The sequence below is a fragment of the Lepeophtheirus salmonis genome, unplaced genomic scaffold (genome assembly GCF_016086655.4).
Source record: "Lepeophtheirus salmonis unplaced genomic scaffold, UVic_Lsal_1.4 unplaced_contig_906_pilon, whole genome shotgun sequence".
Classification (NCBI taxonomy): Eukaryota; Metazoa; Arthropoda; class Copepoda; order Siphonostomatoida; family Caligidae; genus Lepeophtheirus; species Lepeophtheirus salmonis.
The window spans coordinates 13,055-85,143 of NW_027296657.1; the positions used below are offsets into that span (position 1 = coordinate 13,055).

General features: G+C 31.4%; 1 protein-coding gene across 3 annotated transcripts; it reads left to right on the plus strand.

The window, feature by feature from the left end:
* The first annotated feature begins 8,221 nt into the window (after window positions 1-8,221).
* Window positions 8,222-31,035, plus strand: LOC121122870 (mitogen-activated protein kinase 1). Of its 3 annotated transcripts, XM_071894001.1 has the most exons (6): window positions 8,222-8,408; window positions 19,059-19,267; window positions 29,019-29,236; window positions 29,296-29,535; window positions 29,869-30,180; window positions 30,238-31,035. In XM_071894001.1, the coding sequence occupies exons 2-6, from the start codon at window positions 19,162-19,164 to the stop codon at window positions 30,745-30,747; spliced, it is 1,386 nt and encodes a 461-aa protein (XP_071750102.1). In that variant the 5' UTR covers window positions 8,222-8,408; window positions 19,059-19,161; the 3' UTR covers window positions 30,748-31,035. The 3 variants fall into 3 exon arrangements, with proteins under 3 accessions (XP_071750102.1, XP_040573874.1, XP_071750103.1); XM_040717940.2 differs by lacking the exon at window positions 19,059-19,267; XM_071894002.1 differs by lacking the exons at window positions 8,222-8,408; window positions 19,059-19,267 and adding an exon at window positions 28,832-28,912.
* The last annotated feature ends 41,054 nt before the right edge of the window (window positions 31,036-72,089 follow it).

Below are 72,089 nucleotides of genomic sequence, written 5' to 3' on the forward strand. Positions count from 1 at the left end.
AGGAATTACTCCGATGTGAAGACTTAATTTTACTCCGAGTCCAATTTTGTCTTTCATATATTGGGGATTACTTTATATTTTGATGTTCTCTCTTAAAAAATAGAAGGATATTGATGATAGCTTCAGTGTTAATTACAAAAATAGCACAATCTTCTATTTTCATTTTTTTTTTACATACAGAAATAAACCCAAAGCCCATTCCTTATGTAGCAAAAACATATAGTTTAGAATTACTCTGATGCCGATCTTCCAAGTCCAACAAGGAGTTACATTTATAAGTTATAACTCCTGAAAACAACCCATATTTTTTTCCAAAAAATAATGTGGGGGTCGCAAATTTATTGTCATTGCTACACTTCTCATGAATAAAATAAAAAGACTAAACGCTTTAGAAAATATATAAAGCCTGTTTATGTTAGGTTGCTACTGGAAAAGACTCGCACTCATTGAGAGTCATATTTTCTACAGTTCTAGATTTGAGAAAGGACTGAGCCGCTTAAGGGAAACAGAGCATAATAAAATAATGACTAGGGGGAAAAGAGAAGACCATCCAATAATCTCTATAAATGAAGAAAAGGATTAACATTTATTTTGTATCTTGTGGTATTTAGAATTATAAACCTAAAATAACCAAAATTGGCATTAATGTAGATATTTATCCTGGAAAGATTATGATGTACTTTATTCTTGATTTTGAGGTCCCTAAGTTCCTGAAGAAAATCGATTATCATTTTTATGAATCACATAAGAGTTTGTAGAAATTTCTTACATTTTTTTGGAAGAAGCAATTGACAAGTTTCTTTTTACCGTTTTAAATAAACATTTGCGTATTTTTTTCAGAGGCGTACAAAATATGCCCTAGAAAGCGGGAGCGGATCCCAACTTGGTAATCTGCAAATAAATCTTTTACTTCAGGACTTGAATGCCTCACACAGCTTCTTGAAAGGGTGTACTCTTTTCTTTAGTTACATTCATTTCATAGAAGTGAAGTGAAAAAATATTATTCACTTTATTCGGTCAACAATGAATTATAACTCACTAATCAGAATCGAAGACTCGGACACGGGTTGTCACTCCTATATAATTAGAACTTCAAAATCCACGAGGACTCAATTTGGAGTAGAAAAAAATATTCAAATTTGACTAAGACTCAATGTGAAAGACTCGTAACTCAAACAGATAGACAATGCTAAAATTTTAATAAGACTGAAGGCTTGAAACTCACTCATTCGCGTACCCAAAAACTCGCAACTTAACTTGTAATAGTACTTGGAGATATTGGATTTTACTTGTGAGACCTCAATAGAGCTTATCTCTCAAAATTGAGATTCTACTAGTGACCGTAAAAAGTAATTGTGCACAGCTCCGCTTGCGAATATACGTGTATTATATATACACAGGGCTAGGACTCAACAATTAGAAATTGTGGCATTTTTATGGCAAACTTTGGACGGGCCAACCTTTATTATTTATTCATCTCTTTTAAACAAATGTTGAGAGGTTGAGAGTAATTTTTCACAGTCTTCAAACGAGCAATGTTGTATAACACATAACTTCTGTCGATTGATAAGAAAAACATTGTCCTAGTGACGCAGAGATCTTCCACATGGGATTGTCCCAAAAGGCCATCGGGGAGCAGACTGGGGCCTCAAGGAAGACGATTTACAATATATCCATCCGGTTGAAGGTCGGGTAGTCCCTCAGACACTCTTTAGGACAAGGCAGAAAAACCTCTGTGCCCTTCAAATGCCGTGAAGTTGGCCTTCAAGAAAAGACGAATTCCTCCATTGCTGACAAGACCAAGAAGGATAAAAAGTCCCCATCAGCAGTGCCCATGCCTCTAAAAAAGGAAGGAGGAAACAAGAAACCTGTGGACTTATTGTGATCTTTTCTGATGAGAAGACCTTTACTATTGATCCTGTTTTCAAACAGCAGAATGCTCGATTAGTGACATTTGGGGATGTAGAAGAGGAATACCGATATGTTTCCACCACCAGACACCCTGCCTCAGTGATGATGTTAGGCCTGGTTGTATCCAACGGGAAATCCATTAATCTCATATGGTTCCATTAAGGATACAGGGTGAAGGCTGATTAATACGTCAAAATTCTGGACACCAAAGTTCTCCCATGGATCAAATCCATGGTTGGCAATTTTTCCTAGATGTTTCAACAAGATGGATCCCCTACCCTCAAAAACCCAAGAGTGACTCCATCCCAACATGCACTTCTGGGCAAAGGACTTCTGCCCACCATAAAGCCCAGACCTCAACCCTTTAGACTATTCCATCTAGGCGCACGTGGAGTTCAAGGCCTGTACAAGATGCCATAAGAGCAACCACGTCCTAAATACCTCTGTAAACAAGGCCTATGCTCCCATGAGTGCTGATTACATCCAGAGTTTCTGCAGCAGCTTCTGACACCGCCTGGAGCTCAACATCAATTTCTGAGGGCGGATACATTGACTAAAACATGTTCTTTGGGTTTGAATTAATAATTAATAAACTTTTTTCCTAATTCACCCAGGATCCTGCCATGAACTTCAATACTTTGTGTGTTAAAATGGTTAAATAATAACGGTTGGCTCGGTATATAAATGTTTGAAGATAAAACTTTTGACTGAAAGAAAAAAATTATAAACTTGTTTTATCCTCGTCCATAATTTCCATACAAAGTTTTACAGTGAATACAAGATAAATAAATTATATCAGAAAGTAATGAGTTTCAATGTAACTGATACTACAAGTATAATATTTGGTTCCATATTTCTTGGAATTGCTCCTTTCCATTTATTAATCCTTATTGGTCTACGAAAACTTATCCATAAAAACCATCATCAGAAAGTTTCTAAACATAATATTTGATTGATTTTATAATATATATAATTGCCTTTGGCGTCTACAGCCTCGCCTCGACCTTATGACGATATGATATCTAGGATCATATCGTATTTTGTGTTAAAGTAGAATTTGTTGGTGTGTCACTCGACTACGTTCTACACAAATAAGCTCATAGGGTTGAGGTCTGGTGAGCTTGGTAAAAAGTAAGTAAAAAAAAAAAAAAACTGACAACCAAGTCAACGTTTTCTTTGCAGTGTGGCATGGATGCCATACAAATGGCCTCCCAGTTCTTCCTGACTCTAGAGACGAAGTACCTTTCCAGGTTAAAGAAGTTTTCAATCTCAACATTGTCTCATCCGGCGCGGATCGCAACAAGGACATTCTGTCTTTTCTACGATTGTTCAATAAATACTTCCTTTATCGATGCCATTTTTAAAATGGACACTACACTGTTTAAAACAAGAAACTACGTCCTACCTACGGATAATGTTGTATGTTGTATATATTTTGTTATTTATGATTGTTTATAATTAACTAATATTAACTTTGATGTCTTATGAAGGGTCAATAGTATAGGACACCCTTATCCACTAGTCTATTTATAAGTAAATCCATAACTAATTCTAAGTTTTATACCTGAATTTGTGGTAGATAATCTTAATCACTAATTTTCAATACTTTATTAGTTATGAAAAGAGTCATATACATTTAGAAAAGGGTATTTAACTAAATACATGGCTACACCTTGAGAGGTGAAAGGATAATATTAAGTAATGCACTCATAATTTATTGATTATGGGAGTATTACACTTAGCTTTTGCTTATCTCTTCTATTGTACACAAAAGTACTTTGTAAGACCTCCCTTCCAGATATTAATACCCCAATAAATACATTTATATTATTGTATTTATGAGCAAATACAATACATGTTTATACAATATATGTGTTACGCCAGCATAAAAACTATCTGGAAGAAAAACCAGGAAAAGGTGTAAATCCTAATTTATTTTTTACTTCCCATACTGTCCAATAGACAAAATTTATTTGTATTTTTTAATTGCAGGATTTGTATTCAAATTTGTGGGATAAGTAGTTAAGATAGCCAAGACTTTGAGCTTTGGTCTAAGAACCTTGATTGGTTTAATAAACTTATATTACCCCGATAAAGTTATCATACTTTTATTAAGACGCTCCATTTTGGCTGCATTAAGTTCAGTATGCGGCGCCTCGAAAGGGTTAATAAGAATAATTTTTGATAGAAATTAACTGTAATTCGAAAAATGTAATCACAACTCAATTTTGAGAAAAATCATTTTAGCTTGCATTTGTGTTGACGGGACACATATATTTCATTACGACATTCCTTCAAATTTTCTATTAAGGTTTAATGGATTCCTTAATTTAAGTTTTATTATCTAAAATAAAGATACTTATAGAATTAACTTTGTTGATTGAGAGTCTATGATATTATGGAGGAGATCAGCTACAATCAGCTGTGACAAGGGAGAAGGGGGAGATGGAAATAAACACAGACATGTGCTAGAATTACTTTGATGTCGATCCCCAATTCTACTCTGAGTCCAACAAGGAATAACAATAATAACTCTGCTACAAATCCCCAGCTCTACTCTCTTTCTTGTATAAGCACACACTAATGTTTTAGTATAATTGAATGTCGTAGAAAAGGAAGTTTACTACTTAGGAGTTTAATAATAATGACAACAGCTGTGGGGAAAAAATTCACTCTTCAGACCTATTAAAAAAAAAACACACCTGAAAAATCCACAGGATTTACATCACCAATCATTATAAAGCTGAAGCCTTAAGTAAGGATCATAAAAATGTAAATTTCTTTCGGACTTGATAGCTTAAAACTGATTACAAAAATCATAATTTGACCAAAGTTAAACGGTACATGCTAATTTTTCCTTGAACTATTTCGCCTTTGTACATTTTGCCTCAATGATATTTTGACGTAATATATAAACTGATGAAATTTATAAATCATATTTGTTACTTTAACATAATTAAAAACCAAAATCCCAAAAACAAATCTATGCAAAAGATAAAAAAAGAAACAACAATCAACAGGTATTTTCAAAGTTATTTATCACGTACCTCGCAACCATTCCAGAAGAAACAAAAAAGGCCCATTTATCAGCTGGGGGTAATTCACCTTCCACACTATATAATTAGTATTTGATTATAATTGTTCGCAACACATTAACAAGAGCTATTATAATTCAACCAATCAACATTCAGAACAACACTGATTTGGGAAAAGAAGCAGAAGTATCGACAGCTAATTAAAAATAATATCCGTATAATTCACAGTACAGCATGTTAGTCAAGTTAACAAATTTAGTTCACTTAAACTTCTATCAAAAGTTTTTATTAAATATTTATGATAAGTCATTTTTAACGTGTCTAAAAAAATATTTAAATGAAATGTAGCCTGTTTGACGGTCTGTCTGTTCATCTGCGTATCACAGCGAATTAGAGATTACTTATATCAACAGAAATTTGTAAACACGTTTTTGTACTTAGATTAACAAAAAAGAGTACCAATTTTGATATTTTTTAAACTTGATGACTTTTATTGGAGAAAAACCCCCAATATAGCCTAGTTTTATCAAATATATATTTAGTAGGAGCTAATTAAAAAAAAAAATGACATCTGAGGTCATTTGAGGCCGAGAGCAAGGACGTGCAATGTTTCAAAAAGTTAGGATATCTTATCATTTTTGAAAACGGTTCAAATTTGCAAATTATTTTTTAAAGAATTGCATTATTAACAATATCAAAGGAATGTGTTTTACTTGGAAAAATTTGCATGAAATTAATTATTGGGACTGTTTTCCAAGAGTGTTTGGGGGCACATCTTCTCCCCTATTATTTAAAAGATTCAATGAAAATTGGCAATCGATCAATAAAACGAAGCATGAATACAGAATGGCAGATAAAGAGATGGCTAGGCTTTTTGAAGACATACGACTTTGCTAACGAACATCTCGAAAATTAATTTCCATTGGACGATAATAGGAAATTCTTAGAGATAGTCATGATATTTCTTTGTACTGCACCTAAGTGAGGAGTTAACATTAAGAATCCTGTATATAAGAATATAAATTAAAGTTTGGATTAGTACATCTAAGGCCTCAAACGCTCCATAAAAAGGCAAATTTCCAAATCAACGTCATACAAACTTTCCAGACATTTATGGCACCTGTTAGAGGAACTTGTAGGACTTGCATTTTTTGATAGTCGAGTAAATTTATCGCCCAAAAGGCTGAAGATGAGCTTTTAAAAAGAAAATACATATAGAGAGCAACATCAGTTCCATGAAAAATATGTACATAAAAAAGAAACTCGCAGATAAAACAAAAATTATATGAAAATTATGAAGCTTCCTTATGGATTTTTAGAAGCTGATCCTGCATCATGGAATGATATGAAGGATTCCAAGCAGGCATCAGAAATAATTGGCTCACTTAATGTTATTAATGTTCTTGCCGAAATAGGGGTTGTGCTCATACAATAACAAAGTGGCTTGTTAACGAATGACGAATCACAGCTGCAACTTCTCTAACTCGTAGTTAAAGACCATAGAAGATTAATAATCATAATATAAATATTTTATTACTCGAAAAAAACAACTTTATGAATTTCAAATGAATATTTTTGATTTGTTATTAAATCATTAAATATAAGACAATGTGCTACATTGCAATAGTACTTATTAAGTTAAAAATATATATTTCAATTATTCACCCTGCCCTTTTTCTTTACCTCAAATGGCCTTTGAGGTCTTTTTTATTTAAAATAAGCTCCTACTAAATTGTCATTGCAATATTTTTTTATATGACACTATATAGGTATTATTTCACTCTAAAAAAGGTCATCAAGGTTAAGGAAATCAAAACTTTTACTTTTTTTTGTTAATATAAGTAACAAAAAAAACGTGTTTTGTAGATATCAGTAACTTCTCATTGGCTGTGACACGCAGATGAACAGATAGATCGTCAAAAAGGCTAAATTTCTTTTAAATATTTTTTTCGTTTTTTTAGAAACGTTAAAAATGATTAATCATAAATATTTAAAAAAAACTTTTGATAGAAGTTTAACTGAACTAAATTTGTTAATTTGACCAAAAAGCTGTAATGTGAATTATATGGATGATATTTATACAAAATCTTTTTTTCCTCCAAAAATGTGTAAAATTTCAAAACTTTAGTATCGTTTGAGCTACCTCTAAATATTCACAGAAATTATTCAAACCTTGTTAATCGTAATTTTTTATCAAAAAGAACACATCTGAACCATCATTTTTTTTTCTTTTCCACAAAAAGTGATTTAATTGAGACTCTAATCTACATGGTGTATTTTTTATCCCAAAAAATGAGCTGTGATTCAACTTAAATCCCTATTTTTTTTTTTTTTTTCTCTCCAGAATTTTTTTTTTCTTGGTAAGTAATGAATAAATTGAAATGTTTTCTTGTTCATTTTTACTCTTACACTCGGTTGCATAGTTTTTGGCTCTATAATTGCATGTCTAATACTCCAAATAGTGAACGTATGTACAGGGGGTGAGAGAAATCGTGGAATTTTTGATAATGTAGAAATAGGTTAAACTTTTTCAAGAATGTACAAAAATTGACGCTTCATCACAGAATTCTTTATTAAAATATCATTCTATTTTTGAAAATGATTTCCTTTGGCTGCTATCATGGCCTCCCACCTGGGTAAAAAGAGCCTTAGACACGATATGTCCATGTCAAAGAAGAAATCTCTGGGAATTCAGCATGATGATAATGAGTAAATTGGGTTTATTTATAAGCAAGGTAAATCTATGTCCAAGCAGCAGCAACGAAACAAAGAGTGATATAAAAAAGAAACAAATATAGAGGAAAAAACCACTCGGTTTATGATAATAAGTAGAAAATATCATGATAATAAAATAGAAAGCGCTTATTTCAAAGAAAATAATATATATTTAATGGGAAGAGAAAAGAAGGAGAGGCATATCAAGGCGTTAAACAAAAATATACAGTGTATTTTATTGTCAGCTGTCGATATAGCTCCTTTTTTCCCCCATATCCGTATTCTGAAGGTTGATTAGACAAATTTGAATGAGCTTTTGTCCAGTTGATGGGATCAATTCTTGATAAGTATTGAATAATACTTCCTTAGTTGGAAATAATTAGCTAACTACCAGTTGATTTTGAGCCTTTTCCCCTTGTTTCCGTGAAGAGGAGGAGAGGTTAAGTGATTGATGATAAGAAAAGGTTAGTAAAAAGGGAGAAAATGTGGTTCAAGGGGGGAAAGAGAAAAAAGAAAAGAGAGAAGGAAAGGACGCTGTAGTAGAATTGGGAAATATATTTAGTTTATAGTTATTAATGTTCGTGTGAGGAACGAAGAAAAAGGAATAAATATATATATAAAACCCCACACCATTTTGACGAACAAAATATACACTAAAAGCAACAAGTTGTAATAACTGCAACCCCTCTTACAAATAATATATACGCGAATCACTAACAATTATTCATCAAAAATAAATAACACAAGGTACAATATTTTGACAGAAAATAATTAATTATATCTTATTTTTTGTTTTGCATGCTTTCAGCTCCTTTTGATATTTCATTATAATATATATGTATGTATTTCTATCTCGTATGTTTATAGTAATGATTAATTATACTAATGAATTTATTTCTGTAGAAGAAACTTTGGCACACCTTTTTGTATATATACACCCAATGATTAATATAATATATGTACTTACATTAAAAAATAATTAGGTAATCCGGCATATATACTGCAAAATTTGATCCTTTTTCAGACAGAATTTGAGAATTATTCTAAAATAAACATATTTTTTTGTCGAAAAACACGAAAATACTATTTTAAATTATTATAAATGATGAGATTTTGTAGAGCCTTTCAAAACAATGAATAATATAACCAAAGGATCAATGGGATTTGTATATGTTTTAATTAGTATTTATATCTTAGTGTTTATTACCTACACAATTAGTTATGTTTCCATGGTTAAAATATAGTCTAATCCCTGTGATCCTTGTTTGTTTTTTGCTCTACAAAAGCTTAACAGATTTATGGCAAAGCGAAAACTTTTTTCAGGAACTAAAGCTTGAATAAGTTTAAAAGTAAGTAAAACGTCTTTCAAGTTCCTTATTTTTTCGTAATTAGAACAAGATGGATACTGAAATATATAGATGTCTTAAAAATAAATCATTTGTCGGCAGCAAAAGTAAAATTTCCGATTTAAAATGACCATTTCCATGTTAGTATATATAAAATGGCCATCAAAGACCGTGGTTCTTAATTATTTACGAGCTTGATTGATGAATTATAAAAATTTAGTTTGTTAATGAGCATTAGCGTTGGACATTATCTAATTTATGAGCTCTCCACTCATGTGTCTTTCCTTGCCGGTATTGATTTCTTTTATATTCAGGGGGTTCAAATGTTGAATAAATAATTAAAACTTTCTGGCAGTTTTTTAAAATTATTTTTACAACAGGATTTTGATACTACTTTTTCTTTGCTTGTTTGTGAAGGTCTTATTAGAAATTTTATTCTTTTATGTGCTCTTTACATGCTTTGTGGTTTTCTTTTCATGGCAACCTTCTTTTGTTCTGACAAAGTCATTAATCCCAAAAAAAAAAAAAAAAAAATAAGGAATTTTTCTTTTGGACTTGAAAAAATTACTGCTCAGGAAGAAAAAATTTAATGAGAAAATATGGGGGTGAACTTTTGTTCAAAAATCTAAGAAAAAAAAAATATATATAAATACACTCCTATGGACGCCCCTGAAGAAGATGGAGGCGTAGAAGTAACAATTACATGGTTATTTGTACATCGTACACTACAAATAAAGTACCCAAAATTTATTAAGTCTTTTTTTATTTTTTTGACTTATTTTGCTGAAGAGAAAAAACACGCTCTCCGCAAAAAAAAAAAAAAAAAAAAAAAAAAAAAAAAAAATGGTTCAAAATTAAATAAATTCAGAAGTTTCTTTATATTCCTATTTAAATACTGTAAGCCCAATTGTATTTGTAGACCTAAATGACTTACAATTTAACGTTTTTTGTTTTGATAAATCGAAAATGTCGAAGAAGCGTTCAAATTATGCGTTACTTCAATTTCAGATAAGATTAAATTTGATTTTTTCCTCAAATGGTGTTCTTCTTAAATCAATACAAGAGGAAAGTTGTTAGAATTTTTGAAATCCAGATCCATTTAGTTTTTGGAACCATAATACAGTTTCAAAATTGGAATGATGAAGTAAATCGGAAAACGGGTAATATTGATCATAAAATGCCAGTTTTTTTAAATAAAAGTACCAATACAATGCCCAACATGAAACTTTGGGGGCAATGTGGTCTTGACGTCTATTAGTTGAAAATAACATATTTCAGTTAAAAACAATTTTATCCTAAGAACTGGATATTCTAATGTACAGTTCATATCACCTGTTGTGATCAAATTTCTCATAATACATCCTTTCATAATGACTATGATTATATCAAATATGGTCAGAAAACTTCGATAATTAAATAATTTATCTTTTAAATTTATAAAAATAGTTATGCCTTCTAAATGTTTTAAGCAAAGCCGAAGTAATTATAGGGATTTACTTCGTGACAAACCATGATTATTTGGAAAGAGGCTGTCCATTTTGTTTGTGCTTATTTACATTTTATCTCATTATTTAAAAATATAACCGAAAATTTTGAGTAACTTACTAAAATTGCGTCAACCTAATCGCAAACATCGTCGAGCAATGGCGCCATCATCAAAGCCCGATCAATTGTCAGAGATTATTAATGGACCGTTATCAACACCAATGGGAAAAAAAGTAATTTTGTATTTTTCACATATTTTCAATGCTTCATAAGAAGTGTTACAATCATCCGATTTAACCCAAGTATTCCCTGTGCTGTTAAATAACTTGTTGCCAACGAGAATCCGACTTCATAATGCCCTTCCTGTAGAAGCTATTGTCCCTATTGTCGAAAAAAATTGAAGAACCAATGTTCATAGGTGTCCATTGAGGCCAAAATTTGTTCCCACAAGCTGGTCACTTGGTGGCAGGTCCGGACTGTTGCGTGGATACATAGGAATTTCCCATCCAAAGTCCCAAAGCTTGTCATCAAAGATTTGTGCGGCCTCCCGTTGTATTGAGTATGTCTTATTGTCCCATATTCACCAATGCTCAAACGGCTCTAAACGGAGTTGTTCACAGTGGAGGACAGAATTGGGCGGGAGGAAAAATTGCTGGAATCACTATTGTGCAGCCCAGACCGAAAGAGTATCGACCCCGTATCATCACAAATTTTCTTGGTCGATTTCGTCGCGTTTGGAATATTTTGCCATTATTGTTAACTCATTATAGGTTAATAAATTTATGTTTTTCCGTCGTCTAGAGTGTTTTTTTGTTTGTTTTTTTCAAGTCTAGCTGGAATCGATAATGTAGTTCAATTCAAAATTATAGCTTAAGTTATAGAATAAGTTGAATACCATATTTCGTGGATCTACAAATGATTTTTTTGCTTAGGATTATTTTTCAGTTATTTCCATTTCTTTCTTACATTTTTATTTTGAAATAGTAACTCTGCAACCAATCCTCAGAATTACTCTCTGTCTTTCATGAATATGATTGAATCTACCTATTTAGAAAAGAAAGTCCATGATACGTGAGTATTAAACTTCAACTTCAACTACATACAATGACCTAGTTACCGAATCAAACATTTACGTCTGCTCATAAAAGACGGTGAGTACCACGAAGAATTATTTGTGGAGTTATACAATTATGTAAGTCCATGTTGTACTCAAAGTAGAATTGAGGATCGACATACGACTAATTCCTGGCTCTGTCTATCGTTCTCCCCCTCTTCCCTCGTCACAACTGATTGTAGCTGATCTGAGGAAACGTTATGGGAGGAGCTAAGCTGCTCCCCTTCAAAACATTCTTCAAATTGTCTGGGTTCCCATGTTGATTTTTGACTTCTTTTCGTTTAACATACCCAAAAAACACCCCATTTTCATAACTAGTTATCTATTGCGTCCCTGTTTTGTAAGAGCTAAAATTCAGATCAATATATTTTAGCTTTTTGTCCTTTTATATATTTATTTAGTTATGGATGGTGCATATGACGTTGTTAATGAGTTGCAACGGTGAGAAAAGAAAACAATGAATTATTTAGCTCTATTTTTCCCTCAAAGACAAGCCCTTGTATCGACATACGTACATATCATTAGTGCTAATGAAGCATGGACATGTATATTTACTACATATACTCAGGATTTATTCATCACAAATCAATCAGTTTTTCTCCAATCAAATACATGTTTAATCACAGACCTCATTTCTATGTACAAGTTATAGTTATGTAGATTTCGTCAGCCATCATTGATGTATTAAAGGTACTACATAAAACTTTCTCGAAGTAGCTGACAGCATTTTAATATGTCCTGAAGAGTGCACAAATCTGATTTTGGTAATTTAGAAAATGGACCAAGGAGTTTAGCAAATGCTGATGGTTATCATTTTGTAGACGTCATTTTTCAATTTTTCGAGAAACTAAAATGTTTCTTCTGCTCTTTTTCTTCTTCCATCTTGCATCATGATTAATTATTAAAATATTTACCGCTTAATCCTTTATTTGTATTACAAAAGTTGTACAGTTAATTGCAATATTATTGAGAGGGAATTATTTATGTGAATAAACAATCAATAATATTTACGGCTTTCTTTAAAAACAGTTTTCTTTGTCCAGAATTATAAATTGTTATAATAGGGCGACTTTTTGGGATACATGAACAATCAAAGTATATTTTATAATAATATAATTATTAGACACTGTGTATCCAAAAACGAGATTTGAGAAGTAAAAATGAAGAATAACATAAAAATATATGCGGGCTATACGCGGTACAAAAGATAATACTTATTTATTGACAGCATGTTTGGAACAAAAATACTCATATCATGAGGCTAGTCAAAAATCCTTTAACTTCATTACATTTTACATATTCTTAAATCAATAATATTAAGAATTTTTTTTAAAGATACAAATGCTTTAGGTATATAACTTGTGGGCTCTGAGATGCAAATTGTCGTAACTCAAATATTTACTTTGCAAAATTAAGCATGGAAACTCAATTTATCATTGTGAATAATAATGTTCTCCAATTTTTGCAATAAAATGAATCCGAAAAATTCATTTCAAGAGTCAAAGACTATAGCGGTGGACTGATGGTTAGTATTTATAAAATATAAAACCATCATTGTTAGTAAAAGTATTACATGTGATGTAAGATTTTTTTTTTTTTAAATGTCGTGCAATAAAATAATGATATTTGTAATTTTGGAGTTAAATCAATTTGGCCTTCAACCCTCGAAATTACATTTTTGACTCTTGTTGAACGGAGATGATGTTTTTTACTTTATTTCTTTGTATTTTGGTCACCAGGATTACAGCAAAATGTATTGATTAATTTTGATCTAACTTGGTACAACGATTATATATAGTCACTGTAACAGGCTATTACATTTTGAGATGTAATTGTTAAAAGCTCAAGGTAGATCAAAACGTCAATAATACAAAATCAATCACATGTTGAGGTACAGAGCTCAAATTGTCGTCATTATGTAGATTTAATATATATATGTTATATATAAAGGTCAAAAACGCATAATCGATCATCATTTTGGAACAAATTTAGATACAGAGATAAAATCATCTCTTTGTAGCACCCAATACATATGAATGCAATAAATATTAAATTTCAATTGTTTTAACTCCAAAATTACAAATATCATTATTTTATTGCACGGCATTTTAAAAAAAATCTTACCTCACATGTAATAATTTTACTAACAATGATGGTTTTTATATTTTACAACTTATTGACCTAAAGCATTTGTATCTTTAAAAAAAAATCTTAATATTATTTAAATTTTTTTTTTTTTGAATGAAGTTATTTGTATTCTCTTATACCTAAAGATATAATTCTTTATTAGAAATAGAACAAATACATATAACATATAAAAAGGATAATGGAACTTAATTTTTTTTTCAAGAATTAATCATTATTCGTCCACAGAACTAAAATATTAGTTTAATATCAATTTAATTACACTCCATGATACTAAAATTTCTTTCAAAGGCAGAAATGTATGTATATATGCTTTTGTATCAATTTTCTTCATATACCAAATTCCAGCAATTATAGTTTGGAGCTTTACTGTCATTTTGTGGGAGATTCTACGTATTTCATTTGTCTTTCGCAGAAATCAAATATATTTGATTCTCTTTCTTATAATAATTAACACTATTAACGCCATTGTATAATATTTGATAAATGAGTTTTTATTCTTAGTTGATATTTGTAAGCAACTCTCATGCCATATTAAACATACATTGAGTTGGTTATTTATCAATATAAGGCCCTACGGGCATCAATCAATCGAAACAGGTTAAAGTAGATTCTATACAGTGTATCTTTGTTTATTTCAAAGATACTTGTCGTGAGAGCGAAACTAAAAAAAAAATCGGCCCACAATTTGAACACAATTCAATTTTGCTTTTAACTCACTTAGAAAAAATAAATTAAGACTAGAATTGGATTTGAGTTACAAATTATCGAGTTCGAGTAAAGCGAAGATACTCATATTTTACTTTTAGTTTCTAAAATTGGGTTCGATTTTGCTATAATGAAATTACATAAACAAGAAAAGTTAGGTTCCTTATTAATGTATCATATGTATATTTCGTTGATACCATTGGCTCACGTTTAGTCACAAAAAGTTGATGTGGATAATTATTAAACTATTGAATAAAACATAACGTTTATAACAAAAATATATAATGTGGTTCTTGGCCTGTGTAGTTCAAACTTTAAGTTATAAAATGTAAGGATTTGGTGCAATTTCAGGGATGTCCGCAGGGGGTGGTCTGGAGGGCTGTAGCTCCCATATCCAAATTTCCCAAAAAATTATTTCTTTAAAAAAATTTAATTTTTCAAATTTTTTTGATAAACAATTTAATTTTCTATGAAGAACTATTGATTTTTGATTTTTTTTGTGAATAGCCGTAGATTTATCAATAATTTCTTCAAAAGATTAATATTTGAATTTTTTTTTTTAAATATAATATCAGAATTTTTTTCCCAAAAACTAACTTTTCAAAAAACAATTGGAAAAAGTTTATTTTGTCAAAAAAAAGGGCAAAATTTAAGTTTCTCTGAACAATTTTGGATTTTCCATAACTTTTATGGTAGAAATATATTTTTTTTTAAGAATAGCCACGGATTTGTGCAAAAAAAAAAGAAAAAAATTAATTCCAAAAACCAAACTTCCCCTCAAAAAAATATAATCCTGCGGACGCCTCTGGTCTTAGAACTAATTATAAATTGTTATAATCTGTACGTTATGGTGCAATTCCTATCCGCTGTTATGAATAATTATTACAATACAAATACTGGAAAATTTGACCCCATCAGTATCCTTTATATTAAAAAGTTATTTATAAATTTGTATTTCCCGGGAATAATTAGATATTCCTTGATATTGAAAATAAATAACTCGATACTTGATTACTCCATGCTCCGAGGTTTGAGTTGAAACTATGTCAAAAGTATTTCAAAATATATTTTGGACGAGTTCGAGTAATTTGAAAAAAATAGTCCAAACTTATTTCGAGTATTTTTCGAATTAAAGTAATACTCGAAGCCAAAGTCTACTTTAGACCGAACCAAACAAAAAATTGCTCTTAACACTAGGAAATAAATAATTATACTCCTACTTATAAAAGACTATTAATGCATTTTTAAGACCTTCTAAGCTATAATTTTCAAGAAGAGGATAAATGCACTTTGCACATACAAATGTCTTTTACTATACAAGAGTGCAATTAAATCAATTAATCCCATCAGTAGCGCCAATCTTATTACGACTCCTTATACTATTAGGCTCTGTTGTTTGGTATTAAATGATGTACATACACTACATGCAAGTAAAACTTTCAACAACACAAAACCATCATGTAGTTATATTAAATCGTGAGTAAAAAAACTAAGGAATAATAGTATAATTAGTTATTTTACTATTCGTAAATATTTCTTCACCAAGTGGTTGAAGATAATAGATAATGGAATATTCTGTTCAACAAGGATTATATTACTCTTTGCAATCAAGGGTGTCCGCAGAGGGTAGGCTAGAGGGACAGTATCCCCCAACCAAAAATTAATTAAGTTTTGTTTTTAACTAGAAAATTTAATATTTGAATGTGTTTTTTTTTTTTTTAAAATTCAATATTTGAAATTTAATTTCCTAATTTTTTTTATCTAAAATTTAATTTTTTAATTTTGTTTCCAAAAAACTTAATTTACTGTGAATAACTTTGGATTTTTGAAATTATTCTCCAAAAAATTTAATTTTTATTGTTCTTTATACAATTTTATAATTGAAATATCATTTTTCAATTTTTTTTGAATAGCCAAAAATAAATATAATCCTGCGGACGCCCGGTATAACGAATTGCTATGTGAAATTCGCGTTTATAAAAATAGCAACGAATAACAGCCTACGTTTTAAATTAAAATTGTCATCTCTTCTAATACGTAAGAGTGATTTTTGATTCGATTTCATTATTAGGGCTGTATAATATATGTATATCCTGTCGAAATGTAATAAAATAAATTAAAATGAAGGTGATCACTCTGACAATTGTAAGAATGTTTGGGGAAACAGCAGCTTAACTGTCATGACGTTTCCTTAGATTAGATGCAAGAAGCTATGTGCGAAAGGTAGGGAAAACAATATTATCCACATCCGGAAATGACATAGGAAGGGATTACGTTAATGTCGATCCTCGATTCATCTGAGCCCAAGACTCACTTACTTTTACAACTACCCAACAAAACTTTAGTGTTACTCTCTATTATACATGAGCACACGCACTAGTAATTACAATATACTTAGATATTCTCACCTTAAGAATTAACCTTAATCTTTGGAACATCTTTGGAATATAATACAAATTGTTCGGATTGCGGCTACAAAAAGTCTGGTATTGGTCAAGTCTCATATTTTTTAGAAATATAGTTAGAATTCCATGAAGTAGTTCTTAACGTGAGTTTTTAATTTGTAGTTTGCAATCTGAAGAGTGTTCATAGATTTTATCATTTATCAATCTTATCATAATAATAGAAACCGAAAAATAACGAGATAATCCAGAGTATTTGAAGAATCTTTAATAATAGGAGAACAGTTTAGCTCACATGACGTGTCATTAAATTATCTTCAATTAGTTGTAAGATGAAGGAAATAAACACAAATCCCACTCCATATCTACCAAGGACATTGGCAAGAATTACTCCGATCTCGATCTTCAATTCTACACTGACTCCGACAAGGGCTTACAATTATAACTGAGCAGACAAACCCTCAGGGTTACTAACTGTATATTATGAGCCTTTGAATATAATTGAATGTATGTAGTAGGAAAGGAAGTTAACTACTCAAGAGCTGAATACATTTTAGTTTACATTTTACATAACTTACATAATTACCATTAATCAAATAAAAAAACAACTGATAAGCAATATAATTTATATATAGGTTTATATGTATGGAACGCACTCCAAGTATGTCGTGTAGTTTATTTTACATTTCAACTTATTTGATTAAACAAAAATATAGCACAACATACTTTCGCGTAAAGAAAGTAATTTAAAAGTTTTAGTTTTATTTATAGAAATGTAAGTAAGAGCTTGAAGAAGAAACATGTTTGATATTGAGGTATTTCTTACAATATAAATACACTTATATTTATGATCCTCATATAAAATACTTTTTGATGGGTACACAATTTTATCACATGTTATTCACATTCCAAGGAAATACCCTCATAAACAGAACAGGGGTTAGATTAATAATTTGAGATGCAAAAAATATGACATTATTGTGTGTTGAGAAAGTATTTTAGTTTCCAAGGCTATTATCATAACTGTTTAATTCTTAAAGAGAGAACAATTAAGCTCTAAAATAATAACTTGTGCGCGTGTCCTCATAAATGACGGATTATAACGACATGGCTTTACTCGGGAATTATAAGTGTAAGCCCCTTTTGTACTCGGAGTAGAATTGAGGATCAACATCCGAGTAATTACAGGCTCATATGTTCTTGCTATATACAGAGTGAGATTTGTGGTTTTTTTTTATTTTCTCTCGCGGCTGGATGCAGCTCATCTAATAAAACGTCATCACAGCTAGCTGATGTCCTCCATCTTATTGTCAGGATTACGATTTCTTGTTTGTTTTTTAATATTTCTTTAATTGGTCGGATGGAGAAATTGAGATCAAGAGAATAATAAATCCTTCCAAGCGCGCTCTCCATTGAGCAACATCGTTCCATTCTTTTATTTTTACATACCGGCAGGTGATGATGCTTTATAAGTCTCAGCAATGATAAATTATTTTTATATAATAAGTTAAATGGTTCTTAAATCAAAATAATAGTTTGAATTAAAGTATTTTTTCGAGTCTAAGGCGTCAAGTCTTATTCAATGAAGATTATTTTTACTTGGAGTCTGTGTAGATTCTTAAGTGGAATGACGCTAATGGGTTACTCGAATCCTAGTTCTGTATAAGAGTTTAAATAAATATCAAAAATTTATTGAGTTTATATTATGAAGGATTGACCTGACAATAAAATATGCTTTCCTGTTCATTTTGATATATGTATAGAAGAGGAAATGAGCGCATTTGGATTGTACAATTTTTGACTTAAATCAAGTCAAGTCAAGTCTTTAATTTATCATATATACATATTCAATATCCTTTTCTTTAATCCCGCCAGCATTTTAAATTTACAAGTTATACAAAAACCTTGCAAAATAACACTTTTTTACGTTCTCTGATCATTCTGTAATTTCAGAATAAACATTAGAAATAAATACAAAGAAATAATTTATTATTGTGTTTAAAAAATAAATAATATGTTTCAACTCTGATGTACTCACACAAAGTGTACCTTGAAATATGACGCATTAATTCAAAAGGACATAAAACACTTTTGTGTTGTTCTCTATAAATATTTAAAAAAACTTGTTTAAGTAATTGCCTTTATGTTGCTTTAATTTATAATTTATTTATTTTTCCGTTTTCGTACGAACCCACAGTAAGGAAGGAAAGACTCAATAATATCAGCTGTTTCGAACGGAAATTTTACTAAATGTTGCTCTCATTCTCCTTTGATGCTCCTCGTCTTGATCACATTTAGAGATGCAAAATAACTTCGATGATCTAAATACCAACAAGACCTTCTGCTTCGAACAACTGTCCATGGCAGTTGAAAAGAACCCATCTGATATCTTGTTTGATGATGGAGGTAAAACAATTTATATAAGTGTTTCTCACACCTTTACATACACAATACACATCCATAATACCATCACCTTTGAATGTAGTAAATCTTATATTAATTGTCTTTGTTTATTCCACTCCCAGTCATCACAACGTATGAATCCACCAAAAACCAACAACACTCCTTTGCATGTAATAGCACATAAGTAGGAAAGGGTATTTCCTAGAGCGCGAGGAGAAGACTGGAGCAAGACGTGTGGGATAACTGAATTAAGACCCTTGTTAACATCAACTGTTTTTATATGATTTTTTGGGTAGGGCAAGAAATTGAATTACTATAAAGAGGAGAACCTTCAACATTTAAAAAAACAATAGTGCAGATAAATTACTATAATTAAATTCTAGTATAGGGGTTGGGCAGCGAAACATGGACTCGAGAGGTTGCTTTAGAAATGTGCCAATAATTTGAAGGTCGTGTATGAAGAGAATCCAAGTCGCCTTCATTCTTTGGCGAACTGATTCATCGATTTGGTGGGGTGTTCCTTGATCTTCTTCTCCAAGCTGGACAGGATCTCTCTTTAAATTGCTCCCTCCACTTCCTGCTTTCCAGGGAATCTCTTCTCAATCATATCCACATTGAAAACCAGGCTCCCCGAGAACTTCACAGTGTCCATAATCCTCTCTACCTCAACTACAGCATCTAAGAGATCTGAGATGCAGCGTCTTCTGACTTTTTACTCTCTCATGATGACAAGATAACGAAATGTTTTTATAGTTTGTTTATACACAAAAGATGGCTGAACTAAAATGTCAAAACTTAATCACTAAACCTTCCTATATTAATGAGAAAATTAGCATAAATTAACAGTATACGTTTCGCTACGCAACTCTATACATCAATCACTCCGGATCTAGTAGAGAATCATCCTATATTTCTATAAAAACGGAAGAGTTCTATAAAAAAACAAATAATCAAAAGTAAGATACAGTAAGAATCGAACACCCAAAATATTAACAATCACCCATTTATTACTACTACCATTTGAATGTTTCGGTTAACTACGACGGGTCGACTTCTTCTTCACATCTCATTTTAAAAAACTTATTTAACTTTTGTTTTGACATACTATTCACAGGGCGTATAGGCAAAGCTGTTCTTTATTAAAGATAAAAATAGGGAAAAATGTCTTTCATATTAAAAAAGTAATTAAGGTATATTCAAGTTGAGCTTTTTTATCTACTCGCGCAACTTCAATTGTCAAAAGGGGGAATTCAAAAAATACAGAGGACCTATTGTATCTTGATTTTTGCCAACTATTAATTATTAGGAGTGGATTTATCATTTAGATATTATCATATTTCTTTCTCTAAGGATATTATATCCAATATACAGAGTGCTTTAACGTGACTTCTTTTTTACACAAGGTAATATAAAAAGTTTGATTAATCAAAAAAGCTTTAATCTTGTCTCATAATGATAGTACATATTTACAGTTTTGTTTAAGAAAGTGTTGGAAATCGTATCAAATGGGAACGTTCCTCATTGTTCATTCACCGAATCAAACAATCATCCGTATTTTTGTTTCTCTTTAAATAAATTTCATTGAGAGTTTTTAAGGGAATATTGTTTTTATACAAAAAAATAAAAAAATAAAGACAGTTTCACAATAACACCAATAAAACTTAGTTTTTAAATACCAATTAGTTTTGTACACTTTTTAGTAGAACAAATTAGTCGGAAATAAAGGATGCTAAAAAATATTGTTATTTATATTATTAAAAATGGAGAAATAATCTTTTATAAATGAAAAGATCATTAACAAGAAGTTAAAAACTTATCTAGGAAAACTTTGACTATACCTAACTTTTGACAAGCGAACACGTACTTTTTCATCTTTTGAATACGTTGAGCCAGCTCCTTTGAATTAGAAAAGAGTTAACTAATGAAAAGAGCGGAAGAGATTCTCAATTTATCTGTGTTCCTAGAAAGACTTACATTTATTATCTCATGGGCACACGCGAATATTCAATTCAACTCCGTGTGTATTAAAGATATAGGGAGGGATTGTTACACTGCATGTCCATTATTTTAATCCCTGTTTCTGCCAAGGGGTGACTTTAAATTGAAAAAAAAAATTGTTATTTCAATTTAAATATACATCAATACTCTGTTAAGTCAAGAATACGTTATGAATTTTAAGACTCTTATAAATACAAGCATAAATAATATAATTTTAGCTCATAGGACTGACAGTCCCAACTGCCTACAACATCTAGAAATAAATTACAAGAAGAACCACAACTTTTGTAGTAACAATATGACTGACTGTATGTGGCCCTCAACCTCATAGATTTTAAGTTTGGAATGACTGCCGAACTTTTCAACCAAATTTGGAGTTGCTCCTAGCTACCATTACGAATGCTTGATACGTTATAGACACGGCTTTGATTGTCAAGAGCTGTTAATCTGTTTGCGTTTGCTTGTGACGGAGAACATATTGAATACAAAATAAATATAGCCAAATATATTATTTAAACTTATCGGAAATTGGGGTTGAGTTTTATTATCTTGATTCCATAATTATAAATATTTTAAATACCTAGACTGCTGCCCATTAATATTGAATTACTAATCGAAATCCCCCATAATTTGCTTTTTTCTATGGTCACATGAACAGTATTTTTTACAACAATTTTTACTTCTTGAATTAAATCACTTTTGATTTTTTTTTTAAATTAAAGTTTCTAAAATGTAATTTATTGCCTATTTTCGTTCCTACTTATTTGCCTTATCCAGGGGCGTCCCTTAGGGGAGGGCTGGAGGAGCTGTAGCCCCTCCCCAAATTAAGGATTTATTTTTTTACTAGAAAATTTAATATTTGAATTTTTTCAAAAATTTTAATATTTGAAATTTAATTTATTTTTTCATTTTTTTTTTCTGAATAAATTTAATTCATTTGAATAGCTTTAAATTTTTTAAATTTTTTTTTCCGAAAATTCAACATTTGAAATGTAATTTTTTGAAACCTATGAATAGTAAATTTTTGAAAAAAATTTAATTTTCTATGAATAGCTATGGATAATTGAAACTTTTTTCCAAAAAAATTACATTTTTGTAAATAGCCATGGTTTTTTTAAATTTTTGATTATATTTTTAAATAATTCAAACGTATCAAGGATAATACAAATACAAGGTTATACCATCATATAATTGGGCTATTCAAAACTTTCAATTTGATGTACCGTAAGGACTGGAGGGCAAGAATGACAGGTTTTGAGGATGCTGTCTTTTTCCTTTGTTGCTCTTGCGACATGATAATAAATTCTAATATTTTGAATTTTACGTTAACAAAAAGAGGTCCATGGTAAAGAGAAAACGAATCAAATTGATCCAGTATGCATACACTGAATTAATACATTTTTAAAATTGTGTCAAAACTATTGCCCGACCCAATATGTACATAGGAGTCCTTGCGTTTTAAGAATATGATTGTGATGCTAGCACATACAACATTTCCAATATGAGAGGCTCTCAAACTCACCGTAAATAAGTTTAAACATTGTTCACGGAGTCTTTGAACTGTTGGTTAAATTTCGACAATGAAAAGGACAAGCTAAATACAACCTTCTGTTATTATGAAAAATAAATGAAATAAAAATTATGAAATAATTTTTAAAAAGAAATTTACTTATTGTAAACTAATCAGGAATTGTGTTCATTACTAGGTACATGATGACTCTTAAGTCTTACGCCATGTAGTATTTTAATAAAAAGTCCAAGGCATATAGTTATGTTTTGTAGACGGAGAAACCTACCTTCTATGTAAATGGTATAAATTGATTAAATATTATTGACCGATTTTTCTTCTTTTATCTGATCGTGCTAATTATTATTTGCATACTTAATGGGCATGAAATGATCATATTGGTCAAATACCTATTTATTAATAATTCAAAGTTAAAGGGAGTATGTAATGAATAAATAATTATTCAGATATCCCAAATTGTAATTTATGTACATTAGAATGTCCGGGTTTGGAGTCAAAATAGCCCGTTTTTAGGCCTCTTGTACCGTCTGAAATACATTACTATGCGTAAAAAATTGTACTTTTTATATTTTTATTGTGTAGTAGTATATCAGTTAAAAATTTGTTTTAGTTTTCTATTATTTGCAGTTCACTCTTTCATCAAGCACAACACTAGATGAGGGATTCTCTACATGCGGTTTGCGGGCCAAGTCCTGGCTGCAAAAATTATTTAATAAAATAGAGAAAAATATTCATTAAATACTTGAATTTATGCATTTTATATTCGTATAAGTAGACTAAATTGTGTTTTATGACTACAAATAAATCTTGGGAGGGTGAATCAATTGCCATCAATAAGGAATTAGTAAACTAAAAAATTTATATGATCCGTGATGTGGTGCGACTTTCTGTAGGCCGGGCTAATATACCTTTAGATAGCTTGAGGTCCCTTGTGTCTCCTCTATGTGATAATGATAATTAATTATCATTCAGGCAGTTGTATTATTTTGTCACAATATGGGATATTCAACAATCATGTAAACAGACATTATAAGGCGTGAGAATACTAAAAAATATATATTATCTACAAGTTGGTGTGACTATAAATAGCCTGTGCTAATATAAGTATAGATTGCTTGAGGAAGCTGGTGGACGCTGTAAATATAATTATCATTGACCAAATTGTATTGTTTTGTTGCAATACAATACCACTCTCTCTGGCGCCTATTTTACAAACTAATATAAGTAAACAATTTGTGACATATGACAATAATCTATTTTGTCCTTAACAAAAATGGCATGTATCACGTCAAAAACGAGTTGAGGGGCCTCAAACTTTGCCAAAGTCGGTCTTTGATTGTCTTTTAGCAGGAAATGTCTTTGTTCAAGAGGAGAAAAATATTAATCATATAAAATCAGAAATATACAGTTGCATTTTCGGTAAAAAAAAAAAATGTACATAAACAGGGGAACCTTGTTTCAAGAATGTTTGGGAAGAGAGCAGCTTAGCAGGGTTATATAAGTTGTTTTTCAACACTAATAACACCATGCAAAATCAAAGAGAGATCAACAGCTGACAAAAATGTAGATCATATTCTAGTATACAATGTCAAAAAAAGACACACACACAGAATTTTGGTACTAATCAGAAACTGTTAATGAAAAATTAATAAGACTCACTTAAGACTTTTTAATCTTCGTAACGCAATATCTCATGTCCAACAGCTATAGTTTTCCTGCAACCAAATGCAAAATATTTAAGGTATTTCTTTCAGATCAACATCGTAGCTCCTACAAATATTTCTCAAGTAGTGTATTTTTAAAAGTCAATCATATATTTTCATATGACCGGTGAAAAACTATATTTGTCGATCGTCAAAGTATGTGGAGTTTCATTGTTGCAAATCTGAAATAATTTAAGCTCAAAGTCAATTGGGGAAATACCATTTTAATGTTATAATCACAATAAACAGAGAATTATGCTAGGGTTAACATGGAAAAATGTACAGTCTGTCTTTTTTGATTGGGAATCAATTTATTTTTTGGTGGAATGGCTTTCCTGAATGAGAGAATAAGGAGAGCGACTTCCTTCCACCGGGATTTCCGCCTATGATCCAATTAAATCCTTATTTATAGTGTTTCTTTAGTTAAGCCCCAAAGCTTAAAATATTTGTAGACTAATGTAATTTTTGACTGCAATGTGCCCATTTCATAACACATACTTAGAAGTGACATACAACATTTTTGGATAGGAACATTTTGCCGAAAGACAATTTTCCGATCAGACATTTCGCTGAAAGACACTTTTCCGAACAGACATATCGCCTAAGGATAATTTGCTGAATGTACATTTTGCCAAACAGACATTGCACTGAAGGACGACCGATGGGACATTTGCCCGAAAAATGATATTATATTGATATATACCATTGTACATTTTAATTCAATTTTAAATGATAGTATGATAAATGGGTATTGTTCATATACTCTATATGACATATATAGGGAAATTAATTAGTGTTATTTTGCAGAAATTTTTTTTAAAAATTATTTGAGGGTTATCTTTTTGGTCACCACATTATATTAATTAATGATAATTATATAAACACAACACAGTAGCATGTGATTCGAATGTAGTTAGAATCTTTATCTAAAATTGTCGAGGGCCTGAAAATTTCCCATAGTCTTGATGCCAATCATACGTATCAAAATTAACTTTAATTAGATAATTACATGAGGTGGGGAATATTTTTTTGTTTCGAAATATTTTTTTTAGCCATTAAATATGTAAATACATTTATTCAACGATTTCAGGTAAAGATTCGAGCTAAAATCGAATCACATGCTACTACTATGTTTATAACAATGATCATTGATGAGTATAATTTAAATACAATATTTTTCTGCAAAAATAACATTAATTAATTTCCCTACATGGTGCGTGGACAAAATCTGCCCCATTTTAAAGACGACATTACTCCATCAGCTGATGTCTGATCCGTATATTTTTGGTTTTAAAAATTTTCCCGGGTCATAGGCTTCACTTATTGTTCACCACTTGTAGCGATAGCATCCTTTTAAGTGCCCAAGAAAAATCATTATGTTCAGAAAGAAATGAGAAAGATCGTAGGTGCACTGCTATTCAGATTATGCTCAGTGATCACATGAAATTAAGCAATGCTGACATCTCTGGCCTTTTGTCAATGCCAGTTAGACGGACAAAAGTCTCGGGAAGCAGCTGGAGGAGTCATCGGATCGGATGGACGTTGTTGATAGGAAGAAGAAGGAGGAGAAGAGCACCAGGATTGTCCGTGACGTAACCTTCATCAACAATGTCAGGGACATCATCGACAAGGACCCCCAGTGGTCCATGAGAGCTATGGCATGGCCGAGTGGACCGTGTGGGCTTGTGAGAAGAAAGAATTAAGGTGCAAGTCCTTCTGGCGTCAGACAGCCCAACTTCTGACTGAAAAGACTCAAGGATTGCGGCTGTTCAATAGCTTCAGACCAAACATGATCTGGTTTTGTTCAGGATCAAATCCACAACTCCCAGAACCATTGTTGGATTGCCGTGAACAACAGAGACGTCCCCAGGGCCATGAAGATCAAGTTTCCTCCCACTCTCATGGTCTTTGGGGTCGTGTCAAGTGAGGGTCATGTCATGCCGCCCCACATCTTCGAGACAGGCCTCAGGGGTGAACACGGACATCACAGCCGTGGATATGGCAGCAGGACTCGGCTCCGGCCCAAAGCTAAGCGGACGCAAGAATGGCTGAAAAGCAATGCTTTTGCGTTCGTACTCTTCTCCTCCTGGCCTCCTTCATCACCGGATTTGAACACGTTGGACTACTTTGTATGGTCCTAGGTGGAGAACATGACCAACCGCTCCTCCCATGACACCAAGCAGTCTCTCATCACCTGCATCAAGAAGAAATTCTGTGAGATAGAAGCAGCGCGGATCCAAAATGCCTGTTCTCGGTTTCGTAGCCGCATTGAGCGGGTTTTGGCCGCAGACGGCGGCTACATTGAATAGATAGCTGCTCTATATCCTAATAAAGATATTTGTTTTTATTTTATCAATAAATATTATAAAATAAGCTTGTATTATGACTTAAATATTTGCATATGAACAATAACTATTAATCATATGTACAGTCATTTCCAATTAAATTAAAATATGAATATGTTAAAAATAATTTTTCGGTCGTATGCACCAAAATTGTCAATCGGTAAAATGTCCCTCCACAAATTGTCCTTCAGCAAAAATGTTTTAGGCAAATTGTCCTTATTACTGTTTATATATTTAAATGTTTATGGACCATGTCCGTAAACGTTATACACCTATGCCCATTTTACATAGGCGTAGGAGAGAACAATTGCTCTCTCCTCTTGATTACGCAAATAAAGCAATTAAATTGTTTTGCACAGGAAATTAATTTTTATTAAAAATACAAAAGTTGTTTTAGCCTTAAAATATATATTTTTTTATAAAAGACATTTTTGTAGATATCAAAGAAATGTCTTTTATGAAAAATATCCAAGTCGCACAAATCTGTGAATTGGCCATTGATACTAAATAGTTATAAAGATTGCTGTTGGTTTATTATATTATATGAACTTTGCAAATTATTTAATTGGTATTATAATTAATTGGATTAAACATTCATATTAGTGATGTATAGGTTGGCGTTTAAACTATGGAACCCGACTCTAATTTGACTTTTATAGAGAATTTGACTATAACACAGTATAAATTCAGTATATTTATTAATTCAATGTATTTTATTGAAATTTAGAAGTTTATTTTTTTTAAATTATCTATTAACCTTTTTCGACTCATAATGAAATTACCCCCTAATTTTCTTTAGTGTAACGTAACTTTTAAACATATAACCTTCTTTACTCCGACATTTTATATTACAACTTGTTACAAAAATTGCAAAAGCTTAACCATACGTTCCCAAAAACTAAAGGTGATCATATCAAATTCTTGGTTACTTTTTCATGTTTCAAAAAATGTGTATAATAGGAAATTCAATTTGTAAGACAAAAATAAGTAAAAATGGATCTGCTTGAGTTTCAAAGCTTATTGCGTGCCACAAGTTTTCCTTAGAATAGGAAAACTTCTTGAGTAAGAAATATAGCTTTTATAAGGTCAAAAAACTTAAGAACAAAGTGATGAACTAGAGGATTTTTGTTGGAACTGTACACACCCTTACCCTACCTGACCCGCGAGCGAAACTTCAACCGAGCCATCACTAATACATTTTTATTATAAGTAGAGTTGCAGAGGGTGGTAAGTTTATGAAGACTTTGCTTCGGGATTTTTCAAATTAGTAGGTTATGTGATTTTGAAATGTTCCGGATACATTTAAAGGACAATACTACTTTAGATTTTTTTAGTTAATGTTCTCATTCGGTACTGAGCTTCTGAATACACTGAAGATTTATTCCCCTTCTTCCTTCACAAATATATTATATCTTAATAGTCGTAATTATAGAAAAATATTAATTTTCTTACTACTGTTATTTTAATAATATCTCCATCCCAATAAATCTTTGTTTTTTGTACGTTGGCTCTGATCAAGTACATTGGGAGCCAGGGATGAAAGAGGAAAAGAAAGGTCTTAACTTTCTTCCATTAAATACATAGCTAGTAGCAGGGTATCAGGGGACAGTGGAGCTAATATTCCAGGCCCACGGCTTAGGGGGAGTACTTTGTTATAGATATGGAATTATTTCTTTAAAAAAATATTTGTTATAGCTCATTTATGAATTTACATGATTGATTTTACTAGGTACATTCGATATCCATTTATTGAATTGTCAATCGCATCAACCGAATTATATTTACACATATTCAATGATTTTTATATTTTGTTAATCAATTTGTCTTTTTTATGTACTAATATGTTGAAAATAGTCTTTTCAATAAGAATATTTATATCTCCAGCCTTTAACATTGAAAATTCCCAGTTTAACAATGTTTTTAGTCTAAAATTTCCATTGAAAAGTTATATGTTTAAAAATTCCAGGAAACCCTAATTTTAACTTTTAAATAATAATGAAGATAGTCAAAATCAGGTGCAAACGTCATTTGTAGCCCTGTTTTTTTTTTCGTATGTACTATTTATAGTACATAAGTATGTAATTTAGTTATTTGTTTTTATCTTATCGGATTTCATTCCATGCTCATTTTAACAGTAGCTCACCTTTTCCCCCCTCTCTCTATTCATATCTTCTTATCAGGGGATTCAAGTTCATGCATAATGAAATTCAATGGGAAGAACATTACGATGAAGGAAGGGGAAGAGACAAGCAATGAAGTCAACATAAAGTCTACTGGAAAGAGTGAATCAATAATGGAGGAATCAAAGGATGAGGCGGCGAGTGGTATTAAGAGCAGTCCCCTTCCAGTCATAACAACTAACAGCAAAAACAGAGAGATTCGTGGACACGAATTCAAAGTATCAATGAAATTCTTTGTATGGTTGAGCAATGATCAATTATTCCAATTTATCTTTAGGTTGGACCAAGATATAAATCATTTCGCTTCCTTGGAGAAGGAGCCTATGGCGTCGTAGTCTCAGCAGTGGACACGATCACAGATAACAAAGTAGCTATAAAGAAACTCTCTCCTTTTGAGCATCAAACTTACTGTCAGAGAACGCTACGTGAAGTCAAAATTTTAACGCGATTCCAACATGAGAATATTATTGATTTAAAGGACATCATTCTGGGTTATGGAAAGAACTCAGCTCCCAAGGTGCGTTTCTGAAGAATAATGAATTAAATAGCCATAGTGTAATAAGAACTTACCCTCATCTCATTAGGCTACATAGCTCTAACAATTTATTTGAAAGGCTTTTAATGAATATAATTCATTAGTACTCTTTCAAAAGAGTAAAAAAAAATGTCAGGAATGATAAATGTATCTAATTTGTCGTTATATACAATTTAAAGGTCAATCTAAATAATGAGGCGGAATAAAAAATCATGTCTGAGTTCTGATTTGAAAATAAATTACCAGTCATCAATCAATATATAAAACCAAATAAATTTACATGCATACATTATTACAGTTATTTTCTTTTCTTAGGATCTTTATCTAGTACAAACACTCATGCAATGTGACTTGCTGAAACTCCTACGGAGTCAAAAGCTCAGTGGTGACCATGTATGCTATTTCCTATATCAAGTTCTACGTGGACTTAAATATATCCATTCGGCAAATGTCCTACATCGGGATCTGAAACCTTCCAATCTTTTACTCAATGCCAATTGCGATCTTAAAATTTGTGACTTTGGACTTTCAAGAATTGCTGATCCAGAGTATGATCATGCTGGTTGTCTTACAGAATACGTTGCTACTAGGTGGTATAGAGCACCAGAAGTTATGTTGGATGCCAAGGTTTGTAATTTTAATATTTACGCGGGTGTGATTATAATTCATATATTTTCTCTCCAGTGCTACACTAAGGCCATGGATATGTGGAGTGTTGGATGCATATTCGCGGAAATGATGTCAAATAGACCCCTTTTCCCTGGAAGAAACTATTTGGATCAAATCACAAAGATCCAAGAGGTCTTGGGATCTCCAAAGTCCGAAGACGTCGAATTTATTCGTAATGCAAAGGCCAAGTCATTTGTATCAAATCTCCCACAACGTTCGCGCGTTGATTGGGACATTATGTTCCCCAAGGCTGAGACGGATGCTCTGGATCTCTTGAATCAACTCCTTGCTTTTAATCCCAATAAAAGGATTGGAGCTGTGGATGCACTCTCCCATGCATATCTTAAGAACTACTATGATCCAACAGATGAACCTTCAGCTAATAAGCCTTTTACATTCGACATGGAATTTGATGATTTACCTGTTCAAAAACTCACAGAGTATATTGTTGCAGAAGCAGAGGACTTTAATAAGCAAATTGGCAATCCAATTATTGTAAAAGCTGAGGAAAACAGTCAGTGCTAATCCAGGCGATATTTTCTTTATATTCAACTAATAATATACTAATACATAAATTTATTAAATACTCGTTTCATGTTATAGACACTTTAATATAGGTACAAAATTTGATTACATTGGACTGAAATACATTTATTTACATTTGTGTTTATTCTGGCCAATTAAAAAAAACACACACATGAGGAATTAGTTATGGGCTATGGCCCTTTGATATCAAATCCCGTATAGGTAATACATTTATACCTACACACTCCAATTAATTTTTTGTTGCAATAAAATGATTGTTTTATAAGATATGGGGCCCTTTATTTTTATTGTAATTTGGGGTGTACACCAAATTTCAAATAGTTATATTTTTTTAACCTACCTTTTAATTTTAACAAACAATATATTTTTGTCAAGTAAAATGTATTAAAAAAGTGTTTCAAACTTACTTTTAAGTTAGTTTAAAAAAAAAAGATGTGGTTCTTATTTTTTTTTACTAACTATTACATATTAGCACTACATCAATAGTAAATTAATAACTAAATAAAATAACTATAAGAATTGCATTATAGAAATATTAGTAAACATTTTAATTAAAAATTAGACCTCCAGAGATAGACAAGCTCTTCCGTTCTTCTTTGTTATGTCTCAATTTGAGAAATTTTATATAAGTATGAAGTATTCATTTAACAACATTGGAAATAAAGATAAAAAGAGTCCATAACATTACATACAAGAAAATATCAATGACAAAAATATTTAAAAATGGACAAAATACACAGAAAACGATGCAAAAGTTATGATAAAAATTTGCCACAACTATAACCTATCTGAAGGACAATGATCCTTTCTAAAAGTACTAAATATATGTTTAATATTTTTTCAGATGACTTTCCGACGTATGAACCTCACTATGTCAAAGGCAAAGTCCCTAAATGTCCTATACTTATTTTTATTATTTTGGTGGATGATGTTCACAATGGAACTAACTCGGGTCATACACTGGAGAAGCTTTCTATAAAATCTCCCTGCTATAGCTAATGACTCTGATAGACACCTAATATTATTGTTTGATAAAGTTGTGCCAAACCAAATCCACTTAAAGCCTCCTTTTGAAGGAATATATCCTTTCCATTCAGCATCTTGACTTTTTGTCTGATCAATGGATATGTTTTATACATTATTGGCACAACTTTTTCAAACAAAAAACTAGGCCCCCTCCTAAATACTTCTTCATTCGTTTGAGAGCAGGGATGTATCTACGGTGAAAAGTTTTAATAGGCAAGACTTTTCTTCATTTAAAATCAATTTCCACAATTTTGGATTTGATACCGCTTTATATAAAACTAAAGGAACTACCTGGATATTGTAAAGGTCAAAACGTTGTTGGAACTTCAATTATGAATTTTTATCAAAATGTGGCCATTTAATTTGGAACAATTTTTGTCGGAAAATCCATTTTTATTCGAAATGAATCAGAGTATTAAAGCTCTTTCATTAGTAAAACAGCCCTTCACCTCCGACTTTTTCGATGGCCTCCATGACCAAATGGAAGTTTTCTTCTTATTTATAGTAAGACCACTTCTGACTTGACATTATCTAAAATTCCCCTTCTCTTCAACAAACTCTTTTGCTCAATACCAAGCTTTGTGTTCAAAATAGGCTCTATCTGCTTCGATAGTACACCTGCAAGAATTCCATATCTTCCATAGTCTTCTTATCCTTTACGGTAAGAAGACTATTTTTCTACTAGTAAGAGGCTTCGGTAGCTGTACCGATTTTTTCATGTATTTTTCCAAAACAAGGACATAGGGAGCTATTTCATTTATTTGTCATAACAAAGGTCTTTCCACTAATACAATCTGGTTCAATAGGTTTATATGCCTTGCAATTATTATATTTTCCTTCAAAAAAACGTAAAAATTCTGAATTACTCTTCTTTTTGGAAAGTTATCTTGCCTCTCTCCTACTATTCTCTCAAAATTATCATGAAAGAATCCTAAAATATCTTTGGTCCTCTCTTTTCCGCTCGAAACGATTATTTCCACTCGAAGTAAAGAGAAAATATTCCTGTCTTTCAGGTACTTAAGTTTCTTGTAATAATTGGTCTTAACTTTGATTTTCTGCCTGGTCTCTGTCTCTAGAATCTCGGAGACCCTATACAGATTTATTACTTCCAATGTTAATGTCCTTATAAAAGGAGATCCCCGTAAAAGCATGATATCCAAGTTTACATTAAGTTCCTTTGATTCTTTTTTCTTTCATAATGAATTTACTGATTATTTTTGGGAGACTCATCGATACATCATACGAATTAAAGTGGTCTTTCAGACAACGGTATACTAATTGATGAAAATCATGTCGTTTAGAGCCTATAAAGACACTTAAAATTTATTTCCGGTTTTCGGGCGTCGGAAATCTATCACCATTAACTAGTGCTCTGAGGAGGGTTGATACTCCATCCCCAATATCATAAAGAACATGCCCAGGACATCTGGTGATCATCTGGCCTCCTTTACTTTTAAAAACATTAATTAAATTTAGATCTAGAATACTTTTTTGAATAACCTTAAGATTAAGGCTTTGGTTCGTTGACTTTTCCAAATATACATTCAGATCTCCTATTAATAACAAAGAAGTTTATACCATCTTTTGTATATTTACATTCGGGTCGTACACATAAAATAAATTAAATGAAGCGCCCCCTTGAGAGATATTCATCATATTGATTCCCTCAAGAAATATTACTGTGGGAGTTATTTTAAGATATAATAACTGATGTATTAACGTCAAGCTACCCGTATTACAGGATAACTGGTGTAGATAAAAAATATCCCCATATATTTTGTTGGATTTATGGTTAAAAAGATAAAGATGTACATATATATTCTGTACAAGTTGTAATTTTGGACAATTTTTATATAAGCAAATTGCACAAGTAGTAAAACAAAAATGAGATGATTTTAAATAAAAGATTTACAATAGAATTGTGATGAGAATAATGAAACAACTGAATATTCCAGGGATGATCACTCTATTAATGTATGTAGCTTTTGACTATTTTAATATATATGACTAAAATATAAGTATTCCTTGGCACATTATAAACTTCAAATGCCCAGGGGTATATTACTCATAAATACATGATAACCATGTAGTTTTAAAAGATGGAAATGAAATTCATAGTATCAATGTAATGTTGGTAATTTCCAAGATTAATAGAAATACAAGTTTATACAATAACGCGTGTACGACTGATCTTTGACTTCCACCACGCTTTTAATATTGACGTCGTAGTAGATGAGGGTTTTGTCAAAATCTGTTTTTCTTTCCAGCAGTCAGTATGATACATTAAATTGAAAAATCCAGCAATAATGACGTCATAGACTAAAAGTGGTTTCGTTTTTTGTCAAAATCTGCCTAATAAAAAATTCTAGCAAGCCCGATTACATGATAGTCTAACCTTGGATTTATATTAGCCTCGGTAATTTCAAGAGACTAAAACAGGGTTGGGATTTTGAAACCGGAAAATTGAAGGATAATATATATTACAATTTATTTCCCAAAAATTAATTCTGCAATTCACAAATATTTTGCCAGGGTACATTGTGAAGTAAATGACTCAAACCAACCACCTCCAACTTCAACCGCAGTCTCGTTTCTGGCTCTGAACCTGACACAGGCCTTGATGAAGTCCATTTTGGCTAATGTTTTCAGAATGGAAGCTACAAGGAGTAAAAAAGTGTTGTGGGTACGCTTATTTGACTCTCACTTCAAGACAATCCACACGTAGTAGTCCAACGGGTTCAGATCCAGGGAGCTAAAAGTACACATTTCTTTTACCCAAAACATTAAGGACTTAAAAATTTTAGTTTTTCCAGAATAAAATTCGTTCCAATTACAGGATTTGGTGCAACATTCCAATTTATAATTAAAGCATGAGCCCGGATCTGTTAGCATCAATTTAAGCTCTCTAGCATCTTTATCTATGTAGTTATTTGCGTCCTTGGCCGTCTGCCAAGTACAAAAGAACACATTAATAGCACATTAGCACGGCGTTCGTATTAGAAGGGCATCTCAAATATTTTGTAGTTTTTCTTGTACAACTTTGTCAGCTAAATCTGATGAGCACACTTTCATAAACATAGATCACAGGGTTGCCAAGATATTGAGGTCTAAAATTGTTCTTTATTTAGAATCCCAGCCGGTGTTGTAATTAAATAATGTATTTTAAGACAAAGAAATTGCAAATTGTACAATTTACTTATACAGGTTGATGGTTCCTCGGGAACCAATATGTTTCTTGTATTTCTCCATAAATTTTTGAACGTAGATGATTAGCAATGGATAAGGTTACATGCAATCATTAATTTAATGATGGTTGTTTTACCCTTGTATTTCTACTTGTACACAACATAAATCATGTATTGTTTTAAAAAAGATGTCAATAAATAGGGCTTCCTTATAGCATTATATATTATTCCCTATGCTCCCTTCCCAAGGTTAATAAAAATACAAGGATATACCATAATACATGTACGACGGATGTTGTTTGACTTCCACCACGCTTTTAATATTGGCGCAATAGTAGATGAGTAGTTGTGTGTTTTGTCAAAATCTGTTTTTCTTCCCTAGCAGTCGGTACTATATATCAAATTGAAAATTATAGCAAGTGACGTCATAGACTAGAAGTGGTTGTGTGTTTTGTCAAAATCTGCCTATCTTGCCAAGCAATCGGTATGATGCATCAAATTGAAAATTCTAGCAAGCCCGTGTACATGATTGTTTAACCTTGTTGTATCCTACTTAGATACGTATGCATTAATTGAAGAGAATTATGTAATTTTTTCTACATTGTCGCTTTTGCTTATTTTTTTAATTTTATATTTTTCCAATCTTGATAACGAAACAGATCTTTTATTATAAATATTTTTAAATTCTAAAAAACGATAGTATGATAGCAAATATTTATAACTAATATAAATATATCTACTTTATTCAGTTCTAGACGGATCTAGAAAACGTTTTTTTTCTTTTAAATAATGAACAAAAAAGTAAAGATTGTCATTAAAAATATTAATAATTATTCACAAATCCGTTTAAACTTTGTATTAGAGCAATAACTATTTTTTGTATTTTTGTACTAATTAAAAATTGGGCCGTTATAACAGGGATGTTAAAAAGAGATTCATTATTTTTCTGATAGATAGCTCTAGTAATGTGTACTCTCGCGTTGTATAAGTGCTAGATTACGTTAGACATATAAGATTTAATACTAAAAAAATTGTTTTGTGATTTTTGTTTTTTGACTCAGCGCCCGTCAAAGATGGGCACCAACAAAGAGAAAATGATCCATATTTTACTATTACTCTTCTAAGAAGGAGCAAATGCAAAACAAGCAGCTGAAAATGGGAATTGTGTGTATGGTTCTGATACTGTAACAGTCACTCACTCGTTCCGTTAATTTTGACAAAAGTAACACAAACTTAAAGCATACCTCCCTCTACAACTTTCCCTAGAAGAAGTAATCCAACAGATTGCAATCGGGAGAGTTGGAAGGCCAGGTCTTTGGGAGGCCAGAAATCGTAAAAGTTGGTCCTGATGAACTCTTGGCTGATCTTGGACTTTTTGCAGGGGACAGAGTCCTTTTGTTACACGTTGGACTCAGGGACGTTTGCAAGCACCCACGGAAGCACAGTGGACCTCAAGCAATCCACATACACAGTAGAATTGACCTTTTCTCCCTTCTTGAAGAAGAATGGTGGTATGAGCTTCCCTGTGCTGGTGATGACGACAAAGATGGAGCTGGAGTTCCTTGACTTGTACACTTAGGGGACATTGTCCTTGCCAGCTGTCATTTTGAGAGTTCCTTTTGCGTTCAATAGTGGATATTTTCTCATTCGTCTAGAGAGCAGAGTCTTGACCTCCTTCTGTTTCTCAGTCAACAGATGATATTATACACAAGACTGCAACCTCTTAATTGAGACACTCATATGTGAACTCAGTCCAAGGATACCAGTGTTATTATCAATTGAATTTTGTCTTGATTTATCTAGGCAATCCTGTAGTGGAAATGTTATTTGTTAAGAGTAAAGGAGTTTTTGGAAGGGATCTACTAGGGATGAAAGAATGGCCCAGGAGCTATTTACGATTCATTGACAGGCCAACCCATTTCATATGTGATATATTGGTAAACAGAGAAGTCGACAATCCTTCTAGAGTTATTCATAGAGAATAATGGATATCCTTGAAAAGATTTTTAAATTCTATATGATTGTCATTGCCTGATGAAAGCTTTTCATAGTGAACGCTAGATGAACCAAAACTATATGCTTTTTATATTAAAAGTTAATATTCTGATATATTGAAAGTAAAAATAATTGACATCCTTAAATCTGAAATAACCATTCCTTCTGCTTATCTCTGCAATGAAATATATATTTGAGTACTTATCATGAGTTAAGAACAAGGAGTAATACTTTTCATGCTCATGACTCCAACGATCAACGACTATAAGGCTACATCTATCCCCTAAATTTGCTGAAAAAAGGGGAAACGTTGGCTTCGAAAGCTTCTTAGTCTTCTTAGGAACACTCTGGGTCCTCAACTACGGGCAAATATCACAATTACGCAAACTATTCCACATATTTGATATTAAAATATTTCTATTACAACTATTGCCTATTAATAATCATAGAATTGATGAACTTGTAAACAAAAAAAGCTCCCTAAATTGTATTCTAAATTCTTCATATTTTATTAAGGGAGCACCTTCATTGTTCGCCTTAACGTCATACATTTCTGGTGCAGTTAAAAGATGATGACTGGCCAACCTTGTATTTGTATAATACAGTCTAAAATGCATCCCTTTTTGAAAATTACAAAAATTGTTATATTTCAATAAATATCATCAAATTTGGAAAATTTAAATATAAATACAATCAAGGGACCTTACTTATATTCCCCATGAATATAGCAGCCTTTTGCCTTAATGAATAGTTCAAGCCCGGTGCAAAACTTTGAGCAGCAGTTCTTTACAAAGCTTGGCTCTAGATTGGCTCCCGTAATGATGATGACGACCTTCAGTTGGTTCTTTGTTGTGTATCGGACTCCTGAAAGCTTACCCTTTTGGTTACCAATAAAATACCAAAGTCAAGGGGGGAACAGACGGGGCTGTGACGAGGCCAAGAGTCTTGCATTTCAAGATTGTTGAGTAGGATTTTGCGCCGGGTCACACGCTTTACTAGATCCAAAGGCTTGGAACGCTTAAAAGGAGTTCTCTTTTAGGCATTAAGATTTAAGTCTTGCTTCACCAAGTGGCGCAAGGTGGTCTGGCTGCTGTCAAATTCAAGAGTAAGGCCTTTGACGGTTAACTTGCCTCTTCTGCTTTCAAAGGTGCCTTTAACTACCCCAACTAATTTTTGGGACAATTTGACATTGATCTCAAGCTTATGGAAGTCTTGTCGTCACCCCGTACAGAGTAGAGCACACTACAAGAGCTCTGATGGTGATTTTCCACGCACAGATAGCACCAGAATTCTAGTTCTGCGTTGCTCCATGTTTTTTATTATGACGCTCTTATTTCTGGCTTGACTTTGTTTAAATTGTTTCTTTAGACAATTGTTTACAATAAGTTATGGGGTTTAAGATCAAAATACAGAAAATAGGACAAAGGCGCCCCATTTAAAAAATTGTTGCATTTTAGACAGATGGGGCTGTATTTTCTTTCCTAGTCCCTCTTTTTGAAGTCTGCTTTTTTCTAATACATAATATATTATTCTTTTGTATGTGTAAAAATAAACAATTTATATAGAGTCAGGATTTCATTAATATCCTCAAAAATCAACAATTTCCTTCATTTGCTGTTGATTTGTACAATAATTAATGGTTTTATTACGTATTTTTCATAAAGAAGAACGGCCCAGATTCTTATTTAATAACTAGAACTGTAAAAAATATGCCTTTATTTGATTCTAGAAAAATTTGTAATTTGCAATCGGATTCCTATTTTATTCTTTTAAAACTTTTATCATTATTATTCTTTCATTATTGAAGAGAAAACATCTCCGTTTAAAGTAATCAGCTACTTATGAATGATCACATAAATGATGGATACAAGCACTGAAGATTTATTAGTGTAAGTCCTTGTTGGACTCGGAGTACGGGAACTTCCGTATATTTTGAAGGGGCTTGATCTTTGTTTTTCCAAAAAAAATTCCAAAATTATTTTTTTCTTGAAAAAAACTTCAAAATCCAAAGTTATTCATAAAAACTTAATTTTTTTTGCTCTGCAGCATAATTTGCCCAAATGACAAAAAAAGTTATTGTTTTTTTTTTGGGGGCGCTCCTGGAGTATAATTGAGGAGTAGTTACAGCCTTGATACGGAGTAGAATTTGTGTTTATTTTCTTCCTTTCATAGATGCTTGCAGCCCAATATATGAATCGTCATGAATTCTAAGCTGCACCTCTCCAAAACATTTTTCAATTGTTTAAGGTTACCATCATTTTAGGACATATTTGTCTGTAGGTAGCATTCTTAGAACTCCCCAACATATATTCCGTTTTAATTTTCTTCTTTTATGAGAACAACCAAATTTTCAGTCCGGTTTTGCATATAACTATTGTACGTAGTAAATACAGAAGTTCACTCCTCAGGAATTAAATTATAATCATAACAGCTTAGGAAACGAAAAAACACTCTTTTGTTTACTAGCTTTAAAAAAAAAAAACAGGCGAGCTAAAAAATCATCATGAGGAATTGATGCATTATTGTAATTATGTAAATAATTTATTATTTTGCAAATAAATATATTCTACAGTTACCTACATTTTTATTCATAATTGACTGTAATTGTTGAACCTAGTTTTTATTAATTCAATAATACAATATTTTTCTTTGCAACATTTTTATGCTTTTATATTATAGCTCGAGGTAGGATTATTGTAAGAGCGCACGAGCGTTCATGATGGCTTCGTTCTAGAAAACGTTGCTGACACCACCAAAAGCAAAGCTGCGAACTGTCTCGAACTTGATTCGCTAGCTTATGAGCTAATTAATATGAAATTTTAGCGTTACGTTCCAATAGGTGATATTAATTTTGGAAAGGGATAAGTATCCTAGTAACACGAATATGCAAATTCAGGGGAAATTTTTGAAATTAAGGAGGTACCTAAAGCCTCCACTCCTGCAGACGCTCCTGATATTAATATTCATGTAAATGTGAATTAACCACTCTAAAAAGTACATAACTATTATCATGGAATTCTAGAGACATGGAAGACTCACTCTCTTTTCCCGCGTTTTTTCCCCTTCCATCTTGAGTGCTAATATTTATACTTTCATTCAACTAGGTGAATCTTCTCATTCATATTAATCAAACTTTGTTATTGTTTATCATTAGGCATTACTTATTACTTTCATCATCATCTCATAAAGAGAAATATCTAATATCATCGGGGAACTAATAGTTAATTTTGAGAAGTTTTGTAAGTAAAAAAATTAATTCATTTGATTAAATGGGCTCTTCAAATACTCTATGACATCAGCTTTTCTCATTATAATAAGGATCGTATTATTAATTATTATATGATAATATTATTATTATTATGAAGATACTAAATTTGATGCCATGTTATAGGTGTTTTTTAAAATCATACCAGCTTGTTGTTGTGTACCCAGTTGTCGGAATGGGTATAAAAAAGATCCTAAGGATCCTACTGTTTCTCTTCACTCCTTCCCACAAGATGAATTCTTAAAAATTGCTTGGCTTAGAGCCATACCTAAGAAAACTGACAGGGCTTAGGCATCTTTTAAGTATTCAAGAGTTTGTTCCCTCCATTTTCAAGATAAAGATTTTGTTACGGAGAGTCAAGATGATCGTCGGAAGAAACAGTTGTCGTCTATGGATCCTAAACTCTGGAACCGTTATTTAAAACCGTATGTTCTTCCAAGAATTTTCCCTTACCTTCCAACATATTTATCCATCTCTTCAGTATTACTCCTCAATGTACCCTGCATGGAAAGTTACTGGAAACTTTGTCTCCGTTGTAAGAAAGTATTGAAATATCGTAAATTGTAAGACGCATTCTACGGGAGTTCGAAAAAGGGATACTTCAAAGGACCCACTAAGCAAAGGACACGATAATTTTGAATATCTTTCGAAGTTCAATGCTTGATTGATTCCATGGCAGAAAAACGAGATGACTTATCAAGTTGAAAGAAGTAACAAGGATCTTCTTTATGTAATTTCTGGCTATATTGCACGGTCAATAACTTCAAGACTGAAATGTAATGATTATTTTGACTTTCTTGTTTCTTCAAAAGATTTCCACTTGGTTATTTTCTGTGAATGTGGTCTCGAAGACTCTTAAACATCAACTCTTGGAGCAAATAAATAGAGGAGGTATCTAATTCTCCAACAGACTTTTGTTTTAATATGATCACCAAAGTATTTGTGGTGTATCAAATTATAATAAGAAATAAAAAATCAAGGTCTCAATTTTTTCAATGCCAAAATTTAGGAAAACTATTTTCTACTCTATGTTGTGAACTTGTTAATGACTTGGAGAACTATTTATGCTATAATTGTTTTTCTAATCATTCATTACAAAGTTTATTTTCTCATTATTCGATTCAATTACTTAATATTATGAAAAAAAAATTATAGTAGAAATCTTAATAGTGACATTAATATGAAAATATCAGATACACACACCCCAAAAAAAAAATGTAGTAAAAGTAGAAAAAGCTCCAATCAATAATAAAATTCAAGAATAATAATTAATCTTCTTATATTTAATAAATTTATCTCAGATAAACAAAAAATGCTTATAGATTATTTACGAACTATACGTGGTTAATTGATATATATTCCAACAAAAGAGTGTATAAAGAAGATCCCGTCCTTCCCTGAAGTGGCGACAGATAGTCATGGGGATGGGATCCCAATTTTTTCAGATTTTTTTTTCGACTATAAGCCTCCTTTTGGGGACTCACGTCTGTTGGATTTACGTTTTGTGATAGTTAGACTCACTCAATCTAACGAAGCGTTTACAGAAAGCCCATGGGATTCTCCTCAAATTTCCTCCGGTGGAGTGACGTCAATTCGTTCCTTGCTCTGTGAGAGTCCGACTACGTCCATTCAACGAAGTGTGAGCTGTGAGAGTTCGACTGTCAACCAAGGAAACACCTTCGCCTTTGGTATCGAATATCAATCATTTTCTATAATGTAATGTCCTCTAGGACAACATAGAAGCCAGTGGTCCTGGAGAACAAGGATCTTCATGTACAAAGACCCACATCACTGATAATAAACAATAAACAGAGGGAAACAAGTAGGCAGTAGGAGAAGAAGAATAATAGCCTGTCTACTTCAATTCTGTAAAAGATAAGAAGGAATATTTAACCCTCAACGTGGAATAACAAAAAACGCGTGATTCTCCCATGTCTTTAGAATTCCAAGCTATTATTTATATCCCTTTTGTTCGCACTAATAATTTAATTTATCTTCTACTCAATGAAACACATTCTCACGCTCTTTTTATTTTATTTTTGGTTGTAATTTTTCGTATGGATTTAAAGTACTTCACATTGAGGGGAAATTTGAGTTAAATTATACATAATATGTTTAACGTTGCTGGTTGCAATCAAGGTTAATAATAGTATTTCTATTAATTTTGGCTGCAATGTATTTTTTCAACGCACATGTCGGGATTTAGTTTAAAAAAAACTATTTATTTTTATGAAAAATAAAAGAATAATATATACAAAGGTTCAATATTTATAAAATGACAGTTAATATTTCAAAGAGATATTCGGTCAATTAAAGGCATTGAATTCAAATTTCCGGAATGAATGAAATACTCTGTTTTACCTATCTGACTTAATTTGGTGCAATATTGTGTTAGAAATATAATTTATTAATTTCCTAATTCTATAAATGTGGCAGTTAATTTTGGCTACTTAAACTAAAATTGGCAGTGCCTCTAAAGGATCAATCAGAATCCTTGGTTCATTATTGAATTTAACTATAATTTGTTCGAAAATGTTATTCTATGTTCAATTTTGACAAAAATTATTCAAGCTTCCTTTGGGTTGACGTGCTACAAATAAGCAAAATATGTTGGTCATAAGTTAAATATAATAGATTTTAAAAATTAATTATAACTTAATTCAACTATGATTAAGAGAAGATCGATATGAATCACAACAGTCTAGCTATTCTACTTCTGTGAAAATAAAATATTGTTATTTTTAGTCGGCTATTTGTGTTTTGAAGTAGAGTGTGATTAATTTTTTTTATGATTCAAATAGACATTTTAGAAAAAAAAAAAAATTAAAGCACACCAGACATACATGAAAGCGTTCTCGTTTCAATTTAATTTAGCAATCTCATTTGGAGTAAAATTGTCGAATTTTTGGCTTCTTCAATTAAATTTGCTATATTATGTTTGATAAAACAAGGAAACTGGAAAACATTGGTCCTTAAAAACTTGGTGCACAATATTCTTAATTCAAAAACCGGATACTTAAGGGGTGTCCGTAGGATTATATTTGGGGTTTATATTCTAATTTTCATTCCATATAAATCTTTTTTTTTTTAATTCCTCGATGGGTACAGTCTCTCATACCCTCTCATTGCTCACGCCCCTGTAAAAAGTATAAGAAGCATAATTTTGGACCCATAGCACTATATTTGGGACACTACAAGAACGAAAATTTGGACAAAAAGACCCACATTTTTTAAATTAAAAAATCTTTACCAAAGTCAGCTTTTTATTGTCTCCAGAAGAAAAGGTTTTTCTGCAAGGGAAAAAATTCATTATCTCAAGAATGGGGTATTCTAATACATACCTCTTTGGATTTTTTACGATGAATAAATTGGAGCCCATTTGTTGTTATTTGTATATTTAAAATTACATACATGCAAATGTATAATTAATAAAGGTCTATAAAATATGTCCTAAAAGGCAGGACTAACTCTTTTGACATATGGAATCTGAAAAAGGTCTTTTTTTTATTTTCAAAGTTGTTATCATTATTATTTAATTTTTGTAAAGGGAAATCTAGGCATGAAGTGACTCACAACTAGTGTGTGTACTCATGAAAGACGGAGAATAACACTCATGAATTGTGGGGCGAGTTATTAGTGCAGCTTCCATTTTGGACTTAGAGTATAATTGAGAATCGACATTGGAGTAATTTCAAACTACAGAGAGTAGAAAAAGTAATGATGCCTTCTAAAAATACAGTTTTGAATAGGTGGTGTTGATTAAATCTTAGAGTTCCTATACTTTTTGAATATCATAGATTTTTAGCTTTTGATTGTAAACAAAAATTCTGTATATGTCACGATGGAGATGAGAAGAACCATCATAAGCAATTTAATCCTCGCCGGGAGGGCCACCTTGGACATCATAAAAGCTTTAAATGTCAGCAAGACAACAGTCTGTCAGGTCAAAAATTGTTTAGCTGAGGGGGATAATCTTAAGGACAAAAGCAAAAGTGGAAACCCATCAAAGTGAAGCCTGAAGACATCATGGAGGCCTTTAAGCTCAACGACGAAGATGTCAGAATACCCCGAGAAGAAGAAGATGCATCGGTATACTGTGAACAAAGCCATCCGAAAGGCTGGAGGAAGGTCGCTTAGAAGAATTGAGAGGCCACTCCAGTCCCAACGTCAAAAATAACTCCGTCTTCAGCGATGTCAACCACTCATGAATGATCTGAAGCACAGCAGCAACCGGGTAATTTTTTTCTCTTACAAAAATACCTTTATCGTTGTCTCCATCAACAACCAGCAAAATGATCGGACGGTATGCTTTGTCAAGCCTGACAACACCATCAGGACAGTCACCAAGACCAAACATCCAGTCTCTGTGATGATGTTGGGGGTTGTGGCATAGATCATCAAGACCATGGAGGGTAAAGGTTTTTCATGGAAAAGAAAAAACATTCGAAAGGAAGCCAACAAGAACAAGACCACGTACGTATTTCAGTAGGACAGGGCTCCGTCCCATATTGCTAATATTGTACAAGAGTGGATGGCCCGCAACATGAACTTCTGATCCAAGAACCTTTCGCCCCCGAAGAGCCCAGATCTGAATCCACTGCTGGCAAATTGAGAAGAAGGCCTGCATAGTCCACCATCCGAATAATGATACATAGAAGATCTCTATTAACTAGAAATGGAGAATCATGAAAAAGGACTGCGTTGCCAATGTGTGCAAGGGGTCATTTGAGGCTGACGGTGGCCAGATTCATAATTAATTTGCATTGTTATAGTAAAAATATTATAAAATAAAACTTTCTATGTACAACATCATCCTCATCAATTAGGAGTATTTTAATGAGTACTTAAAGGAAGTTCTCACTACTTTTTCTACACCGGGTATATGTCATTTCTATTTATGGAGTGGGATTTGTGTTTAAGTCCTTCTTCTCACAGCTGCTTACAACTCATCTATTAAAATGGAATAATGGCTAAGCTGTTCTCCTCCAAAACATTCTTCTATTGTTAGGGTTCAGGAGCGTCCACAGGGGAGGGGCTGTATATTTGTATGAGGTCAATAGTTACTTCATGAGTTTTAACTTTCAAAACCTACTACATAATAAAGTCAAAAAAGTTACTAACAAACTCAAAAAAATTATAATTATTAAAATCTTTTCTTTTTCTTTTTTTAGTTTGACCCCATTTTGAAGTACTTCTGGTACACCGGAACTTAAACCGGATGGAGGGTAAAGGTTTTTCATGGAAAAGAAAAAAACATTCGAAGGTCATTACAAACACCTAAACACATCTCGTAATTTATGATAATTTTGAATTTGATCAACCTTACAAAATAGCGAACACTCTAATGTGCAATAATCTTAATACATTTTTCATATATCTTATTTGTCTTAATGAACCATCGATATTTTTATGAAAAATTCCAAGGACCGGGGGTCTTAAGGACCAAACCGAAGGACTGACGGTGCTATGACTGGATTGGGCCGAATAAAAAGGACCAACACAACACTAATGAGAATTAAGTTGTTCTTAGGCTGAAAAATGATACAAAACAACACTGTTCTTTAGAGCCTTATAATTTATTCATAATACATAGTGATGAGGAATATCATAGCTCATGTTATAGAAAAATATTCAAGATATATTTAAAAAATATGCATCTCCATTGTTTTTTGTTTCATTTTGTATTTTTAAGTGATCCCATTTTTTATGGGGATGTACAAGCTAATCATATCATATTGTTTACAATTTCAATGTAAATTACATTACATTGTGCCCGTAATACATAATAATAAGAAATATCATTGTACTGGGATCGCTCCTTGTACAAATTCAAATAAAATATTAAATAAATAAGAATTATTAATTAAGTATATTTGAAATATTAAAATTATCTACTCATTGTGGATCCCTATATTGCTTCGATTCTTGTATCTCATTCCCAAGGAAAGAGTTCAATCTACTCCCTTATGATGTCTGATAGTTTTCCGTGGATGAATTATCATCTTCTCGTCCCTCGTGGAATTCAGAATCTGAATTCGAACATCTCTTGATAAGGATGATCAAGTTAGAAGTATCTTTCTTCGATTCCCTTGATCTTCCTTTGGTTCTGACTCTGGGAGAACATAGAATGTCTTCTTTTTGTGCTAATTCTTGAAGAACATTGAAGGCTTTCCGTCTTTAATTAATCAACCCCAGCAAAACTTATTTTAAAACTAGTTTTCATTATTAACTCAAATGTTTTGCTTGTTATTTGTAATATATTTAAATTTGACGAATAGAGCACATGTATAATATCCATGTTCTGAAGTAGTTAATTTTTTACATTATTATATTTACGTATTCCAGATCCAGTCTCTTATTTAATCTAATTGGATTAGCAGTGTCAGAAATGTATACCATATATTATTTATTGTCTTGACCCATTTTTATAGACATACTTTTTTAGAAAACAAAACAAAATCAATAGCCCACATCAAAGAATTTATTGCAACACTTGATATTATATTTAATTATGTCTGCATATTTTACGTATATACCATAATCGAATACTAAAAAAATCCATTTTAAAGCAAAGAAACTACAATATTCTTCTTGAGTATTTTAAAACTTTCTATCCCTTTCACTTTTGGGTATTAAAACAATCAAAGGTGGTTTTTTTATTTCAAAAGTTGATGTTTTCACGGGTCAGATTATGAATTTTGTAATGAGACAAACCTCAGTTTGACCAAAAATGTATCTTGTTTATCACTTACTAATTAAGATCTTTTGTTACGGATCGGATCGGGGTACAGAAATCACGGGCTCTAAAAAAGCAATAACAAACAAAATGGTTTAAATCTTCTTGAGTGTAAATCAAAAAGAAAAATATATGTTGGCAAGTTTGATAGGCTTCAGATAGATGTCACCATAGAGGAATAAAATTCTACAATGAAAAAAGGCCCGGTTTTTTTTGTGTAGTTACACCATTAATTTTTATTTTTTTATTTTCTAAAGCTGTTCTTATTATTATTTCCTTCTTGAGAAAAGAACATATACCTATAAACTATAAAGTGTAGCAACAAATGCTCATGAATGACGTAGACTATCACTGAGAAATTATAAGTTGGACTTGAGGATTGTCATCCGAGTAATTCCTGCCTATATCTAGAGTTGAACTATTTGTATGAAAAAAAGGACAAGGAGAAAGCGTATGTATATGGTACTACTGAATCATGGCCCTTATTAATATATGCTACCTGTTTCAAGATTTTGGTTGGAGAAAATGAATTGCTGCTGTGAAGAGGAGAACCTTTTATATTCAAAATAGTATTAATGAAAGGTCATTATAGCTAAGCTGCTCTCCTCAAAAACATTTTTCAAATTGTCTGGATGACTACGTTCATTTTCAGAGTTTTTTTAGCATTGTATAATTTTCATCAATGGATATTACTATCAAAACTATACTTCTCTTTACTCGCTCATACCTTTGAATTTTCAAAAGAAGGATAAATAATTATTAATACGAATACTAATATCTTGCAGGTTATCAACATATACTCATAAGATTTTTAATAGGTTTAACATCCATAGTGATTAATATAAAATGAAAACATATGAGAAGGAACAGTGAGAAACCTGCGTTTTCCGCTAAAACAAAATACATTGATGACTTGATAGAATATTTTATAAATCAAACTAATAGAAATATAAGCTCATGAGTTTTGATGGGCCAATTTATGAGAACTAGTTCATTTTTTTCAATTTAAACTTTACTAAAAACATTTTACTATTTTGTACATATATATATATATATATACATTTTTTTTTTGATCGTGCATGTGTAATAAAGTCATAGTTGAACAGAGAAAAAAACCAAAAGCAATACACTTTTTTCAATTTATTTTCATACATTGAAATTTACAAAACTCTTTGAACCAAATAACTCCACCACTAACGATCCTAAAGAACTAAAATTAAGACCATTAGTTTTATTGTCATTCAATCATTTTAAGTTGATGCAGTTTGTACAAATCCGGAGAGTAAAACTGGATTTATTCATGACAACCAACATTTTTAAGGGTTTTGCAAAATGGTCAAAAACTAATCCCTTAATCCACTAATTATCCACAGATATAAAATAAGTTATATTGATAATAAAACTTTTTTTGTATGAAATAACTATCTCACCAAAACCATCAAATGAAAAGTTATTTAAGCAGAAACAAAAAAATGTCTGGGTATAAAAATACCAAAGTTCAGGGTATTCAGTATATGGATAATGGGGGACGTCACCGAACTTATATCCTTTTTAAAACATCAACTTTTAATGTGCACTATCATTATGAAACAAAAATCAAACTTTTCTGTTTTATAAAGCCCTATTTAATAATGTCTGTCAAACAAACAAAAAATCGCTCAATGTATGTAAAGTTTTAAGCAACTTGGGATTAAAAACATTTTTTTTTTTTTTGCAAATAATTTTGAATGTGTGTTTATTGTTTTTAGAAACATGTAAAATGTATGTATTTACATGCATTGTATGAAAAAAGTATTTAAACATTTGCTTGTAATATATGCATTCACATATAATAAATATCAGCTTACATAACATTTAAAGTAAAGCACATATGAGGAAATTCAAATAATATATTTATTTTACGTATATTTCCAATTTGGGCTTCCCCAGCAAGGGACTGCGAGCGGTTACCTTATATTTGGCTTCCCCTATTACATCCTTTGGATCAATGTAGACCTAATTTTTCTATAAGATAGATCTATACCGAATTTTATTGAGTTATATATCAGAAAATGACTCCCGCCTCAAAAGCCAATTATGCGAATAAGAACGTTTTATAAATTTATTCAAAATAAAAAAAAAGTTATTGGGGGAAATCAGTGAGAATTGCAGTTTCCTTTGTTTCAGGTCCAATACATGGATTTCCAATGGAATATTGGATTTGAAGATAAAATAAAGTTTATAGAAATACATATGTCTAGAAATTCGATATATTACATAGTATGAACATATTATATTTAGTGTGGGACAATTAATTGTAATCGGGATTCCGAGAATCGAGTGTTTTTTTTTTAATCGGCATCAGGAAAATATTGTTTGATTTGAGATTCCGATTCTCATGTATTATTAATAATTACTGGTATTTAACCATTTATTACTTTCCTATGTTATGAAAAAAAATTAATATATCAGCCATGATATAAAAAGCGACCTTGTGATCTTATAATTTTATAAATATTGTAATAAAATAATCTATGGTAAAAAATGCTCGAAAACTGAGAAGAAACAAATTGAAAATAACCTAAACGTGATTAAAAGAATTCTTAACACATGCAGTCGGTGCAAATATTCTTATTTAAGGAGAATAAGTTTTGTAAAAGGGATCTAGGAAAGCTCGCCTTCGCAAAATTTGCCTCAGGAAAGTTTGTTTGCCGTGGGATTATTCACTTGAGGAAAAAGCTCGCCGGCAGAAGAATCTCCGCGATTTGGCCTTTTTTTAAGGACCGATAAGTGGAATGAATTGGACTGCGGTCATAATTAATGACCGACCTAACACAAGTTGCAACCTACAATGGGAGAGAAGAGTGGATTTTTATTAAGGATAAGCAAACTACAAAAATATAGTATCCGCAAAGTGGTGTAACAGGGTCTGACACACCTCGTCAAGAATCAATAATTTCATGCTTATAGATAGATATTGTGAATAAGTGTACTTGTTCACTACGTATATGATAAAAGATAATCGAATAAAGTAGTAAGTCTACAGCAGGGATCGGCAACCTATGGCACGCGTGTTACTGATGGCACATGGAAGCATATTCACTGGCACGCACAAATTAGAAGATATTCCTGTAGTTTGTGTTTGTCTTTTAGCATTATTGTTGATAATGCACACTCATTGATTAGAAATGTTGAAGCTGGAACTCCATTTCTCAAATGTTGCTTACCCCTGGTGTACAGTCTCAATATACACCACGATTGAGCAAGGCTCATGAGTTTTACATTTATAGATCGTTACAGTATCATATATTATTCATTAAAGAATATTGTCATTCGGCTACTTGATTTATTTTGCCGCAAGACAGTGCCACTCTTGGCTGCTTTATTTATAAAATACTATAATTCATGCCCTATTAATTAAAGTTAAGTTTAAAAAGATTCTTGTCGTGAAATATATTGAAAAAAATGGACAAATAAAGAAAAATATTTAGAAACTCAGTTTCTTTCAAATGCAAAAACTTGTGGATGATTTGTCTTAAATGTTTTTTTTAGGATATCCGGAAGTTTCAAAAAATAGACGTAAGTTACTGTTGCAATGAGTTGTATATACAGTCCAACTCGGATAGAATAAAAATATCCTTAAAGTCACTTTCTCTCTCTCAAATACCAATTTTTACTACAAAAAAAATACTTCGCGTAGAAGAAACATGACGTAAAAAATCCCGATAAAGTCAACTTTTTCATCCCTTTTTGGGTAACAACTTTATTAGAATTCATGAGAAGGAAGAATTCCCATTATGATTCTTACTTTTTTTCGGTACAAATTGTAAGTTTGGCACCAACATTTTTGTTCTGTTTGTATATTTTTGAATTAATTTCCCATTGCTTTTCAATCAACGCGGATACTTATCATGAGTTCCCCCTAAAAAGACACTTTCTGGGTATAAGATGAGCTAAAAACCGTTGATGATTAGTCAAAAACAGGATATAATCAAACACTGGCTGCATCGAGTTGGGAGTTTCAAAATTACTAATTTACAAAAGTATCCCAAAATTGTGGTTTTTTATATAGTTCGGATATAAGAAAAATTCGGAGGTAGTCAACTATTCATCTGAAAAATAGAAGTTTCCTTTATTCGGATTTGACTCTATTTAAAATAATTAATATTGGTTGCAAAATAGGAAAAAAAAGTATAGTATTTTTACCAAGTTGAGTTATTAGTTGAAAAAGTATATTGAGTTATGCGAAATCAATAAAAGGAGTTCTTTAAAACAGAAAATACTTTGACTCTTGATATTCATTCTTCGTTTAAAACAATTATTTTTGAAAAGTACAAACGCGTAGTATAAATTTATTGTCAACGTACGTATTGAGTCAATCCAATGTTCTGACTACTAGTGTGGCGAGCTGTGAAGATTAGCAATGATGAGGCTGTCTATATACTTATGTACTTTGGAACGTCATTATACTTTTTATGAATATATTTTGCCAAAGTTCAGTTTTGGCCCATCTTTTAGTGGTTTTATGGTTCTATTCGTAGGAATAATATCAAAATAAATTATATTTCGTTTATTAACAAAACGTCATTATTTTTTTACCTATGAATTGAATTTCTAAATAAAAAGGATTACTATACATAATTAAGGAGGACGAAGTTCGTTATTAACTTTTATAATTTGTAGATTTTAAGTTCAAAAACTATGTTCTTCATCAGAGCCATTCTTGAACTGTATAATCAGTGAATAGTCAAAATCTTAATTAAATTATTTACTAATGGCTTCAATTAATGTATCGAAATGTAGTCTTCAGAGTCTATCAGCTATAAATTTTTTTAATCATACATTAAAAAGTCGGATACACCAATTATACCGCAACCCATGCGGTCAAATGGTTGGGGCTGACTCTTGTCTTTAATTGTAATTTTCTTGATTATTTTTCAACTACAAATTAAAGTTACCTGGGTAAAATAGATAAATAAGACATGTAATGTTATATGGAAACATGAATCACTTGAAAAGTTAACACAATTTCTTAAAGACAAGACTCCAAACACAAAAAAAACAACACTCATTAGATCCCACCCTACACCAACCAGTTCGGCAGGGAGTGTAAAATTTCAGTAAAGTGTGAAATAGTACAAAAAAACCCGGGACGTTGGGCTCTTGATTTTGCATGACTTGCATCACACAACCTTTCCTTCGAACAGAAAGGGAAGAAGGGCCTAAGTTAGCCAATTTTTGGCCAATTCTTCCTTACTATAGAATTATTGTTCAATAATTGTTAGGAATTGTTCATAATTTAGCAATAATTAATTCTTATTCAACCAATTAACGTTCAGAGCACTAATTATGAGAAAAAGCAGAAACATCGACACCATTCAACAAAATACACTGAACATTTTTGTTTTACCGGAGGAAGGCGGCGGTAATTTGTATCCACATCTAAAACAAGCCGCCATAAAACAATTTATATTATTTGGGAGCTTTCTATTATTCATGAATGAATACATAGATGTGTTTCCCTCTTTCTAACTCTATCTTTCTTCTGATTTCCTTACATATACATATAAGAATGTTTTAAAGTCATGCAGCAAAATTGCTCTCTCATGCATTTCAATTATTTTACCGTTCATATATTTATATCTGTGAGGAGCAAACATAAAATAAATATACAGTTAAGGGTAGAATTTTCATATTTAAGCCCTACGAGGGATATTAAAATACGAAATTATACTATAATATACCAAATTTCAAAAGTATATCCAATATTATAAGAATTTATAACACAAGGGAATAATGGCAAAGGAAAAAAAAATGATATTAACTTTAAGATCTGTATTTAATTATTCGTTAGGTACAAAACAACAGGGTATTATTAAATACACATAAGTCCATACTATAATTTATCTTTTGGTATCCCGTCGTCCATGGATTATGGGGTTTTTTTACACCTACAGGGAATCTTCCATTGAATATAAGCTTGATTTAACTATATATATTACATTAAATTAAAAGATGACAAATCATACAATATATGTAGAAGTTATTTATTTTAAATAAAAAATATGGATGCAACAAATTTTTAGAGACAAATGTAAATTATACATATACATTATTATATATGTTGTTAACTGAGATACTTTTACAAATAAATAAATATCGTAATTATGAGTAGAAATAAAATATACTATCAGACTTCAAATTACTTGTGGAATCCTCTGTCTTCTCTTAGTATATAAATTTAATATTGGAATACAGGGTGTCCACGATAAATTGGAACTATCTTAAAATTCAACCTTGTTGATAAAAATGGAATTGGAGTGTATTTGTTAATATGAAAAAGTTACACATGATATTAAACAATAAATTTATTCAATATCTCCTCCCTCAGCAGCCACCATCTTCTCCATCCTGCCCCTAAAGAATTTACATGCCTTGATGACTTACGCGGAATCGACAGCATTCCACTCCCACGTAATGGAGCCCTTCAGGGCCACGATGCTCTTGTGGCTGACCTTGCACACCTCCCTTTCCAACTTCCCCTACCAGTAGTAATCACGGGTGAGTTGGAGGGCCAGGTGTTGCGATCCCAGAAAGTGATGTCGTGGGAGTTGAAGAGGTTAGTGGTCCTCATGGCGATGTGTACGGGCGCTGAGTCTTGTTGGAATATGAACTCCCTCCCAGCGGCCGTATCCTTCATCCAGGGGATGACGAACTCCTCCATGACTTCGCAGTACCTTATCGCGTTACCCCTTTCCTTGGGATTGAAGAAGAAAGGAGGCTTCACCTCACCGGTGCTGCAGATGACACCCAGGGACATCACGGAAACCGGGAACTTTGTGGTGAAGACGGCAGGGACCTTTTCTCTCTCCTTGGCAAGCCACCTGTCATTCTGGACGTTGTAGCTTCTGTGAACAGTCCAGTTCTTCTCGTCGGAGAAGAAGATGATTCTCTTCAGGTCATTGAGGAGACGCTTACAGTTGGTGAACCTGGTGGCCTTCATGGATGCCGTGAGGATGTGTTGTTTGGCCATTCGGTATTACCTGTACCCGAGGTCCTCATTCACAGCCTTGGAGACCAGCTACTTGCTCACTCCATGGTTCTTGGCCAACTTGGACAAGGAAGTCCCCGACGAAGCCTTGATGGACTTCTGGAGGCCTTCAAGGAAGTGGAAGTGCGAATTCGGTCACTTCTCATGTTGTGGACCTTGCGGCAGACCTTCTCCTCAACCTTTCAGGCTTGAAGACCTGGTACACCGTGTTCTTGGGGTAGTTAAGAAGCTTGTAGATAGCAGAGGGCTTGTGTCCCGCACGGGCCAATTCGAGGATGGTGTATCTCCTTGCTTGTTCCATGATGACTATTGTCTGTTGTCATAACAATTGTGGTGGAAGTTATAGTGTATTGTTCACGCAACCTTTTATATTAGTATGATATAACCCCCAATATCCACATTATAGATCTGGATGAAGTTTAAAGTAGTTCCAATTTATCGTGGACACCCTACACATCAATAACTAGAATGGGCACTCGATAGAACGAAAATTTCGGTCGAAAATCAAATTACGTTATTTATCTCAATCTGATCCAAAGTTGTAGTCGAATATCAAGGATCACTTCAACAGACACCTCAACGCATTTAAATCATTTATCAGGGTCGTTAACTCATTAACATTCAAAATAGGAGTCTTAACATCATAAAAAGGCCGAAGGACTTTGTTACCTGATTTGTAAAAAAAACCCAGAAAGATGGGAGAAGTATTTTTAGTTCTTGTGGAGAAATGAAATGAGTTTGAAACAGAAAAGAGAAGTAAATACTGATAAATAATGCAACTCATTTCGAAAACATACACTATTTGTTAGTTTAGCTTGGCAAAACGTCAATAACAATAACAGTTTTGATATTAGAAAAGGAAAAACTGTTGGTAATTGTTGTATATTATTAATATATAACTTCTGTATAGATAACTATGTATATATAAACGTGTATTCTATTTTGTAAAATTATATAAGACAAAATAGATTGGCAGTTAATTAGAGAACATCATTACATGGCATCGTCGGTATTGCTTAAAAAACAAATTTAAACTTCGTTAGACCTGAGATTCAAGTATATATCCTATTTGAAAGAACATTCAATGATGGTGTCTTATAAGGAGATCAAATAGATCGAAGTCCGGATGTGTTGAGAAGCACAATTAAAATTATTTGATGCACAAATAAAATATGTTTGCGATGGTCGTTTCTAATTTCCCTTAAAAAAGAGTGACAAAATATTTTATTGTCCCTAGACCCTGGCATTTTAAAATGACTATTATTAAACCAACAGACGAAGCTCCTTCTATTTGTTATTACTATTTAAATTTATTAAGACTTCCAGAAAATTGGAGAAAAATAATTTTATCTTCCTTTATGTAAATTTCGGATGGTAGGAAACTTACCACTCAATTTCAGATCTCTACCAATTGTATCAAATTTTATAACCCATGCAAAGATTGTGCGAAAATTTTTAACAATATACTGCATCCTTTTGTCGATTGCAGGGCTGTCAAAATTCTGCAAAGATTGGTGGCTATCAACATCAAGGGTCTGTAAAATGGACCTTTGAATTTAATGAAAGCTTCTATACTCTTCGGAAGAAGCAGTCTCCACAGAAGTCTAAAGCCATTAATTTTGCTTTATCAAACTCTAAAGTATTAATTGCTGGAAAGCTCACATTCTATGACCAAAAAAATCATTTCTATACCCTTATGAACTTAGAAATTTTTTTGTGACATCCGCTGCTATATATACCACCCTTTCCTTGAAAATCCCCAATGCTGATGACACGTCCTGGATCCCAGCGGCAAAAGAAGTGAAATTCTATCCATCGGTATCACTCCAACATAATAAGCTACTAAATTCAATTCTCATGAGGTTTAGAATTTCTAACCCGGACTCTAGATTTGCTAGTATTTATTTAGATTTCAATTATCTTTATATAGTAACAATTATGGATATCTTTTATATTAATGATGTTTTTTTTATTATTATTGATGTGCTTCATTTTTCCTTTTAATTATAAATCAATGACACTTAACTTCCGCCACTAGAATACACTACTTGCATAAAATAGTCTATTTTGAGTTTTATTTTTCATCTAGTCTCTTTGATAGATATTTTTTTTAAGGTTCTTATATAAAGCAATAACTTTTGACTATAATATTTATTTAAGTAATTGCTTTGTAAATATAAAAGGAACGGCGAATAAAAAAAAAATATATGTGAAGGATATATTAATGGAGAAGACTACAAAAAAATTCACGATTTAAAGTAGAATATGATAAGGGAAGCTGTTGGAAAATTTAATCAGAAAACGGATGAGATTTTATCATTAATGGATTTATCATCCCCAGAGATTGAAGAAGAAATTGATAAAACCATTCATATAAAAAATACATTAATAGAAATTAAGTGTGAAGTAGATCATTATTCGGAATCAAACTTACCCAATCAAATCGAAGATGAGATCAATCATTCAGATTTCCTTAAGTGGTTAGAAAGACGTAATAATTATGTCAAATTAACTCATATGATGGGGAAAAACTTGCGAAGAGGAAATATCAATATTATGGACATGTTGCTTACCTGAATTCCTCACAAAAGTTCAACATATATTAGGTACTCCTAGAAACACATTACTGAATATCTGAAAGAAAAAAGACAAATTATTTATTTATTTACACTTAAAGGAAAAGGGATTGTTGTATATGATTATTATACAACTTCCGTATAAAAAACTATATTTAAATGTATATTATATTCTGTAAAATTATATAAGACAATTAATTCATGAAATACTAGATATATGGAGGGGCGGAAATTTTAAAAGTCAACGAAACCTCAGAAGCTCGCATTTTTCTATTAATAATAACGAAGAATATCTATTATGTTAACTCTATATTATTCCTTCATAAAAACATGATATTATTAAAAAGTTGTAATTGAATTTTTCAACAGCTCCATGTCTTACATTGGGGTATTTTGGATTTGAAAATTAATGTGATTATTATTACATTAAATAAATAAATATAATCAAGCTCGTCATAATGATGAGTAGGGGCACATAGAATAAATCCTCCTCCCTTAGACTAAGGTCTGACCACTGGTCTGAATATAAGTATCTATACAAGTCGTCTTAACACATTTATATAATTTTTTTATAATAACAGTATGGAAACAACTTATACGATTTAAAAAAACTACATTTTACAAAAAAATTTTAAAAACTTAACCCATCAATTTTTTGAATATTTTTCAAATGGAGAATTAGTTAATTCTCAAAAGAAACTTTTACTCACTGCAAAAACGAATATGCTCGGACAAACTGATTAAACACATTTAGTTGAACTAAGACCTATTTCTGTCATTTAATTTAATTTGTTAAAAAATTGTCAGCTTTATCTGAACTGAAAGAGAAACTGGATTTGAACAGCATTCTAAAAGCTATTTAGCTTGAACATGAAACTCAATTTTTGTTCATAACTAAACTCTATGTAGGTTTAGTACAATTAAAATAACATATTGAAAGTATTAATTAAGTCTTGTTTTAAATAATAATAAAAAATAATTATTATACAATAAATATAGAACACAACCAACAAGAAGTTTCAAATATATATTTTATCTTTTAAAAATTGAATTATCAAAGTGAAAGTATAAAAAGAATCAGAACCTATCATAATCTTATCTGAATTCCATAAATTTACCTTAACATTTTAGATAGTATCTAGATTATTATCAACTGTTATTACATGATCCCCAATCATTGGACTAGTTGAATCATATCAGTTAATTGAAAACTAAAAATTGCAGATAAAATTTGAAAGAAGTTCCTGTGCTTCAATCTTAAATGTTCTTGCTTTTTCGAAGTCAAAATATGAAAACAATATTAATGTAGATGTTATATTGAGTATTACAAGTTATATTGATATTTACATGGATTGACGTAATCAATAGAAGATGAATAGATTTTGTTCATAGTAGAACAGTTAAAGCTAGCAGGTAATTTTCCTAATCATCGTCGTCAATATTCTTCTAGTATGATATTAGTATCGTTGATTTGGAAAACAATTTCAACTCCTATGGGACATCAGTAAACTTATGCTGATTGTTATAGCTCTTCCTCGAAAACCTCAGCGTGTTTGATATTTAGGATATCTAGATATCTATTGTAGTGACTAGCATATTCTTTGGTCAATCCCGCTTATTATGTAAATAAAAAAAATAAAAAAAACCTCTTGTCCTATTAATACAAGAGTCAGAAAGGTCAATCCCAACTAATGAGGTATCAGTAGATCATCAGTCCACTCAGGGTGCTCCCACCTAGTGATTAATTTTGTGAGCGCGCTCTAGCTTGTTTTTTAAGCAATAAGCACACTCTCACACCTACTCAATTAAATATAAGCGACGCTCATTTTTTCCATCTTATGGATGTATTTGAATTTGACAACTCTAAATGATTACAATTAAATTGAATGTATATCAATTTTAAGTTTGACACACGATTTGTGACAACCATACATTATTTGGAAAAGTAAATTTTTATTTGTCTTTTGATGTGCCTTTGGCACAAAAAGTTTGGGAACCACTGTCTTAGGGGACATGCATTATCGAGGTTTCGGTCACTATCACCCAGTTAAGCCTAATAATTAGCTTGAGATTGAACATAAGCTTCTCAACTTATGCTTGGGCGAGATTTTGAGATCTTATATCAATTTACTAAAAGGGAGTCTTAACTTCAAATGGTGTACAGGATCGTTAACAGTGTTATAACTTATAAATAATGTCGGAATCGGCATAGTGACATAGTTTGGAATTGTCCCATCACTAGTTATGAAGATTAATGCATTTGTTTATTTTTGCTATTCCATTCCTTTTTTGTTAGGGATCACCAACATTTTTAAAGCTGAGGGCTACTTTCAGATTCCCAAAAGGCTTGAGAACAAACATCTCAAAAAAGATGAATAAACGAATCAAGAAATCAAAAGCATACAATATTTTTAAAATAAGTCCAGCGGGTCGAATAAAAAGAAGCCAACAGGGGACCGAGTTCCAGAAGGAATAGGGTTGGTGACCCCTGGTTTGTTTTTTATTTTATTATTCAATATCTGCAATTTGTTTCACAGGATTTTTTTTTTAATATTAAAATGTTATTTTACTTTTATTTATAATTAAGTTTTAAAAACACAAAAAAGGAGATTGACTTAATTTCCAGATTTAGTATACGAATATACTGATACTCAATCTGACCAAAAATAAAAAACGACAGAAAAACATTTTAACAAGAGAAAGGAAGCGTCTTCCATTTCACGTAAAGATAACTTCACGAGGGAATCCAATTTGTTTTAAAGTGAAGCTCATTGGATTCTTTTTCTTAATTCCCAGGACTTCCATGATATTTTTGACTTTATTCTTGATGTTCCTCTTTCTCATAGAATAATCTATGATGACAGCTGCAAAGGGGACACACAAATTGAGTGTGCACCAAAGAACTTCTAGGAAGTAAAGGACGCCATTAAAGACAAATACAACAGACATAACAATTACACTATTTGTGGGTATCTCTTTGAAGGCAAGGGTACCGATAACACCAATGAGAACAACGGTGAAAATGTTGTCATGTGGATTTCAGAGACAGAATGAGATAAATACAAGGGTCAGGAGACAAAAGTATTTGGTTTGATAATAGGTTTTATTAAGCTTCGACAAACAGAAAAACGTAGCGTAAATGTTATGGAAAAAAAACTTCCCCACAAATTCTATGATTTACTCTCAGTCTTTCATGGGCACAATGGTACGTAGTTACTCATTCAATACTTAGATGTTCTCTCCTTAAAAATAAAAAACTATACAAGCTAAAGAAAAATAAACGTATTACAGATGAGCTAGGGAGTACTTTAGCTCATTTTTAAACATTACATAAAGTCACATTCTTTCCTTAAAATTTTATAATCAGTACTTGGTTTTTTTTTCCTTTTTAATATGAGTTGAATTAAACGGTTCTAGAAAACTTTGCCAAAAATCTTATTGCCTATGGTCACTTTGCTGGATGCCATGTTACCAAATGACCACATCACCGAAAAAAACTAAGAATATAATGATATATACCAGGGAGCACTATATACAGTGTATTTTGGTTCTGTTTTCATAAATACATTCATAAAAATAAACTTAGCTTATGTACAAGTTGCAATGTCTGTACAAGCTACAATATGTATGAACTAACTATACAAGTTGCAATTTCTTCGTCATCAAATCTATTATTTAATTACAACTTAGATAATTCTAGTGACTAGCTATTAATTGAAAATATTATTTCATTTCGATCTATTAAAATTAAATGTTTTTTTAAATATTCATGAATATAATAACTGTGGGGATTTCAAATTTATAATTTGCCACATAATACTTATATCCTTGTAATTTGTATTACAATAGGCAAAAGTTATACAATTAATAAACTGTTCCTCCATGGAATATTCAGCTACCTCATGTTCCTCATCCCAAATATTGTAAATTATAAGCATATATCAAGGGAACAGGGAATATAAATCTCAAGAATATAAATACTTATTCCCCATAAGTCATTCAATTTTTTCCAAATACACCCCTTTTAAATCAATTTCTTGATTTCACATAGAATCTTAATTAAATGAAAATATAATACATATTTGTTAGCCTTTTTAGAAAGCCTATGGAAAACTGGATGTATGTATATACTCTCTCAAAAAAATTAAGATTAATGAATGTTTATTTTTGTGATAAATTATTTAAACTTATTTATGTATCTACGTCATGGAAAATAATGCTAATAAATTCTATTATGAAAATGGATGAGATCTGCAATCGCTTTTTTATCTATATTTATATTACACCTACGCCCTACATAAAATACTACACAGGGGTAATTCCTTCTCAAATCACCCAAAAAACATAATTTATAACCCTCCCCGATTTGAATGAAACTTGGCATAATTAATGACTGTGGGTAGAAACGAGCTCCTTTGAAATTTTATTTAATTTGGATGAATAGTCTAGGAGATATGATCTTTTGAATTTTTCGACAAAATCGACCTGGACCCCAAATTTTAAAATCCCATATCTCCACAACCACTTGACCAATATATATCTATAAGCTATCATTGAAAAGGTAATAAGCCCAGAAATACAATTCCGATTTCATTTTTAGCCATGGAATATAAAAGGGAGTGATTACCTTCTAAACTATAATTTGACCTTCGATTTTACCTTCAAGACCTCGTGACCTTGGTCTGAGCTTGCATGAAAATGAATGTTCATACTGTTTAATATAACATATCAGAAAACTGGAGTGATATTACTCCTTGTTCTTCTTTTATTTTGAGTTGAAGTTCAAAGGTCGCAAAATCTGAACAATTTTACGGGCATATCCAACATGACGTCGTGATTTGGTTGTGTTTTTTTACCCTTGAACTTTGGCTGAAAATAACGCGAGAACAAAAATAATAACTCTCCAGTAGACAGCATAAACTTTTATTACCATGCAATGTTACGAATTCTTAGAGGTCCAATTTAAGGTCAAAATATAGCTTAGAAGAGCATTACCCCCTATTATATTCCAAGTAAATCAGTGAGTTCGTGTCAACTGACCTCTAACGAATTATCTAGCAGCAGTCTGAGAAAGAGTAAAATAAATAAGCCATAAAGTAAAACTTAATTATACTAACCATCCTTTCTCTGAATGTAAACTCTTTAATCTCAGATCCAGGGAAGAATGACGTTTTTAAATATATCTATGCTATCTGCAGTATTAATTCTTTGTGAGACAAGACCCATCATGACAAACTTCCACAGTATTCCCAAAGTGTATAAACATAACGAATCTAACTCCAACGAGGTAAGAAGAGGTGTTGCAATTCTAACACAAATCGGATTTAAAGTCTGTGACACCTTCATCCACATAAGTGGAAATCAATGTTAAATCAAAATAGAATACAATTATCGTATATTTCATGTTTTTGGTATTTATGGTCCGAATCAGGATAGACAAGAGCTTTATTCGAGACTCCTTTCCCACTAGTGGAGGGCTCTGAGTCGATCTTTGATGGTGATTTTAACTTATGTTGCAAGAATGAAGACCCACAGCAGAAGAGAACGGTAATCATAAGGTATCCATTAGGGCCACAATAAAATCAACCTTTTTGGAAAAGTAAATGGCTTAAGTTGAAAAATGGGTCTTAACTGTATAAAAAAAAACATTTAAGGAAAGTTTTGAAACATATTTAAAGATAGATTAACGGCCCTAATGTATTGAAAATTTTCAATTTCAACGAAAAAACTGAGTATTTTCTTAAATAATGTACATATACTTCAAACTAAAGCTTCCTTGTAAAAACAATAAATTGAGGTTAATAAATTTAAAATAAAACATATTTTATAATTATTACAACAAAAGTAATATTCATATTTTCAAAATAATGTCAATTTAAGTTGAATTAAATTTAGCTCGTTACCCTTTTTTTTTTAGCATATTGTAACCCAACTATTGGACTGATAAATATGAAAATTTGTAATTACGTTTAACTCATTAAATTCAACGAAAAAATTTAAATTTTTAATTAGCATGGCCTTAGTGACCTTTTTATGACCTTTTCACTTAAATTGACTATTTAATTCAATTTTATCACATAAAAGAAGAAATAAAAATCTAAGTCATCCTATTTGAAAAAGGTACCTACAAAAAATATATATAAATTGAATAAAGTTATGTTCTTTTTTCTTTATGATGAATCAAATAAATTAAACAAGGAGTACATAAATATTTATTAAAGCAAAGCAATTTGTTTTGAAACTATGATTTCAAATACCGGCAACAATAACAGAACTTGTGTTCTGCTTGAAAAATTACCAGGCAAAAACTTCTACCATTTGCTTGAAGACACCTTATAATGGAATTAGTTATTGAATTTGCTTTCCAAGAGTGTATGGGTGACGTGACACATCGTCACACGATGTTCCTTTGTTCAAAAGATTCAAACAAAATTGATCATCGATCAACAACATAAGCTATAAACATGGAACTGCAGATGAAGAGGGGACAGTCTTTCGGAAGGCATTCGGAATTGAACTATTAAATTTGCAAGAGATAATCTTAAAAAAATATTAAAGAGAAGAAAATAAATAATTATTAAAACTATTAATTATATTTATAGTTTTTCCCCTGAGGAGTGTGGAGTTAATTTCATGTCGCCAGGTGCAATGCACCGTGTATTTTGATCTCAAGATTTGGAGATTTGGATTATAATTCAAATTAACTCCAAGGGAAGAACGAGGATTGTGTGATGTTTGTATTTTCATAGTAAGAGTATGTATCAAAACTTGAGTCAATGCATTTCAGGCCTCCGTTTCTCTTTAAAACTATATAATGAAGTTGTTAATTGAATATTCTTCAATTAATAGACACATTTACAAATCCATCCCTGGCAAAAACTAATTTGACTCACTTTCTTCGTTGATAGAGTAAGTTTAACTAAAAAACGAAAAATGATAAGCTATCTCGAAGTTAAGCACAGGAGGACAAAAAAACTTGAGCAATGGTTTAATACATAAAAATATTTAATACTTTGTCACGAAGAAGTAAAAAAAAAACAAAAAAAAAACCAGGAAATTTTGGAGCTGCTTGATAGTTTTTAGAAGTTGACCCAGCACTTTGGAATAGTAGGAAAGACTAAATAAAGGTATCGGAAAAAGTTGATTTGCTCCACGTTGGGGAAACAGGAGTGGCACTCATCATCTGAATATAGTGGGTTAATAACAAATGAAAATTCACAACAACAATAAGAAAATATTTACCAAAAGTTATTAGCATTTGTCTAAAACTTACAATAAAAATTATTTATAACTACTATGATATTATAAAAAAGTATAAATATACTGGTTTGAAAATAAATTTATATAAACTGAATAAATCTTGTGTCTAAATATGTAAATATAAATAAAGTAACAAGTAAGTACTTTATTTGATATATCATCCAAAAAAAAAATTCTTAAATTAAATTTTCCATTGTTATTTTTGTTGTGATGGCAACAATACGAATTTTTTAGTCTCTATTTATGTTATTTATCATGTAAAATGTAAAAAAATTATTATTGAACAAAATTTTAATGTAAACTAGGTTTTAGAATCTGCAATAGTAGCACAAATACCCCGTTGTGTGATCGTGTTTGTTGCCTTATATTTGTACAATTTTATTTTATGTATGTATGGCAGCAGTAATAAATATTTAACTAACATCATGTAAAATATTGTATCTTTTTTTATTAATAATAATAATAATATTAATAATTTATTTGTACTGTTTATCTTTGTTTTGTTTTTAAATTTAGGTGGTTTTTTTTTTAAGTCTAAGAATATCGAGAGATGTGAGTAAGTAATGCTTATTGAGTATTTAATCAAAGTCAATTTAATTTTATAGCTAAAGGGTGGTTAAACTTCAATTATATTGTCTTCCTTAAAAGTTTATGGAAAATAAGATTATCATTTTATACATAGATATATTTTTAAACTCTAAACCTAACATGATAAAAGTTGGGTCTAATGTAATGAAACTTAATTAAAGATGGGTTACAGTATAACTTAAAGTTTCAAAGAAAATATCTTCCGATTTCATAATGCATGTTTAATTAAGTTTAGCAACTTTAACAAGTCATTCAATTTTAGTAATTAAAGCAATATAACATGAAATATACTCTCCTCATGCCCATTTGTATGATGTAGGGGTAAGGAAGAATTCACATTCTCCATTAGGCAGCATTGTTAACTCTATTACTAAATTAAAATATGCAATGAAAGGATAAGATTAATAATTGCTAATGTCAATTAATTGAACTCAGAGAGCTAATAATTTTATATTTCACTTGTAATTTAATTTAGGATTGATATACAAGGTAAGAATAATTTATCATAATCTGGGAGACAGGAAATTTAGACGATGATATGCATGATATCTTTGCAGTTCAGATTATTTTTAGTCAAAAGCATATGATCCTGGAAGAACCAGTAATAAATAGAAGTGAAAAGGAAAAACCAACTCTTATCCATATGAAATATCTATCAACAACTTTGAATCAAATTTTGGACAAGGTAACAGCTAGATACTCTCTGTGCAAGGCACAGCCATATTCTATAAATTCAAAACAAAATGACTTGGCACAAATTTAATTGAAGTTGCAGTTCAATTAAGCTCAGATCTAACATGACTTGTAACTATTCCATGTGTTAATAATAATGACACCTCCCATTATTTTCAGCTGTACCAATTATTATAGCCGCATTATATTAATGCAACATATATTGAAAATAATTAAGCATAATTTGTGCATTCAAAAGAGGAATCATTGAATTTTTAATATAATATAAATTGTAGAGCATAATGCAAAGAATTTTAAGGCTTAATTTTAAGAAGAACAATAGTATGTTGATTTCTTGTATTTGCCTCAAGTATATAGATTTCCATACTCTTATATAAACAGGGTTAATCTTATCTAGTGTTACACATTTTATTATTTACAATTTTTCATGAGTAAAATTTAAAGGAGGTGTTTTGTGAGGACATTTATTTTACAAAATCAGCTGAAAATAGTACTAATCACAACTTTTATTCATTGTGTGAGCCCTCAGCTCTAATAATTGCTTCAATAAGAGGCTTAAATTCCTTACAGACTTTGACTATAGTCAGACTCGAGCTGGGTCTAATCCTTCTTGATGGAAGCCTCTAGAGACTAGACACTCCACTAAGGAGGAACACACACCCTCTCATCCAGACGAGTCAAGATAGTTAAGGTTTCGCGTCTGGAGAGGAGTGTGGCCACAAGCAGAGGGCTCAAATGTCCAGAAAGCTGTCTCTCAGGGTCTTAGCGGTGCCATGACATGGAGCTTCGTCTTGATTGAAAACAAAGTTCTATGTAAACTTTTTCTTGATCCAACCAATAACACTTTCTTATGCAGATGTTTGATGTAAGCATCTGTATGGAACCGCTCCTACCTTTTACAACAAATAAAGGATATACTCAATTACTCAATTATCTTAAAAAGAAATTCTTGAAACTTTTTGAGAAAAAGTGAAAATTTAAATTGTTTGGGAAATAATTTCAAATATTTTATTTTCTGGAAAAAAAATTCAAATATTATTTTTTTTCAAAAATCCAAAGCTATTCAAGAAGAAATATTAGATTTTTTTTTTTTAATGTTCTAACTCGCTAATGATCTTCCCCTTTCTTCCCTTTTTATGATTGTATGATTTATGATATAAGTTCTCCTTTTTACGGTACAAATAATCATTTGTTTTTTAATTTTTTGATGCATTTTCGAATCGAAAATCCATACCTTAAAACTTTGAGACACGGGGAATCAATCTTGTCTTATGAAAAAATCAAACTCACTAGTGGGGAAAAAAAAAACAACAATGCAATAATTGAATATTCCCCAGATGATCGATATATTAGTGGTGTGATTTATGAATATTTTAATAAAAACTACTAAAATATAAGTATGCTGAGGCACATTATAAAGTTCAAACGGCCATAGTGATGAATTCTTAAATACATATTGACCATGAAGTTTAAATAGATCAAAATGAAATGAGAGTATTGATTAATAGTTAGTAATTAGAATAATCAATGTTGTAATTAAATAAGCCTTTTAAGACGAACAAATTGCAACTTGCACAATCTACTTATACAAAATGCAACAAGTACACAACATACCTATATGGTTATAAATAAAAATTTTGAGCATGCCCCTGAGCCTCAAACAAGCTCCAATATGCATGCAATATAAATTTTCCAGTACTAAAGAAGTAAAGAACTTTATTCATCCCCTTTCTGCAAATAATTCATAGTCTTCTTCAAAGTCAATTTTCTAATTCCGCAATCCAGAAAATTACCTGAAAAAGGGGTTATCCTAAGTTGCAAATAGACAGTCCAGTATTTTTGGAAAATATATGTGTGCATTTTTTATTTCTATTACAATTTTTTTTAATGAACTTAAGATATAAGGAAGTTCTTTTTTTAAAAGTTATACCGATGTAAATAGTTGTGTAGACATGTTTTAATATTAATAGGAACGCTGAATCCTCTAAACATTTAGCCTGCATTGCTCTTTTGTGCATGAAAATGTATAAATGAGCGGATACAACTACTTAGTTGCTTAAAAAATTGGGCCCTTTCATATTGAATTTATATAGCTTTTGACGTCATATTTCCATTTTGATTATTTTCAAGTGACATTATACGCTCATTTTATAAACCACAAAATTATTTATTTAGTAATTTGAAAAAACTTTTTGGCTTAAGGAACGTTTTCTATTTTTCAATCCATTAATATTTGTCAATGTGAAATAATATTTATTTAATAATTTCGTACACTTTTAAAAAAAAATCATGAATGTTTTCTTTTTAGCATGCTTAAAAGTGCTTGAGTTTGTTTCTCAAAACATATGTATATTTAGGTACACAATAAAATGAATAATATTGGACGAGTAAACAAGTGTATTCGTGCTACATACTACATATAGTAGTTGATGTTAATGACTTATTTTTCTGTTTCTTTTTTGTAGAAAAGGTTGTGAGGTACAATAAAGGTAACGAAGTGATATATACGCAGATCAGTATAAACATAATAATCAGAGATGTGAGTAATTAGGAAAAAAATTACGATCAGATATTCACTGCAATATAGCCATATAACGATCAAGGCCATTTGCAAACAGCGAAGCGATCAATTTAATTACGATCTTATTCAAATATTTAATTTTTTTAAACCTTTAGCTGAACCTTTTTTAACTTAAATAAACGTAGAAAAAAAAATAATATAGTCTACCAGCGAATAATAAAATATCTACAAAATAATTTCTCTTCTAGCTTTTTATTTGACATTAACAGGAGCTGATTCTCAAAGTTTTCGTCTCTCAGTCTCTGTTTAGCCCTCCTCTGGATCTGTTTGTCCTTTGAGAACAAATGCTTGCTGCTGGCATGACTGGAAAGGACGAAATTGTAAATTTGAAATACCTTTTTGACTCTCTAGTAGGCCAAGATCATTTCCAGATCTTCAGTCATCACCTTACGTTATATTATATTTATAAATATCGGCCGAAATCAGTTCCTCCGACATATCTAAGGATCGAGACCCAGTCAAGACCCAGATTGTAAAGTCTGAGACGAAAATTCATACCGAGACCAAGACCATTATCTTTAGTTCGAGATTAATGCCAAAACTTTATGTGTCGACACCAAGAAATTAATCAGAATCATTAGTCCATTTAAATGAAATATAATTTGTTGGAAAATGTATTCCATGTTCAATTTCGAGAAAAACTATTCTACTCTCCTTTTGGGTTAAAGTGCTCCAAATATGCAATTTTATTAAAATGACTAAGTGTTGGTCATAAGCTATATGTAATAGATTTTAATAATTAATTATAACTTAATTCATCTATATTAAACATATGTGATTAAGAGAAGATTGATATGAATCACAACAGTATAGATTTTGAAAACAAAATATTGCTATTTTTTATTTTTTGAGGTAAATTAATTAACCTATCACATGGAATGGGTTGAAATAGCCTTACATTTCATTTAGATTTTTGAATTTCTATCTAATTTGAAAATATATGTAAAATTATAAAAATATTGGAGATAATTTAAAAACAATATTTTCTACGCCACGTTGAAAATGACAGTTTTTTAGTATTTCAATTTAGGATAACAAAATAAATTTAATCAAGTTAAGTTAAATCTAAGATAATGCAACTTAAAAAAGTAACTAGTTAAATTAAAGTTAAAATATTGTTGTTTAGATAATTAACCAGTGAAGTTGAAAGTTAATTAACTTAACTTGACTTAATTAAGTTAATTTAAGTTGTATTAACTTGCCCACTCTGTACATATAGTCACAATTTGTTGATAGAAATCGATGAAAATAAGCCTTTTTATACTTTACTTTTTAAGTAACTTTTCTGTTTTACAAATGGAACTACTTACGTGGATGGTATTTAGACTTTTAATAAAAATACGGTTATTATCAAAATCATTTATAAAATTTATACAATATACTTATAGTCTCAAAGGCAAAGGTGTTGGAGAGGCGGGGGGGTTACTTAACTATTATTTATTAGCAACCAAACCCGGTGAGCATAATAATTATCAATAAATAAGTCCATATAAATAATAAAATACCCATGATAACAAAGAAATTAAATTATAATAACAGCGATTTTTACAAATTCATTCATATTTTCACTGAGACGTTTCTAAGCATGTATAAAAATTAAGACACTTTAACTTCTTAAAATAATGGCAGTTTCATTTAAAGGACTCTAGGGAGGTACGGTCAAGGGAAAAATAAACAATTCAATCTAGAAAACAGCGGGAAATATGTTCTTTTCGCCGCAATCTTCTCTTTTCACTAGGGGTGGGGGGGGACTCACTCCATCAATCCCCCACCCCCCTAGTACGAGGAACATAAAGCAACTTCTAATTTTAAGCCAATCAGAGTTGAGAACTACTGCTATATTGGCATGTTTTTACTATTATTACTATATTAAACCTTTTTTATTTAAACACCCCTTATTTTAGTGATGTACATTAGTAGTAATATTTACTGGATTTAATCACGTATGTACGTTCTTCTTTCATATCCTTTGTTCTCTCTTTTACATATTCTATATTTGAGTCATAACCCATGTACGACTGATGTTTGACTTCCACCACGCTTTTAATATTGACGTCATATTAGATGAGAGGTTGCGTGTTTTGTCAAACCCTGTCTTTCCTTCCCAGCATTCCGTACGATATATTAAATTGAAAATTATACCAATAGTGGCGTCATAGACTGTGAGTAGTTGAGTGTTTTATCAAAATCATTAATACGACCGTAGAGGGTATTTGTTAAACGATATAAGATGCCTAAAATATAGAATATGTAAAAGGGAACTTTGTATTTCTATTAATCTTGGTACTCCATAGATAAGGTTGATAATTTTGGTAAGAATGGAAAAGCGTGCGAGGAGAAGAGAAGAAATACTTATGGAATCATTGATTAAATAATATACATCTTCTATCAAGAACGTTATCATTCCCGCCTTTATTATTCAATATTAATATAATATTAGATGCTGATAGTGGATAGAGAACTGAATAAAATGCCTAAAATAACGTCGCCTTCTGTCTGGATTTCTGAAAATGGAGGCACAGGAAAATACTTACCGGATGAGAAACAGATAGCTTGTCGGATTTATCGATATAAATGTGCCTTTAGTCCCCTGACTAGAATTACATGCCATTCATTATCCTCATCTCATAAAAAAGTATGGATATTCATCTATAAAATCAAGTTAACGATGAATACATCAAGTCAGACTTTAACTTTGATCTCACAAAGATGCCTATTGCATGTAATATAACCTTATCCATTGCTAATCATCCTACGTTCAAAAAATTTATAGAGAAATACACGGGTAAATTCTTCCCTTCTCGAGGAACCATCATTAATTAATGGAGGATGTTGGTAATGATGTCATTTATAGAAATATCTCCATTTTAAATTGTGAAGTTAAGATAATTTTCAGCATGTTTAGAGTCATCCACACCAAATTACAAAATGGAACTCTGAATTTTGTACCATCTAACATTAAGTATTCATTTTTTTAAATCTAATCATAAAATATGATTCTATTTTGCTAAAAATGTCAAGGATTGTGATACACAACTCATTTAATGGCAAAAACAAGTGCTTAAATGGTCACAACAACGGGAGTAGTAGCTTTGGATAGTTCGTCACTAGTTTGTCTGATATTAGTTTCTTCACTTAAAGACTTGAGTATGATCATTAGGTTTTCAATATTACATATTCAATAAATATTACTTTATTATCACTTAAAGATTAGCTATGGTTGATAGGCTCCAAGAAATAATGTTCAGAAAACTTCTAAAAGGCAAAAACAGCTGCTTAAATGGTCACAACAACGGGGGTAGTTACATTGGGTGTAGCATTATAATTAGCAATTGTGTGTATCCTTCATGATAATAGTATGTTGTTATACAATCATAAATAACGGGGGGAAATCTTTTTTGATGCCCTTAATAAGGAGTAATATTGCCTGACATTATTACATAATTATGTGAGCTTGGAAGATTGAATTTGGTACATTTCAGCCGAGTTAAAAAAATTACGGAGCTGTTCACAAATGTTGTCAAATGTCTGTTTGACCGTCCGTGGAACTCAGAAAAGTGGCAATGTTGATGGCTTCAGTGACAAAGTTTATTTTATTTTCTGAATTTATGCAATGTGATAATAAGATCTTATTTAGCTCGATGTTGTTACAGAAAATTCTGAAGTAGATGTATTCTTCCACCTCTAGGCAAGCTGTAATGTCTAGCCCTTTCATATCTGAATATATGATTTTCACAAGGGCAATTTTTGGAGTTTTAAGGAACAAGACCCCGAGGGCATTGACGCCGAAGGGAGTTTGTCATACGAAATCTTGTGACGAAGGAACGGTCTCTTCCATAAACATTGCATACTCCAGAGCTACTTGTACTTTCCTTCTCTTAAATGCACTCTATTGGTGCTAGTTGATGCCTGTGTTGGTCTTGGAGGTGGTGATGGTAGCTTGCCAGATTCGGCAGATCCTCTTCATGCTCAATAAATAATTATTAATTACTCATTCTAAATAGTAAATACTAAATATAATTTTTTTTTAAAGAGGAAATATCTCATATTTAGAGCTGTATTTCAGTACATCTTTTAAGTGTTAAAGTAAAGTCCGAGTCATCATGATCGGTGTCTGTCTGGCCCTGAGTCATTATGCTGCGGGGTTTTTTCATTCCAAGTACAAGTTTTCATGCTCCGTATGCATAGAAAAACTGATCTGACTATATCTGATCTACCTGTAGTTACTCACGTCTAAGGCAAGATATCCTTTGTCACTAGTTCTTCCTTAGTCTTTGGCAATACTAATTGACTTTGTAATGGCGTAGTGAGGATAAAAAATACTAATGAGGAGAGCTTTCTTAAATAAAAACATATATGATGAAAGGTATCACTCTCCCTGAATCA

What these genes read in the sequence shown, in the direction of transcription:
- LOC121122870 (XM_071894001.1), top strand. Translation starts at nt 19,162, where the DNA reads ATGCAAAATAACTTCGATGATCTAAATACCAACAAGACCTTCTGCTTC. An exon ending in GAAAGAACTCAGCTCCCAAG is followed by an intron (nt 29,536 to 29,868) that starts GTGCGTTTCTGA and finishes TTCTTTTCTTAG; the next exon opens with GATCTTTATCTAGTACAAAC. An exon ending in AAGTTATGTTGGATGCCAAG is followed by an intron (nt 30,181 to 30,237) that starts GTTTGTAATTTT and finishes TTTTCTCTCCAG; the next exon opens with TGCTACACTAAGGCCATGGA.